This window comes from Lolium perenne, chromosome 4, assembly GCF_019359855.2.
Source record: "Lolium perenne isolate Kyuss_39 chromosome 4, Kyuss_2.0, whole genome shotgun sequence".
Taxonomy (NCBI): Eukaryota; Viridiplantae; Streptophyta; class Magnoliopsida; order Poales; family Poaceae; genus Lolium; species Lolium perenne.
The window spans coordinates 173,780,450-173,852,538 of record NC_067247.2 but is presented as its reverse complement, the minus strand read 5'-3'; the positions used below and the strand labels follow the sequence as shown (position 1 = coordinate 173,852,538).

The window sequence follows — 72,089 nt, the reverse complement described above, 5'->3', positions numbered from 1 at the left end:
GATGAATGATGCACTAGAAAATAATTATGCTTGGCTTGTTCCTGAAAATTTGTTTGATGAGAGTAGCAAGCCCAAGACTAATGAAAAGGGGGACGCTGAAACTTATGTATCCAATATACTATGCATGGTTGAGAAAACTCCAAACCCCCCTGAAGATGCACCGTCTCTCGATAATACTTGATTTAAACTTTCTGCGCCTAGCTGAAAGGCGTTAAAGAAAAGCGCTTATGGGAGACAACCCATGTTTTACTACAGTACTTTCTTTTTACTTTGTGTCTTGGAAGTTGTTTACTACTGTAGCAACCTCTCCTTATCTTAGTTTAGTGTTTTGTTGTGCCAAGTAAAGTCTTTGATAGTAAAGTTCATACTAGATTTGGATTACTGCGCAGAAACAGATTTCTTTGCTGTCACGAATCTGGGCAAAATTCTCTGTAGGTAACTCAGAAAATTAAGCCAATTTACGTGAGTGATCCTCAGATATGTACGCAACTTTCATTCAATTTGAGCATTTTCATTTGAGCAAGTCTGGTGCCTCAATAAAATCCATCTTTACGGACTGTTCTGTTTTGACAGATTCTGCCTTTTATTTCGCATTGCCTCTTTTGCTATGTTGGATGAATTTCTTTGATCCATTAATGTCCAGTAGCTTTATGCAATGTCTAGAAGTGTTAAGAATGATTGTGTCACCTCTGAACATGTTAATTTTTATTGTCCACTAACCCTCTAATGAGTTGTTTCGAGTTTGGTGTGGAGGAAGTTTTCAAGGATCAAGAGAGGAGTATGATGCAATATGATCAAGGAGAGTGAAAGCTCTAAGCTTGGGGATGCCCCGGTGGTTCACTCCTGCATATTCTAAGAAGACTCAAGCGTCTAAGCTTGGGGATGCCCAAGGCATTCCCTTCTTCATCGACAACATTATCAGGTTCCTCCCCTGAAACTATATTTTTATTCCATCACATCTTATGTGCTTTGCTTGGAGCGTCGGTTTGTTTTTGTTTTTTGTTTTGTTTGAATAAAATGGATCCTAGCATTCACTGTATGGGAGAGAGACACGCTCTGCTATTGCATATGGACAAATATGTCCTTAGGCTTTACTCATAGTATTCATGGCGAAGTTTCTTCTTCGTTAAATTGTTATATGGTTGGAATTGGAAAATGCTACATGTAGTAATTCTAAAATGTCTTGAATAATCTGATACTTGGCAATTGTTGTGCTCATGTTTAAGCTCTTGCATCATATGCTTTGCACCCATTAATGAAGAAATACATAGAGCTTGCTAATTTGGTTTGCATATTTGGTCTCTCTAAAGTCTAGATAATTTCTAGTATTGAGTTTTGAACAACAAGGAAGACGGTGTAGATTCTTATAATGTTTACAATATGTCTTTTATGTGAGTTTTGCTGCACCGTTCATCCTTGTGTTTGTTTCAAATAACCTTGCTAGCATAAACCTTGTATCGAGAGGGAATACTTCTCATGCATCCAAAATCCTTGAGCCAACCACTATGCCATTTGTGTCCACCATACCTACCTACTACATGGTATTTCTCCGCCATTCCAAAGTATATTGCTTGAGTGCTACCTTTAAATTTCCACTCTTCACCTTTACAATATATAGCTCATGGGACAAATAGCTTAAAAACTATTGTGGTATTGAATATGTACTTATGCACTTTATCTCTTATTAAGTTGCTTGTTGTGCGATAAAAATGTTCACTGGGGACGCCATCAACTACTTTGTTGAATTTCATGTGAGTTGCTATGCATGTTCGTCTTGTCTGAAGTAAGGGAGATCTACCACCTTATGGTTAAGCATGCATATTGTTAGAGAAGAACATTGGGCCGCTAACTAAAGCCATGATTCATGGTGGAAGTTTCAGTTTTGGACATATATCCTCAATCTCATATGAGAATAATAATTGTTGCCGCATGCTTATGCATTAAAGAGGAGTCCATTATCTGTTGTCCATGTTGTCCCGGTATGGATGTCTAAGTTGAGAATAATCAAAAGCGAGAAATCCAAAATGCGAGCTTTCTCCTTAGACCTTTGTACAGGCGGCATGGAGGTACCCCATTGTGACACTTGGTTAAAACATGTGTATTGCGATGATCCGGTAGTCCAAGCTAATTAGGACAAGGTGCGGGCACTATTAGTATACTATGCATGAGGCTTGAAACTTGTAAGATATAATTTACATAACTCATATGCTTTATTACTACCGTTGACAAAATTGTTTCATGTTTTCAAAATAAAAGCTCTAGCACAAATATAGCAATCGATGCTTTCCTTTTTGAAGGACCATTCTTTTTTACTTTTATGTTGAGTCAGTTCACCTATTTCTCTCCACCTCAAGAAGCAAACACTTGTGTGAACTGTGCATTGATTCCTACATACTTGCATATTGCACTTATTATATTACTCTATGTTGATGATTATCCATGAGATATACATGTTATAAGTTGAAAGCAACCGCTGAAACTTAATCTTCCTTTGTGTTGCTTCAATACCTTTACTTTGATTTATTGCTTTATGAGTTAACTCTTATGCAAGACTTATTGATGCTTGTCTTGAAGTACTATTCATGAAAAGTCTTTGCTTTATGATTCACTTGTTTACTCATGTCATTACCATTGTTTTGATCGCTGCATTCATTACATATGTTTACAAATAGTATGATCAAGGTTATGATGGCATGTCACTCCAGAAATTATCTTTGTTATCGTTTTACCTGCTCGGGACGAGCAGAACTAAGCTTGGGGATGCTGATACGTCTCCGACGTATCGATAATTTCTTGTGTTCCATGCCACATTATTGATGATATCTACATGTTTTATGCACACTTTATGTCATATTCGTGCATTTTCTGGAACTAACCTATTAACAAGATGCCGAAGAGCCGATTCTTGTCGTTTTCATTGTTTTTGGTTTCAGAAATCCTAGTAATGAAATATTCTCGGAATTGGACGAAATCAACGCCCAGGGTCCTATTTTGCCACGAAGCTTCCAGAAGACCGAAGAGGAGACGAAGTGGGGCCACGAGGCGGCCAAACCCTAGGGCGGCGCGGCCTGGCCCTTGGCCGCGCCGACCTATGGTGTGGGCCCCTCGTGCCGCCTCTTTACCTGCCCTTCCGCCTACAAATAGCCTCCGTCGCGAAACCCCCAGTACCGAGAGCCACGATACGGAAAACCTTACTGAGACGCCGCCGCCGCCAATCCCATCTCGGGGATTACGGAGATCTCCTCCGGCACCCTGCCGGAGAGGGGATTCATCTCCCGGAGGACTCTTCACCGCCATGGTCGCCTCCGGAGTGATGAGTGAGTAGTTCACCCCTGGACTATGGGTCCATAGCAGTAGCTAGATGGTTGTCTTCTCCTCATTGTGCTTCATTGTTGGATCTTGTGAGCTGCCTAACATGATCAAGATCATCTATCTGTAATTCTATATGTTGCGTTTGTTGGGATCCGATGAATAGAGAATACTATGTTATGTTGATTATCAAAGTTATGTCTATGTGTTGTTTATGATCTTGCATGCTCTCCGTTATTAGTAGATGCTCTGGCCAAGTTGATGCTAGTAACTCCAAGAGGGAGTATTTATGCTCGATAGTGGGTTCATGTCTCCGTGAATCTGGGGGAGTGAGAGAAACCTCTAAGATTATGGATGTGCTGTTGCCACTAGGGATAAAACATTGGTGCTATGTTCGAGGATGTAGTCACTGATTACATTACGCGCAATACTTAATGCAATTGTCTGTTGTTAGCAACTTAATACTGGAGGGGGTTCGGATGATAACCTGAAGGTGGACTTTTTAGGCATAGATGCATGCTGGATAGCGGTCTATGTACTTTGTCGTAATGCCCAATTAAATCTCACAGTACTCATCATAATATGTATGTGCATTGTTATGCCCTCTCTATTTGTCAATTGCTCAACTGTAATTTGTTCACCCAACATGCTGTTTATCTTATGGGAGAGACACCTCTAGTGAACTGTGGACCCCGGTCCTATTCTTTACATCGCATACAATCTACTGCAATACTTGTTTTACTGTTTTCTGCAAACAATCATCTTCCACACAATACGGTTAATCCTTTGTTACAGCAAGCCGGTGAGATTGACAACCTCACTGTTTCGTTGGGGCAAAGTACTTTGGTTGTGTTGTGCAGGTTCCACGTTGGCGCCGGAATCCCTGGTGTTGCGCCGCACTACATCCCGCCGCCATCAACCTTCAACGTGCTTCTTGACTCCTACTGGTTCGATTAAACCTTGGTTTCTTACTGAGGGAAACTTGCCGCTGTGCGCATCACACCTTCCTCTTGGGGTTCCCAACGGACGTGTCAACTACACGCATCAGTGGCCGGCCCCCTCCCCTTGGCCCCTCATTATATAGGTGGAACCCCCAAGTGTTGGACTACAAGTCTTCGAATAAGACCCCAACCCAAAACCTTCCATGTGTAGGGAAACCTACCCAAGGTAGGATTCCCACCTCAAGTGGGACTCCCACCCTTCCATGAGGGGGGGTGGCCGGCCCCCTTGGTGGAGTCCACTTGGGACTCCACCCCTCTAGGGTTGGCCGACCATGGGAGGTGGAGTCCCTTCGGGACTCCGCCTTCCAAAGTGAATTCTTCCGGACTTTTCTAGAACCTTCTAAAACCTTCCAAAATTTCACTGGATCATTTTCAAACTTATAAAATGACTTCCTATATATGAATCTTATTCTCCGGACCATTCCGGAACTCCTCGTGATGTCCGGGATCCCATCCGAGACTTCGAACAATACTTCGAACTCCATTCCATATTCAAGTTCTACTTATACTACATCAAACCTTAAGTGTGTCACCCTACGGTTCGCGAACTATGTGGACATGGTTGAGTACTCTCTCCAACCAATAACCAATAGCGGGATCTGGAGATCCATAATGGCTCCCACATATTCAACGATGACTTAGTGATCAAATGAACCATTCACATACGATACCAATTCCCTTTGTCACGCGATATTTTACTTGTCCGAGGTTTGATCATCGGTATCACTCTATACCTTGTTCAACCTCGTCTCCTGACAAGTAATCTTTACTCGTACCGTGGTATGTGGTCTCTTATGAACCATTCTTATGCTTGCAATCTATTTAGACGATATTCCACCAAGAGGGCCCAGAGTATATCTATCCGTCATCGGGATGGACAAATCCCACTGTTGATCCATATGCCTCAACTCATACTTTCCGGATACTTAATCCCACATTTATAACCACCCATTTACGCAGTGGCGTTTGATGTAATCAAAGTACCTTTCCGGTATAAGTGATTTACATGATCTCATGGTCGAAAGGACTAGGTAACTATGTATCGAAAGCTTATAGCAAATAACTTAATGATGTGATCTTATGCTACGCTTAAATGGGTGTGTCCATTACATCATTCATATAATGACATAACCTTGTTATTAATAACATCCAATGTTCATGATCATGAAACTATAATCATCTATTAATCAACAAGCTAGTTAAGAGGCTTACTAGGGACTCCTTGTTGTTTACATAACACACATGTATCAATGTTTTGGTTAATACAATTATAGCATGGTATATAAACATTTATCATAAACATAAAGATATATAATAACCACTTTTATTATTGCCTCTTGGGCATATCTCTAACATCAACAAGTGGTTTTCTTGCAAAACAAACCCTGAAAGAAGGTAATTGGACAAGTGAAGTCACAACTGATCGAATAAGACCTCAACTGCTAGAGGATATTCATGAAGAGAAAGCACTTGGAGTGAGATAGATGTTGACTAGAATCATAAAAGATTTCACATCTGGTATCGGATAAGCCACAACTGGTACCAGATAGTCCGCAGCTGGTGTATTGATAACAAGAAATTGTTATCAAACAAAACCATATTCCCCGAGTAATTGTGTCTTATATACATTTAGTCGGAGGATTTACATCGGATACCCACAATTGTGTGGATACACGCAAGAATTCTTCGCGAGACTCTAGAAAAGTACAAACCCTAAGCCAGACCAAGACCAGTTCTATAACCTTGGAGTTTAATGATTATAAGAAAAGGAGCTTGAAGACAATTAGTAAACTCCAAGGGGGAGGAAGGCTGAAGGAGAAGTATTAAGATATGATATTTGGAGTATGATAGACGAAGAAACAGGTCTGAACTGAGAGGAAGTCCGATCTTATTTTCATAAGGTTGTTGGGAAGTACCCATATAATAGTACTCTCGGAAGGATGTCAGACCAGAAGCCGAGGTTCATATCTCGAAGAAGTAAGAGTTAGAACCTAACTTGAGCGGGTAACTGATAATTACTCAGAAGTAAAAGAGCTCAAGTAAGTCTAAGATAATGAAGTTGGATGAAGTAGATGTCGAAGGACAATCAAAGCTTAAGAAGGCTAAAGGCCGAAGAAGTTTCACCATACAAAAACTGATGATTATTAGGAAGATTCCTTTCATGGAACCTAAAGACACCAAAAGGAGGATAGTTAGTATGAACTAGAAACCAATTGGATGGACTAAATGAGTCTAATCCATGCATAGGAATAAACCACCAGGACCATGCCTATTGTAAATACCTTACCAAGTACCATTACTATAGTTATGGTAGTAAGGGAAAACAATACCTTATCTTAAATAAATCTTTTAGAACCAAGCTTTGGATAATGATAACCCACAAGTATAGGGGATCGCGATAGTCTTCGAGGGTAGTATAACCCAATTTATTGATTCGACACAAGGGGAGGTAAAGAATACTTATAAGCCTTAACAACTGAGTTGTCAATTCAGCTGCACCTGGAAAAGCACTAGTAACAGGGGTGATGTGAAAGTAGCAGTAATATGAGAGCAGTAGTAACAGTAACACAGCAGAAGTAATAGCAATATGAGAGCAATGGCACCGGAAAATAGTTGATACTACTTCCAATGACATGTAGAACAAGTATATGATGATGAGAGATGGACCGGGGTTCCCAGCGATCTACACTAGTGGTAACTCTCCAATAAGTGACAAGTGTTGGGTGAACAAATTACAGTTGGGCAATTGACAGGAATCAAAGCATTAAGAAAGAACATCAGGCTTATTAATTATGTAGGCATGTTTTCCAATATAGTCGTACGTGCTCGCAATGAGAAACTTGCACAACATCTTTTGTCCTACCAGCCGGTGGCAGCCGGGCCTCAAGGGAAACTACTGGATATTAAGGTACTCCTTTTAATAGAGTATCGGAGCAAAGCATTAACACTCCGTGAAAACATGTGTCCCTCACATCACCGCCATCCCCTCCGGTTGTCCCGATTCTTGTCACTTCGGGGCCTTTGGTTCCGGACAGCGACATGTGCATAAAACTTGCAGGTAAGACCATAAACAATGAATATCATGATGAAACAATAACATGTTCAGATCTGAGATCATGGCACTCGGGCCGTAGTGACAAGCATTAAGCATAACAAGATTGCAGCAACAATAACTTCACAAACTTTATAGATAGACTAATCATAATGTATCATCCATCGGATCCCAACAAACACAACACCGATTACATCATATGGATCTCAATCATGTAAGGCAGCTCATGAGATCATTGTATTGAAGTACATGGAGGAGAGAATACCGACTAGCTACTGCTAGAACCCGTAGTCCATGGGGGAACTACTCACGGAGCATGATGGAGGCGGTGGCGTTGATGGAGATGGCTTCCGGGGGCACTTCCCCGTCCCGGCAGGGTGCCGGAACAGAGAGTTCTGTCCCCCGAATTGGAGTTTCGCGATGGCGGCGGCGCCCCTGGAGTCTTTCTGGAGTTTCGTCAATTGGTACTGCGTTTTTAGGTCGAAAGGGATTTTATAGGCGAAGAGGCGGCGCAGGGGGGTGCCTGGGGGCTCCACACCATAGGGTGGCGCGGGCCCAGGCCAGGCCGCGCCGCCTTATGGTCTGGTGGCCCTCTGGCCCCTCTCCAACTCTTCTTCGGTGTTCTGGAGCCTTCCGGGAAAAATAGGAGGTTTGGCTTTGATTTCGTCCAATTCCGAGAATATTGCCCGAACAGCCTTTCTGGAACCAAAAACAGCAGAAAACAGGAACTGGCACTGTGGCATCTTGTTAATAGGTTAGTTCCGGAAAACGCATAAAAACATTATAAAGTGCAAGCAAAACATGTAAGTATTGTCATAAAACAAGCATGGAACGACAGAAATTATGGATACGTCGGGGACGTATCAGCATCCCCAAGCTTAGTTCTCGCTCGTCCGAGCAGGTAAACGATAAAAAGAATAATTTCTGTAGTGACATGCTACTTACATAACCTTGATCATACTATTACAAAGCATATGAAATGAATGAAGTGACTCAAGGCAATGATCTATAGTTGCTAACAAATAGATAACATATAGCAAAACTTTTCATGAATAGTACTTTCAAGACAAGCATCAAAAGATTGCACAAGAGTTAACTCATAAAGCAATAGATTCAAAGTAAAGGCATCGAAACAACACAAAGGAAGATATAAGTTTCAGCGGTTGCTTTCAACTTTCAACATGCATATCTCATGGATAATTGTCAACACAAAGTAATATGATGAATGCAAATATGCAAGTATGTAAGAATCAATGCACAGTTAACACAAGTGTTTGCTTCTAAGATGGAAGGAAGTAGGTATACTGACTCAACATAAAGTAAAAGAATGGCCCTTCGCAGAGGGAAGCATTGATTGCTATATTTGTGCTAGAGCTTTGATTTTGAAAACATATAGAGAGCATAAAAAGTAAAATTTTGAGAGGTGTTTGTTGTTGTCAACGAATGGTAGTGGGAACTCTAACCCCCTTGCCAGACAAACCTTCAAAGAGCGGCTCCCATTTTATTTTTGGGTGGCACTCCTTCCAACCTTTCTTTCACAAACCATGGCTAACCGAATCCTCGGGTGCCTGCCAACAATCTCATACCATGAAGGAGTGCCTTTTTATTTTAGTTTTATTATGATGACACTCCTCCCAACCTTTGCTTACACAAGCCATGGCTAACCGAATCCTTCGGGTGCCGTCCAACAATCACATACCATGGAGGAGTGTCTATTTAGTTTAATTAATTTGGGACTGGGAATCCCATTGCCAGCTCTTTTTGCAAAATTATTGGATAAGCGGATGAAGCCACTAGTCCATTGGTGAAAGTTGCCCAACAAGATTGAAAGATAAACACCACATACTTCCTCATGAGCTATAAAACATTGACACAAATTGAGAAGCATTTTGAATTGTTTAAAGGTAGCACTCAAGCAATTTACTTTGGAATGGCAGAAAATACCACATAGTAGGTAGGTATGGTGGACACAAATGGCATAGTGGTTGGCTCAAGTATTTTGGATGCATGAGAAGTATTCCCTCTCAATACAAGGTTTAGGCTAGCAAGGTTGTTTGAAGCAAACACAAGTATGAACCGGTACAGCAAAACTTACATAAGAACATATTGCAAGCATTATAATACTCTACACTGTCTTCCTTGTTGCTCAAACACTTTTACCAGAAAATATCTAGACCTTAAGAGAGATCAATTATGCAAACCAATTTTAACAAGCTCTACAGTAGTTCTCCACTAATAGGTTTAAACTACATGAAAAAACTTAATCATACTTGAGAGCTCAAAACAATTGCCAAGTGTCAAATTATCCAAGACATTATGAGGCATTTTCTGTTTCCAACCAAATAAAGATAAATATTGTAGCTTCCAACTTTTATTCATTGAACATTAAAAGTAAAACGAAGAAAAAGTGTTCATATGAAAAAGCGGAGCGTGTCTCTCTCCCAAACATGGATTGCTAGGATCCGAATTTATTCAAACATAAACAAAACGAAAAATAAACACACAGACGCTCCAAGTAAAGCACATATGATGTGACTGAATAAAAATATAGTTTCAGGGGAGGAACCTAATAAGTTGATGAAGAAGGGGATGCCTTGGGCATCCCCAAGTTTAGACGCTTGAGTCTTCTTGAAATATGCAGGGATGAACCATCGGGGCATCCCCAAGCTTAGACTTTTCACTCTTCTTGATCATATATCATCCTCCTCTCTTGACCCTTGAAAACTTCCTTCACACCAAACTTCTCATAAACTTCATTAGAGGGGTTAGTGCATAATCAAAAACTCACATGTTAAGAGGTGACACAATCATTATTAACACTTCTGGACATTGCCCAAAGCTACTGGAGTTTAATGGAACAAATAAATCCATCCCACATAGCAAAAGAGGCAATGCGAAATAAAAGGCAGAATCTGTCAAAACAGAACAGTCCGTAAAGACGAATTTTTAATAAATACTTCCGTTGCTCAAATCAGAAAACTCAAAACTAATGAAAGTTGCGTACATATCGGAGGAACACGCACGTAAATTGGCATATTTTTATGATTTTTCTACAGAGAAAACAGCCCAGATTCGTGACAGATAGAAATCTGTTTCTACGCAGAAATCCAAATCTAGTATCAACCTTCAATTAGAGGCTTCACTTGGCACAACAAAACACAAAACTAAGATAAGGAGAGGTTGCTACAGTAGTAAACAACTTCCAAGACACAAATATAAAACAAAGTACTGTAGCAAAATAACACATGGGTTATCTCCCAAGAAATTCTTTCTTTACAGCCATTAAGATGGGCTCAGCAGTTTTAATGATGCACCCGCAAGAAATAGTATTTGAAACAAAAGAGAGCATCAAGAGGAAAATCCATAACACATTTAAGTCTAACCCACTTCCTATGCATAGGAATCTTGTACACAAATAAATTCATGAAGAACGAAGTAGCAAGCATAAGAAGATAAAACAAGAGTAACTTCAAATTTTTAAGCATATAGAGAGGTGTTTTAGTACCATGCAAATTTCTACAACCATATTTTCCTCTCTCATAATAATTTTCAGTAGCTTCATGAATAAACTCAACAATATAACTATCACATGCAGCATACTTTTCATGATCCACAAACATATAATTTTTATCAAGTTCAAGAATAGTGGAATTAAAACTTTCAAACTTTCTTTTATTAATAATATAACAAGGTAGTTGATCAATCTCAAGAGATATGGGACTCATAGAATAAGTCAAGAACTCTCCAATCCCATTTTCATTAGTAGTACAATTAATAGTATCAAGTAACATAGGACCATCATCTAGAGCTTTATCATAAACATTTGCTAAGCAAAATTCTTTAGTACCATGCATTTCGACATCAGGCACAAACAAAGCATTATCATAAGATTTATCAAAGTAGCATGGATTATCATATATAACAGTAGCATAATTATTCTCACAAGTTTTACTCATAGGTACTATTTCAAGAGAATCCACAGGAACATAACATTCAACCTCTTTCGGTAAGCATGGAGGACAATCAAATAGTGTAGGAGATAAAGAGTTACTCTCATTAGAAGGTTGGCATGGGTAGCTAATCCATTCTTCCTCCTTTTGTTCGTCGCTCTCCTCTTCTTCTTCATCCAATGAGCTTTCAGGTTCATCAATTTCCTCCTCCTTTTCATCCAATGCGCTTTCAGGTTCATCAGATTCTTCTTCCACAGGTTCCTGCAAATTGTGAGTGCATTCTTGTGCATTAATGTGTCTCTCTTTATAATCAAGGATATAAGGATTCCTATTGTAGCATTCTATGCAAGAATTAAGGATAGTAGAGACATAATCTTTAAGGTCCTTACAAATAGCACAAGTTTCATAATTCTCAACCATGAAGGATTCTATCTCAGAGGCTCCCATAAATAAGACAAATTGTTCTACCTCTTCGAACCCATAATGAATATAGCAATTCCGGTTATAGTTCTTAATAAAAAATTCCTCACTAAAGCCACATTGAAATTTAAGATGTTTAGTATCTTGTTGAGAGCAACAGTTTATATCATGGCGTCTAAGCAAGATTCTAGCCATTGTATTCAATTTTTCTATCATAGCACTCATTATTTTACCAGTTCTTGATTCTCTATAATTATTATAACATTCTATAAGCTCCAAGTAGGTTGTTTGTTCTCCCATAACAGCAGTTTTTAATTTTTTGGTTTTTCAAATTTTTATGGATTTTTGGGTATAAAATAAAACAAGACAAAACGAAACTAGACAAAAGTAAACTAAACAAAATAATACTAGACAGAAATAAACTAAGCACAAATAAACTAAACAAAAGTAAACTAAGCAAAACAAAATAAAATAAAACAAAGAGAGAGGTAGAGTGTACTCCCCAGGTGAACTTATGAGTAGAGCTATGCCTCCCCGGCAACGGCGCCAGAAAACAGTCTTGATAACCCACAAGTATAGGGGATCGCGATAGTCTTCGAGGGTAGTATAACCCAATTTATTGATTCGACACAAGGGGAGGTAAAGAATACTTATAAGCCTTAACAACTGAGTTGTCAATTCAGCTGCACCTGGAAAAGCACTAGTAACAGGGGTGATGTGAAAGTAGCAGTAATATGAGAGCAGTAGTAACAGTAACACAGCAGAAGTAATAGCAATATGAGAGAAATGGCACCGGAAAATAGTTGATACTACTTCCAATGACATGTAGAACAAGTATATGATGATGAGAGATGGACCGGGGTTCCCAGCGATCTACACTAGTGGTAACTCTCCAATAAGTGACAAGTGTTGGGTGAACAAATTACAGTTGGGCAATTGACAGGAATCAAAGCATTAAGAAAGAACATCAGGCTTATTAATTATGTAGGCATGTTTTCCAATATAGTCGTACGTGCTCGCAATGAGAAACTTGCACAACATCTTTTGTCCTACCAGCCGGTGGCAGCCGGGCCTCAAGGGAAACTACTGGATATTAAGGTACTCCTTTTAATAGAGTACCGGAGCAAAGCATTAACACTCTGTGAAAACATGTGTCCCTCACATCACCGCCATCCCCTCCGGTTGTCCCGATTCTTGTCACTTCGGGGCCTTTGGTTCCGGACAGCGACATGTGCATACAACTTGCAGGTAAGACCATAAACAATGAATATCATGATGAAACAATAACATGTTCAGATCTGAGATCATGCCACTCGGGCCCTAGTGACAAGCATTAAGCATAACAAGATTGCAGCAACAATAACTTCACAAACTTTATAGATAGACTAATCATAATGTATCATCCATCGGATCCCAACAAACACAACACCGATTACATCATATGGATCTCAATCATGTAAGGCAGCTCATGAGATCATTGTATTGAAGTACATGGAGGAGAGAATACCGACTAGCTACTGCTAGAACCCGTAGTCCATGGGGGAACTACTCACGGAGCATGATGGAGGCGGTGGCGTTGATGGAGATGGTTTCCGGGGACACTTCCCCGTCCCGGCAGGGTGCCGGAACAGAGAGTTCTGTCCCCCGAATTGGAGTTTCGCGATGGCGGCGGTGCCCCTGGAGTCTTTCTGGAGTTTCGTCAATTGGTACTGCGTTTTTAGGTCGAAAGGGATTTTATAGGCGAAGAGGCGGCGCAGGGGGGTGCCTGGGGGCTCCACACCATAGGGTGGCGCGGGCCCAGGCCAGGCCGCGCCGCCTTATGGTCTGGTGGCCCTCTGGCCCCTCTCCGACTCTTCTTCGGTGTTCTGGAGCCTTCCGGGAAAAATAGGAGGTTTGGCGTTGATTTCGTCCAATTCCGAGAATATTGCCCGAACAGCCTTTCTGGAACCAAAAACAGCAGAAAACAGGAACTGGCACTGTGGCATCTTGTTAATAGGTTAGTTCCGGAAAACGCATAAAAACATTATAAAGTGCAAGCAAAACATGTAAGTATTGTCATAAAACAAGCATGGAACGACAGAAATTATGGATACGTCGGGGACGTATCAGATACCCAGATAGGAAATTGTCACCACAACTATTAGTAAAGTCCATTAGCCTAAGAAGATGTCCTAATCCAAGGATCTTTGGAGAGCAAGACTATAAGCTTAGAATGTTGGAAGAAAACATAGAATTGAAAAAGTATCAGTGCCAGACATCAGAAGACTCCAGGAAGGATCTGGACAAGGGATATATCAAATTATATCTAATGAGATCACCATGGAATTTGGAAGAGATCGTGATCTGTTGAAGTCAGTTCCACATTCTGAAACGTGAGAGCGTTCGAACTTCGGGAAGAACCTCAGTTTAAGGGGAAGAGGCTGTAATATCCCAAGTTTAGAGGCAACAAAATGAGAGAACACCAAAGTGTGCACTGCATTCATGCATAGAAAATCCGGGGATTTTTCGCGCTTTAAAATAAAACATGTCACACTACCTGAAGTTTCACTTGACTTGCTAGAATTGAAGTAGATCATCAAGTCAAGCGCTATAAACCTCAATGTGACCTTTGCTAAAATCTTGTTTTGGGTAGATATAATTTGATCCATAGGTTGGATCAAATGGAACTAGAACTATTACACAACACTTTAAGTGAGGATCAAATACCAAATCCTATAAAGGATCATAACATGGTATTCCTTACAACAACACATTCTTTAAGAATCAAACCCTAACATAATAACACTTAAAAGTTAGGAACTACCTTTGTTTGTAATTTAATTCACTTCTAAACTTATTACCAAATAAGGTAAACCACATTGTCTAAAGTGCATAAAAGCCACACATTCTTATTTAAATCATAACTTATTAAATATATGGAATATCATAAAACTAAATCCGTTTACATTACGAATTATAGTTCAAACTATTTGAATAAAACTAACTATGAATCATAGGATGAAAATAAATCATATGAGAGGATAATCTCTATGCCACATAGGATGAAAATATCTACATGACTTGCATCCCAAGCTATGCCACCTCATGCCCAAAGAATTTCTATGGATGAGGGCATGACAACCAAGCATCTTACTCATCAAATCAAAGCAAGAGTCACCCACCTATGTGTCATGATACTAGAGCTTGCCCAAGCCTATAAAAGGAGCCACACCCTTCATCCATTTGATCATCTAGTACCATGTTACAAGGAAACCAAAACCTTTAGATCACCCATACATTAGCTATAGGATCAAGATGAAGAAGCTAGGAGGTGAAGACATACCACAAGATGCAGGTTTATCAGATTTCCAGAAGAACAAGCTACATAAGATACCAAGGTAGAATTCCTAGGCAAACCATATATTTAGAGGATCATATCATCATCTCTTGAGTAGGACCTTGGGCTATTCCAAGACATCTAGAAGTGAGAGAGATTATAGATGCTAACCATAGCCATGTCTATCCTAGAGAATACTAGAGTAGTATTAAATCCTACTTGTTCAAACCAATCTTTAATCTTGGAGGTGAGAGCCATATTCTATTAGTGATCACAACTAAAAGCCCTAAACCATTTCATATGGGATCCACTCCACATAAAATAATATGTTCTAACTTGTGTATCATGGATCACAAGTATAAACTCAAACTAGATATACTTAAAATTAAATATGAATTAGGTGATTTGAATTAAGTCAATACCCAATTATATTTTGCATTCTAAGTAATCTATTTAGTGGACCAAATAGGAATAATATATTATAGTTTGGACCATCACCTTAGCAAGTGGAGTAACCATGATGAGCTTGGGATTTATTTTAAGTAATTCAAGCTAGAAGTTGCTAAGTAAGATTAGTTAATGTAGAGTTTATTCAACCATCTTCTTAAATCCTTAGACGTAATTATGCACATAAAATCATGACTCAATTCCATCATCATTACCATTCCTTTTAAACTCTAGCCATAATTAAAATATATGTGAACAATCAATATTGTTAAGCACCCTAGCAAAATCTAATAATATGTTTATCATGCATCTGTTATAAATATCAAATCATTTAAACAAAACTGATTCCTAAATTAAAAAGGAATTGAGATAAATATCTTAACCCATATCTATTTTATTTAGGTTTTTCTATTTCCGTGCCCTCGGGTCCTTAGTTGTGCTCAGTTTTCCCCAGCCGCTTAGTTTTTCCTCAGTTTTGCCCAAGCCCTTGTCTGAAACCCTCACAAGTGCTGGAACGGTCGTTTGCCCGATGGGTCAACAACTTTGACCGTTATCTACTGACTAGTGGGGCCACGCAGATCCCGCAAAGACACATCAGACCATCCATCTCTGGTTGACCGTAAGCATCGCCGTATCCCTGACCAAAACACAGACGAGTGGGGCTTTGGTATATCGAATGACAACTGGGGCCATGAAGCTGATACAAGGGGCAATACACGGGTAGGATTAGATTTTGAAACGAAGCTCTACAGCGATGGCACGGAGGAGGTGGCCTGCGGGGTGCTGAGATGAGATCGACGTCCACAAAGAACTGCATGAGGCGAGACCAGACACATTAGATAGATATGAACTAGATGCGTTTAACCATGCAAAGAAGACAAGAAATGGTCGAGGACATCGACGACGATCTAAACACTTTGACTGACGATGTCGGACACGAACGCGAGCAATGTAGAGAAAACTTGTGTCTCTCCTTTATGGCGTGTATAGATGTGTGCTAGGGGAGTGTGGTGGCGAAGGGAAACACCTTGCGGTGGTCTGTGGCGTCCAGCATAGCGGGGCGGCGTGGCCGTGCCCACAGCGGCGTGCATGTTCAATATTGGCATCAGCATGTACGTTCGTCATTGGCCTCGTCGGTATCTCTGGTGTGTCAGTAATCGAATGAGGAGACAGGATTGAGGGTGCATCCTGACGGTGACCTAGCAGTGGCGGCGAGCATAGCCATTCTGACCATGCCGATATCGGCATCGGCATCGTTTGGAGGCTGTGGTGCTCGAATCATGGTGGAAATTGCGATATTATTATATAGAAAATAGCTAGATCTCTAAATCAATGCATATGAAGCTACATATATATTCTTGGTCATAATCCCCTTATCTAAAGGGGATGGATGCATGGCTTCACGTCGTCGTCGCTTTCATCGTAAGTATCTTTGTCGTCTGTGTAGTAGTACTTCCTGCATATTATTCTGTCGAACACCTTCACTGCGAGCACATCACCGCCTTCATATTTGAAGTGTACGAAGCAGCCGAAATCCACACCGTGCGCGATGGCGAAATTCTCCCAGCCCTTGTCGAGGTACATCCGGCCTTGTCTGTCAAATAGGACCTCCACGGTCCAGAGACGAGGACCGTAGTCAGCTGTTCGCAGATACACCTTAGCGGGCTCCTGGCCGTTGATGCGTGTAGTTGACACGTCCGTTGGGAACCCCAAGAGGAAGGTGTGATGCGCACAGCGGCAAGTTTCCCTCAGTAAGAAACCAAGGTTTAATCGAACCAGTAGGAGTCAAGAAGCACGTTGAAGGTTGATGGCGGCGGGATGTACTGCGGCGCAACACCAGAGATTCCGGCGCCAACGTGGAACCTGCACAACACAACCAAAGTACTTTGCCCCAACGAAATAGTGAGGTTGTCAATCTCACCGGCTTGCTGTAACAAAGGATTAACCGTATTGTGTGGAAGATGATTGTTTGCTGAAAACAAGAAACAAGTATTGCGAGATTGTATGCGATGTAAAGAATAGGACCGGGGTCCACAGTTCACTAGAGGTGTCTCTCCCATAAGATAAACAGCATGTTGGGTGAACAAATTACAGTTGGGCAATTGACAAATAGAGAGGGCATGACCATGCACATACATATTATGATGAGTACTGTGAGATTTAATTGGGCATTACGACAAAGTACATAGACCGCTATCCAGCATGCATCTATGCCTAAAAAGTCCACCTTCAGGTTATCATCCGAACCCCCTCCAGTATTAAGTTGCTAACAACAGACAATTGCATTAAGTATTGCGCGTAATGTAATCAGTGACTACATCCTCGAACATAGCACCAATGTTTTATCCCTAGTGGCAACAGCACATCCATAATCTTAGAGGTTCTTGTCACTCCTCCAGATTCACGGAGACATGAACCCACTATCGAGCATAAATACTCCCTCTTGGAGTTACTAGCATCAACTTGGCCAGAGCATCTACTAATAACGGAGAGCATGCAAGATCATAAACAACACATAGACATAACTTTGATAATCAACATAACAAGTATTCTCTATTCATCGGATCCCAACAAACGCAACATATAGAATTACAGATAGATGATCTTGATCATGTTCGGCAGCTCACAAGACCCGACAATTAAGCACAATGGGGAGAAGACAACCATCTAGCTACTGCTATGGACCCATAGTCCAGGGGTAGACTACTCACTCATCACTCCGGAGGCGACCATGGCGGTGAAGAGTCCTCCGGGAGATGAATCCCCTCTCCGGCAGGGTGCCGGAGGAGATCTCCAGAATCCCCCGAGATGGGATTGGCGGCGGCGGCGTCTCAGTAAGGTTTTCCGTATTGTGGCTCTCGGTACTGGGGGTTTCGCGACGGAGGCTTTAAGTAGGCGGAAGGGCAGGTCAGGGGGCCACACGAGGGGCCCACACTATAGGTCGGCGCGGCCAAGACCTGGGCCGCGCCGCCCTATAGTCTGGCCACCTCGTGGCCCCACTTCGTCTCCTCTTCGGTCTTCTGGAAGCTTCGTGGCAAAATAGGACCCTGGGCGTTGATTTCGTCCAATTCCGAGAATATTTCGTTACTAGGATTTCTGAAACCAAAAACAGCAGAAAACAACAACTGGCACTTCGGCATCTTGTTAATAGGTTAGTTCCAGAAAATGCACGAATATGACATAAAGTGTGCATAAAACATGTAGATAACATCAATAATGTGGCATGGAACATAAGAAATTATCGATACGTCAGAGACGTATCAGCATCCCCAAGCTTTGTTCTGCTCGTCCCGAGCAGGTAAAACGATAACAAAGATAATTTCTGGAGTGACATGCCATCATAACCTTGATCATACTATTTGTAAACATATGTAATGAATGCAGCGATCAAAACAATGTATATGACATGAGTAAAAAAGTGAATCATATAGCAAAGACTTTTCATGAATAGTACTTCAAGACAAGCATCAATAAGTCTTGCATAAGAGTTAACTCATAAAGCAATAAATCAAAGTAAAGGTATTGAAGCAACACAAAGGAAGATTAAGTTTCAGCGGTTGCTTTCAACTTATAACATGTATATCTCATGGATAATTGTCAACATAGAGTAATATAATAAGTGCAATATGCAAGTATGTAGGAATCAATGCACAGTTCACACAAGTGTTTGCTTCTTGAGGTGGAGAGAAATAGGTGAACTGACTCAACATAAAAGTAAAAAGAATGGTCCTTCAAAGAGGAAAGCATCGATTGCTGTATTTGTCCTAGAGCTTTTATTTTGAAAACATGAAACAATTTTGTCAACGGTAGTAATAAAGCATATGTATCATGTAAATTATATCTTATAAGTTGCAAGCCTCATGCATAGTATACTAATAGTGCCCGCACCTTGTCCTAATTAGCTTGGACTACCGGGATCATCGCAATGCACATGTTTTAACCAAGTGTCACAAAGGGGTACCTCTATGCCGCCTGTACAAAGGTCTAAGGAGAAAGCTCGCATCAGATTTCTCGCTATTGATTATTCTCAACTTAGACATCCATACCGGGACAACATAGACAACAGATAATGGACTCCTCTTTAATGCATAAGCATGTGGCAACAATTATTATTCTCATATGAGATTGAGGATATATGTCCAAAACTGAAACTTCCACCATGAATCATGGCTTTAGTTAGCGGCTCAATGTTCTTCTCTAACAATATGCATGCTCCAACCATTAAGGTGGTAGATCTCTCTTACTTCAGACAAGACGGACATGCATAGCAACTCACATAATATTCAACAAAGAATAGTTGATGGCGTCCCCAGTGAACATGGTTATCGCACAACAAGCAACTTAATAAGAGATAAAGTGCATAAGTACATATTCAATACCACAATAGTTTTTAAGCTATTTGTCCCATGAGCTATATATTGTAAAGGTGGAGAATATAAATTTAAAGGTAGCACTCAAGCAATTTACTTTGGAATGGCGGAGAAATACCATGTAGTAGGTAGGTATGGTGGACACAAATGGCATAGTGGTTGGCTCAAGTATTTTGGATGCATGAGAAGTATTCCCTCTCGATACAAGGTTTAGGCTAGCAAGGTTATTTGAAACAAACACAAGGATGAACCAGTGCAGCAAAACTCACATAAAAGACATATTGTAAACATTATAAGAATCTATACCGTCTTCCTTGTTGTTCAAAACTCAATACTAGATATTATCTAGACTTTAGAGAGACCAATTATGCAAACCAAATTTTAGCATGCTCTATGTGTTTTTTCATTAATGGGTGCAAAGTATATGATGCAAGAGCTTAAACATGAGCACAACAATTGCCAAGTATCAAATTATTCAAGACATTTTAGAATTACTACATGTATCATTTTCCAATTCCAACCATATAACAATTTAACGAAGAAGAAACTTCGCCATGAATATTATGAGTAGAGCCTAAGGACATACTTGTCCATATGCAACAGCGGAGCGTGTCTCTCTCCCATACAGTGAATACTAGGATCCATTTTATTCAAACAAAACAAAAACAAAAACAAAAACAAACCGACGCTCCAAGCAAAGCACATAAGATGTGATGGAATAAAAATATAGTTTCAGGGGAGGAACCTGATAATGTTGTCGATGAAGAAGGGGATGCCCAAGGCATCCCCAAGCTTAGACGCTTGAGTCTTCTTAGAATATGCAGGGGTGAACCACCGGGGCATCCCCAAGCTTAGAGCTTTCACTCTCCTTGATCATATTGCATCATACTCCTCTCTTGATCCTTGAAAACTTCCTCCACACCAAACTCGAAACAACTCATTAGAGGGTTAGTGCACAATCAAAATATACATGTTCAGAGGTGACACAATCATTCTTAACACTTCTGGACATTGCATAAAGCTACTGGAAATTAATGGATCAAAGAAATTCATCCAACATAGCAAAAGAGGCAATGCGAAATAAAAGGCAGAATCTGTCAAAAACAGAACAGTTCGTATTGACGAATTTTATTGGGGCACCAGACTTGCTCAAATGAAAATGCTCAAATTGAATGAAAGTTGCGTACATATCTGAGGACCACTCACGTAAATTGGCAAAATTTTCTGAGTTACCTACAGAGAATTTTGCCCAGATTCGTGACAGAAAAGAAATCTGTTTCAGCGCAGTAATCCAAATCTAGTATGAACTTTTCTATCAAAGACTTTACTTGGCACAACAAAACACAAAACTAAGATAAGGAGGGGTTGCTACAGTAGTAAACAACTTCCAAGACACAAAATAAAAACAAAGTACTGTAGTAAAAACATGGGTTGTCTCCCATAAGCGTTTTTCTTTAACGCCTTTCAGCTAGGCGCAGAAAGTGTATATCAAGTATTATCAAGAGGTGATGCATTGGCATTCTTACCAGGGGTGTTGCTCTTACCTTTCTTACTCTTATTCCTACTCTTTGGTCTAGGGAATACATGACCGCATCCAGGTGTAGAGGTAAAATTTAGAGTGCCTTTCCCAACATCTATGACTGCTCCCATGAGTTTCAGCAGGGATCTTCCAAGCGTGATTTGTCCTGCCCCTACACATTCAATAACGAGATAATCAGTGGATACCGTCCCTCCAAGAAAGGTTGTGAAAACACCTTCAGCTATACCCTTAGGTATTACAACAGAGTTATCCGTAAGAGTTATTTCTTCTCCCCCTTCAGTAAGTTCCCAAAGTGTCAAAGATTCATAAATACTTTCAGGCATAAGGCAAAACTCAGACATAATATCACAACGAGCAAGAAAAGTTTCACCACCAATAGTAGCTTTAACGGTAGGCACCCACATTGAAGGTTCGAAACTTAATGTAACATAATCATAGTATTCGCGAATTTGGTTATACACTTCTTTTAAACAGGATATATTTGTTTCAATAGTGTTTAATCTATTATGCATGCTAGCATGAGATGGATCAAAATTATTATCGGAGCTAAATGATGTAATCAATTTCCTTATAGCATTAAAAGCTTGATCCCCATCACAATGAAGGAAATCTCCTCCCACTACAGCATCTAAGGCATATCTATAGCGAAGAATAAGCCCAAAATAGAAATTACTAAGAAGCAAACTCAAGGTCATTTTAGGTTCAGTTTTACTATAAGAATCAAAAATTCTAGACCATGCTTCTTTAAAATTCTCTTCACCTCCTTGTTTAAAAGTGAAGATTGATTCCTCAGGTGACAGAGTAACAACTACGGGACTAGACATAATAATAAAGTAATGCGAGTAACTAATTTTTTTTTTGGGTTTTTGATATAGAGTGCAAACAAGACAGTAAAATAAAGTAAAACTAGCAACTATTTTTTTTGTATTTTGATATAGTGCAGCAAACAAAGTAGTAAATAAAACTAATCAAGACAAAAACAAAGTAAAGAGATTGGGATGTGGAGACTCCCCTTGCAGCGTGTCTTGATCTCCCGCAAGAACGGCGCCGAGAAATTTGCTTGATGCGTGTAGTTGACACGTCCGTTGGGAACCCCAAGAGGAAGGTGTGATGCGCACATCGGCAAGTTTCCCTCGCAAGAAACCAAGGTTTAATCGAACCAAAGAGGGAGTCAAGAAGCACGTTGAAGGTTGATGGCGGCGGGATGTAGTGCGGCGCAACATCGTAGATTCCGGCGCCAACGTGGAACCTGCACAACACAACCAAAGTACTTTGCCCCAACGAAACAAGTGAGGTTGTCAATCTCACCGGCTTGTCGTAACAAAGGATTAACCGTATTGTGTGGAAGATGATTGTTTGCAGAAACGAAGAAACAAGTATTGCAAAGAGATTGTATGCGATGTAAAGAATAGGACCGGGGTCCACAGTTCACTAGAGGTGTCTCTCCCATAAGATAAACAACATGTTGGGTGAACAAATTACAGTTGGGCAATTGACAAATAGAGAGGGCATGACCATGCACATATATATTATGATGAGTACTGTGAGATTTAATTGGGCATTACGACAAAGTACATAGACCGCTATCCAGCATGCATCTATGCCTAAAAAGTCCACCTTCGTGTTATCATCCGAACCCTCCGGTATTAAGTTGCTAACAACAGACAATTGCATTAAGTATTGCGCGTAATGTAATCAGTGACTACATCCTCGAACATAGCACCAATGTTTTATCCCTAGTGGCAACAAAGACATCCATAATCTTAGAGGTTCTTGTCACTCCTCCGCATTCACCGACACAAGAACCCACTAACGAGCAGAAAGACTCCCTCTTGGAGGTACTAGCATCAACTTGGCCAGAGCATCTACTAATAACGGAGAGCATGCAAGATCATAAACAACACATAGACATAACTTTGATAATCAACATAACAAGTATTCTCTATTCATCGGATCCCAACAAACGCAACATATAGAATTACAGATAGATGATCTTGATCATGTTCGGCAGCTCACAAGACCCGACAATTAAGCACAATGGGGAGAAGACAACCATCTAGCTACTGCTATGGACCCATAGTCCAGGGGTAGACTACTCACTCATCACTCCGGAGGCGACCATGGCGGTGAAGAGTCCTCCGGGAGATGAATCCCCTCTCCGGCAGGGTGCCGGAGGAGATCTCCAAAATCCCCCGAGATGGGATTGGCGGCGGCGGCGTCTCGATGGGTTTTCCGTATCGTGGCTCTCGGTACTGGGGGTTTCGCGACGGAGGCTTTAAGTAGGCGGAAGGGCAGGTCAGGGGGCCACACGAGGGGCCCACACTATAGGTCGGCGCGGCCAAGACCTGGGCCGCGCCGCCCTATAGTCTGGCCACCTCGTGGCCCCACTTCGTCTCCTCTTCGGTCTTCTGGAAGCTTCGTGGCAAAATAGGACCCTGGGCGTTGATTTCGTCCAATTCCGAGAATATTTCGTTACTAGGATTTCTAAAACCAAAAACAGCAGACAAGAATCGGCACTTCGGCATCTTGTTAATAGGTTAGTTCCAGAAAATGCACGAATATGACATAAAGTGTGCATAAAACATGTAGATAACATCAATAATGTGGCATGGAACATAAGAAATTATCGATACGTCAGAGACGTATCAGCCGTCAAGATAGTCCGCAAATTTTTTTGGGAATGCCTGCAAAGAGATCGAGCGTCGATCGTTTGAAAATAAAGGTTTTTTAGAACATGCACATAATTAATCACATGCATCATATATGTGGGAACACGTACATACCTTCTTGGCCAAATGGTCTTCATTGATGACGATGAAGAACTCCACTATGATCAATGGCAGTGTTGACGGCGGTGGTGGCAATGATGATGATCCACCACCCCGGCCGCCCCTTCCCCTTCACCTTCCTTTTCCCCTTCCCCTTCCGGTCGGCGTTCAAGACGTGGAAGTCATGGTAATGGATCAAGTGTATGTGAACGAAGAAGAGAGAGGCAGAACCTATTGACATGAGGGATGGCCATTGTGGGGGGTTTATAAGGGAGAGATGACCATTGTGGGGTTTACACCATAAATTAAGGTAGAGATGACCGTTGTGGGGTTTACACAATAAATTAAGGAGGAGATGACCGTTGTGGGGTTTATATCTCAACAACGTGTGGAAATTCATGATAGTTTATCATTTTACCGTGAAAAGTAATGCCTAAATAGATCGTGGAAAATAATGCATAAATAGAGGGAATATAGTTACGTGGCAAACTCGTTATTGCACATAAATAGAGGGGTGGCACTATCCGCAGAGAGAGAGAGAGGGGTGGCCACGAAGAGAGAGAGAGAGAGAGAGAGAGAGAGAGAGAGAGAGAGAGAGAGAGAGAGAGAGAGAGAGAGAGAGAGAGAGAGAGAGAGAGAGAGAGAGGTGGCCATGAAGAGACAGGGAGGGGTATACTGCCCGTTAGATTAGTGGATCAACGGTTGGTGGAGTCGATCCGTGTGACAACGGTTGAACTAATCAGGATAAGTTTGGGCTTCTGTGAGCATTTGTGACAATACTTGAGGGCAAAACTGAGTAGTACTAAGAAACCAAGGGCACGTAAATAGTAAATAGACTAAGGGTTTCAAACAAAAGAATTACAAAATGAAAAATGCGTGTTTTGTATAGTATAATTCATATTGGGCTACATCAAATTATTTGCAATTCAAATATACATGAGTGTGACAATTATGGTCTCATTTAGACAAACTATGTTTTGGGGAAGATGTTTTGCAAAGAGGTTTGAGTGGAAAACCATGCATCTTCATAGCTACTTGTGATTCTGAGAAAGTGGCAATTTGTGGTAAAACTTGATTTATCTATGTTTGTTAAGGTTTCCTAGGGGGCAGGTTGCATATGAAGACTCCATGAGTAGATACCACTATGTTTTTATTTATTTTTTATTTTTTTGCGCATGAAATGACTCAATTAGCTATGTTAATCTCATTTGTTGACTCTCTATTGACCAGCTACTTCAGGGTAAAACTGAGTATATTGCACTTGCCAGTATAAGTACTCGAGGGGAAAATTGAGTACAGATAATTTTTTGTATAAGGCCCGAGGTTATAACTGAGTACACCAAACGTCCCAGGGTTAGACTCGTGTCGCGGTGCACGCTGCAGCCGTGCATAGCGGACGCGTGTTGCGGTACACCCCACCTTCGTCTTTATAGAGCCCCTCTTTCTCTTCCTCGACGCTCGCCCACTCTCTCATTCTCACTGCAACCGCCTCTCCTGCCCCATCATCTTCTCCACATCAGAATAAAAAAACCCGAATAAAACCGCCGACGGTGGAGAAGAATGAGATACCCATTGTCGGTGCATCAGCCACCGCCGCCCCTGTTCTGGCCAACGTTGTTGCTTCCAACGTAGCCGCCAGCGCATCAGCCACCGGAGCATCGGCCGCCACCCCTGTCCAAGACCCCGTCGCTGCTTCCAATGTAGCCGTCGCCCCCGTCCAGGCCCCCGTTGTTGCTTCCAACGTAGATGCCGACGCATCGGCCGCCGCCCTCATCCAGGTCCCCGTCGCTTGGGACCCATACGAACCAGTGCCATACATCGCGCCGGAGAACCCCTACGACACCAGCATCATCGACGACGAGCTGGAGGTAGCCCTTTGTTCCCTTGTTCTTATCCCATTTCATCTTCCTGGTGAACCATGTTGAATCCATTTGCAGATGCGACTCTAGAGTTGGAACGACCGTGAACGTGCATGCGTTCATGGCCCAACACAAAGCACTTGGATTCACCTGCGCAGCCTCCAAGCGAGTCACAGGCGCTACCTGGAGGCGTTTAACATGCCTACTGCACTCTATGTATGTGACTGCTCTATCTGTAGAGCAGCTTAAATTCATGTAAAATGTAGCTTATGTTGGATCTATCGGTAGTACTGTTGGATCTTTCGTGAATATATCTATGCTATGTTGGTTGCTGTATGCAGCTTATCCTATATTTTCTCTGGATTTGTGCCTAGATTTCCTACCTGATTGGGTAAAAACGAAGGCCTAAAGAAATGAATGGCGTTAAAAAACAGAAGGAGAAGCTGCTCTAGATTTGCTACCAATTTGGGGAATCAAGAATGAATGAGATCGAGCGAGAGAGAGGAAAAAGGTGCATTGAAAACTGCTAAGCTGGGCGAAAGATTAGAAACCACTAGTGCCCACGTCCCGGACCCACACGGATCCACATGCTACGGTCCCACACGCTACGGCCCCCGCTCCGCTCGTATGACCAAACACGGTCTCGTCCTGTCCCACGCGGTCCCTTTCCACCAGCCCCACGCGACACGGCCCCACACGACGCGGCTCCACACGTCAGCACAGAATGGTAAACTAAACGGGAATCCTCCCGTCTGAGCTCCTTCTGTGGGTTTCAGACAAGGGCTTGAGGATAACTGAGGAAAAACTAAGGAGCTAGGGAAAACTGAGTACAACTAAGGACCCGAAGGCACGAAAATAGAAAGCCCTATAACCAAACCCTAATAAGAACCTTGTTTGAGAACCAGCCTAAAAGTACAACACACCCTAAAGAAATCTGTACAACTCACCCAATCCTAAATCATCAGGGTTATGTTACACTCGGGGCGATTGCATCTCATACTATGCATTATAACATCTTTTCTAGTTCTTTAAACATTGTCCTTACCGAACAATGATGGTATTTTAGAAACCTTGTTTGAGAACCATCCTAAAAGTGCAACACACCCTAAAGAAATCTTTACAACTCACCCAATCCTAAATCATCAGGGTTATGTTACACTCGGGGCGATTGCATCTCATACTATTCATTATAACATCTTTGCCAGTTCTTTAAACATTATCCTTACCGAACAATGATGGTATTTTAGAATTTGGAGTTATCACGCATCGAAGCTTTTGCCTGCATAATCTTGCAGTCAAGAAAGGCAGGTTCATCGCTTGCTCATGTCATTTAATTACATTTATGAAACTATATGCAAAGTACAATACTTATCACTCTTGCATTGAAAAGCAAAATATTATTTTACAATTATGAATATGACTATATGGTTGGCAATGGAACCATGGTATGTGTTGATTGATGGAGATTCCATTGCAAGCGTTCTATTTATCTAGGACTAATCACCAATGCCGTCTAGTGATTCTAGCGTCGTACATATCGCGTTAACCATAAGATATATAATGGCTCTGGGGAAGTCAGTTGTATTTTTTCCTCTCGCATATAAACGGATCAGTAATAAGGTTTGCCTGGATCGGTCTATCTATTTGGTAAAGGTGAGGACTTTGGTCTGGAACGGTCTACCGATAGATACAGGAGAGGGCAGACTTGTTAAAGGCCTACGAGGGATTGTAAGGGTTGTCTGCGTTGGTCTATCTATAGTGTAAAAGATAGGGCATGTAAATTGTTCGGATCGGTCTACCTTAATGGTAAAGGGGAGAACAAATGCTTGGGTCGGTCTACCTATAGATATAGGACAAGACAGACTTACAAAAGGGTGGATATGCGGGGTTGCGGAGAAGGCAGTGATTGCCTTGGATCTTACACCTGGCCTCACACCAAGTGTGGACGGGAAAGCTTGCACCTGGATGGCAACAAGGATAAGGTCTCTTAAAGGAAAAGTAACGCACCTCTGCAAAGTGTATCAAATTGTGGTTGTCACTCCCTGTTCCGGGAAGGGAACTACGAACGCGGCAGGAAAGGAACTCCGTGAAGTTTCGGTCAACCTGTGAAGACTGACAGGCATAGTTTTCAGAATAAAATAAACCTTTTGAAGAAATGTTTACGAAAACTTGCATTTGCCTATGAATTTATGCTCTGTGGCTGTAGCTAGTACATGATACACCTATTTCCTATAATGAACTTGTTGAGTACGCTCGTACTCATCCCTCTTTGAATTCCATGCTTAGTTATGGAGGCACTGGGTAGAAACTACCGTGAAACTCGAAGACAAAGGAGTCAACTGCAACAAGATGAAGAATCCAATCAAAGAAGTCAATAGGGTCAACTTATGCATCAACTATAGTGGAAACTTGGACTAGTAACAGAAGGGAACCTTTTCCCTAATCCTAGCACCTAAGTAGCTAGAATTCTATAGGAAGCCAAGTATCTCTAGAGCTAGAGGTAGCAATAAGTTAGTCTACGAGTCGTTCTTCTGAAGCTTTATATGAAGTTTTACCTCACTGTAAAGTAGGAGGCTATGTTGATCTTATGTAAACAACTCGTGTATCCTTCTATAGACATGCCTTGGACACACATATGTTTCTGTTGTACCACTCTGAGGGATGTAATATGAGTGGAACGGTGTTTCACTTGTGTTATGTCAACGACTTGCGTACTACACCATGCAGTGGTATGCTGGGCACCGCAAAGATACAACTATGACGCCCTATGTAAGTAAAACTGCAAGGCACGACGCCGACATTGATCGCGTCCCACGACACGACACCGACGCTGGCATTGACCGCGTCTAACGGTTAAGTCTGCATCGACAAACCAGCGTCACAATTGTGATGCCCCTACAACCGCGCATACGGTTTTGGCAAAACCGTTATGTGCATGGCGGGCTTCCTCAGGTCCTGGCAAAACTAGTGGTCTCACTTATGCCCGCATCCTCTGATACCTGCAAGACACCCCCGACCGTACCTTTACAAGGTGCAAAACGGCGGCCATGACAGCAACCCCGTAAAAAAACAGGAAGAATAAAACCGCACAATTTTTGCGCCTCCGGCACTAGCGGACACACAACATACGACAACTATGACATATACCACACCCACCTCGACCGCACCTACATCACGATCGGCTACTTGACATCGACGTCAAGGCTACTTCTACTGCGACATTGGCAACAACTCTAGTCGACAACGTCCGCGTCGTCACTTGCGTCCACGACACTCCCGTTGTGACTGCGGGAGGGAAGAGAAAGCACCAGAAGTGGACACCGATGGTAAGGATGAGAAGATAACGGAAGAGCGGCACTTCGAATCCAGACGCAATCGTTCGCTTCGCTCCCGCTCCGACCGAGGGTGAATGTTACAATACGTATAGGACATTGAGTTAGACTAGGACTACAGAGATAACATCTTGTACTCTAAGTTTCCTCCCTCCTGTACTTCTATATATACCCCATGAGAGTCATCGAAATAAACACGAAACAAATATTAGGGTTATACTTTTCTACAGTTACAACAACCTAGCAAATACCGACAAACAATTTTTTTATCCTGCAACTAAGTAGTGATAATCTAGCAATTATGTGATAATAATTAGACAATTGATGTGAAAAAAAAGTTACGAAACATGCTAATATGAGATTTAGTTTTGAAGATGTCGTTGACAGAGAAAACAGATCCTCAATGGGATAAACCGTTTGAGAGATGCAACTTTATCAAAAGAATAGTTAATGACCGGAGATGGAGAGTGCCGCCGCATGGACCTACATGTGAGCGCTGCCGCCATTTAGCACACTCCCCCTTTGTTTAAAGAGGTCGAGACCTTGCTGAATAGCATGGTATGAACTCACAACAGAATTGATGTGCGCATCATTTTAACACTTAGATTGATTGGCACATCATTTTAACACAGATTGATTTGCACAAGAAAAAATTATGCTTTGATCAGACATGGACAAAAGGATGGCTGAAACACCAAGACACAGCAAGCATATATATTTTCTTAAAAAGACCTTGTTTGTCTGTCCATACGTGCAAGCGCTGCTCTATGGTTAGACCCGATCTTACTGCAATGGAAAGCATCGATGGTTACAGCTGCATCGGTGAGCTTGTTGGGACACATCAATGGAATGGAATGGAATGAGGACAAGGTGGTGTTTCTACTGCATTACAGCACCATCATCAAACAACCATGCACCCTACAATGGCTGCCACCCACTCCCAGCATGACTTGTTGGGACTCGCCCAGCCTGCACAACCGTCCCCCTTCATCTTCCTCGACCATTCCTCGACGACCAATGGTACCCCACAGACGCAGCAGCCACATGATGACCTGACACTAGCATACATCTCCCGCATGCTCATGGAGGAGGACATTGTCGACAAGTTCTACCAATATACTGACCACCCGAAGCTCCTGCAGGCCGAGCAGCCCTTCGCCGAGATTCTCTCTTCCTCCGGCATCACCTCATCTGATGTCCAGGAGTCCTCCATCTTACCGCCAGGCTATGGAAACCACACTGGCACCGCCAGCATGGTTTCTGGGTTCTTGCCCGACGAGGTACATAATCCTGCCTTCTTCTTGAATGGCACAGTCGCACCGGAGGAGCCCATAAGTAGCACCTACATGAGCATGCTGTCAAGCATGGCTTTCTTCAAAGGCATGGAGGAAGCCAGCAGGTTCTTGCCCACACACGATGGGTTGGTGGATGATAGGGGGCGTCAGAATATGTTTGACATAGATGGCGATCCTATGGAGGCGTGCTTGGGCAGGAGCAGCAAGGAAATAGAGGTGCTGGTGCATACTGACTCTAAGGAGGAAGATACAACGGTCGAGATGTCAGACCTGCTCATCCTTTACCCCAGTGAGATGATGAAGGGAAGGGGGGACAAGGCGGCGCAGCAGAGCATTTGCAGGAAGGCTCCACGTGTGAGGTGCAGTGCATGGCAGATGATGGTGGCTGACCTGGACACGCTGCTGATCCGCTGCGCCGAGGCGGTAGCTAATAGTGACCGGCGCAGAACGGACGATCTTCTGAAGCGGATCAAGCGGCACTCATTACCGACAGGAGATGCAACACAGCGACTGGCGCATTACTTCGCTGAGGGGCTGGAGGCACGGATGGCAGGCACAGGATGGCAACTCTACCACTCGATCACCGCGGCGAAGCGTGCCTCCATCGTGGAGCTCCTCAAGGGCTACCACCAGTACATGGCCACCTGCTGCTTCCTGAAGTTGTCGATCCACTTCTCCAACAAGAACATCTACAATGCAGTGGCGGGTAGAAAGAAGCTACACATTGTGCACTACGGTGTCAACGACGGGCATCAGTGGCCGGAATTGCTCCGGTGGCTAGCAGGCAGGGAGGGTGGGCCACCGGAGGTGAGGTTGACCGGAATTACTAGCCCGCAGCCCGGGTTGTGTCCGGCCAAGCAAGCCGAGGAGGCAAAATGCAGGCTCAGCTACTGCGCAAGACAGTTTGGAGTGCCATTCAAGTTCCGTGCTATCATAGCCAGGTTAGAGGATGTCCATGCTGAGGACCTTGACATCGATCCTGAGGAGGTGCTCGTAGTGAACAACCTGTTCCATTTCAGGACTTTGCTGGACGAGAGCCTCACCTTTGACACGGTAAACCCAAGGGACCTGGTGCTCAACACTATCAGGGAGATGAGACCGGCCGTGTTCGTCCACGCCACTGTCAATGGATCCTACAGCTCAGCGTTCTTCAAGACTCGTTTCCGCGAAGCGCTCCATAACTTCACGGCGCAGTTTGACATGATGGAGACCACCATGCCGCGGGGCAACAGCAAGAGGTTACTGGTGGAGCGTGACGTCTTTGCCCGGTGTGCTCTGAACATCATCGCCTGTGAGGGCTCTGACCGGGTGGAGCGCCCTCAGAACTACAAGGAGTGGCAGGCACAGAACCGCCGAGCTGGGCTGAGGCAGCTGCCGTTGGACCCTGACATTGTTGAGATACTCAAGGAGCAAGTGAGGGAGCAGTACCACAGGCATTTCGTGATCAATGAGGATGGCCGGTGGCTTCTGCTGGGATGGAAAGGCCGGGTGCTCTATGCCCTCTCGACATGGACAGCTGATGATGCTAGTGCCTCTCAACTGGCCTAGATAGATTTGTGCGTGATCATTGTTTTGCAGCTGTAACTTGGTAGAACTTGTTTCTCAGAGCTGCAGCGAGCACATGTGTACCCATTGTAGCTGTAAATTTCTCTATGCATTGTTAGAGATAAGATTATGTGGAAACTCAATGCCAATATGTTTGATAAGGTGGCTGGATATCTTGTGCAATTCTATCAGTCAATCAGACATATCTGATATTAAAGGGCAACTTTCCATCCCGATAATTGCATGGGCATCTGTCTCTCAACAGCTAACATCATACACCGATGATCAGTCGTCCTGGAACTGGAAGCACACGACATACAACATGCTTTGTTGGCATCATCCGGAAAGACCAGAGCCAAACATCCCGAATGATAAGCAGATTTGAGCATCTTTCTTCGGGCTAGCAGAGGCAGAGAATCCCGAGATGTAACTTAGTTTGTAGCAGCAGGTTTCAGAGGCGGGCATGTAACATCTCTTGTAAAAACTCTGTTTCTACTTAGTGCAATGACGTGCAAGCATTTTGCATGTCCTGGAAAAAATAGAAGGGGCAATCAGTCTGGTAAGACGACTCGAATGCTTAGAAATTGTAACTTGTTTCTATTTGCATGTTCCATGTTAGACCTACAGGTGGATGGCATGAAAGGTACATGGGAATGAACATGTATACATGAGAAATGCAATGCCTGAAATAATGCTGACTCTTGAGGATGTTATGACAAGACAATCAGGTGAGGAGACGAGAACTGGCTAGCAATGGTGCAGGCGAACCTGTTGTGGCATTCTAGTTCTGTGCCATCACCATCTCAGTGAGGCGATGAAGGTGCCCTCGAGGGGAAAGGAGCAATAGCTGGCCCTTCGCTTCTGAACCACCCATGCTTTTCACTCTACAGCAATCAGTGTCTCGCTGACCAAAACTGAAGAAGTACATGTAAACTGCAGAGGACCTGTTCCCCTGTTTTCAAGTCCTGGTTAATTGCAATGATGCCTTGTCAAGGTTTCTGTTACTGTGGCACCAGATGTCTTTAGCTGTAGGCTGGTACCTGGCAGGATGCCTTTTTTCCCCTTTTAGCTGTTTTTATCCTATGTGATTCATTTTTCTTTAAATGTGTATTGAAAAGTACATGTCCTTATTATAGTATGTTTAGTCAGTGCGCATTGGAATGTAAGTTCACAGTTTGGTTGTGTTGTACAATCCAAAGCTTTTCTTCAGTAATCGTAGTCAAGTACAGACAAGTACATTTATCCTGGTCTTTGGTGGATGGTTGGAATCATCGAACATGGAGCACCTGCCAAAATCTCCCAGCTACCTAGGTAACATCTTCATACATCATTTTTAGCAGCAACAAAATTAAAAGGTTTCATGTCACAGGGCCGAGAGAGAGAGAGCACATCAGCAGCGCCAACATGACACCCTCACCATTTGTCTTCCTTAGCCATCCTGGTCTGGCATCGCAGCAGCCACATGATGACCTATCCCTCGAATGCATCTCGCGCATGCTCATGGAGGAGGACATCGTCGACAAGTTCTTCTACCAGTACCCCGATCACGATGCACTCCAGCAGGCTCAGCATCCCTTTGCCCAGATCCTCTCCACCTCTGGCGCAGCCACATCCCATGCACAACAGCCCTCTGCCATGCTGCCCGGTGAAGGCAGTAGCCCCCAAGGAAAGAGTTCAGCCTTCTTTTTCAATGGCAAGGACAAGATGGAGCCCAACAGCAACATGGACGTTCTGTCGAGCATGGCATTCTTCAGGGGCATGGAGGAGGCCAACAGTTTCTTGCCCACAAACTATGGGTTGGTGGACTGTAGCGGGCGGAAGAACATGTCTCACAGTAGCAACGCAGAAGTGGAGACAGAGCCGCCCAGGCGCAGCAACCAGATAGTGGTGCTGATACAGCCTGAATCCAAGGAGGAGGAGGCCGCTTGCAAAATATTGGACCAGCTCATGCTTGGTTACGCCATATGCTCCTATGAAGTACACACCGACATGGAGAAGGAGAACAAGGCAGAGCAGCAGAGAATCTGCAAAAAGGCACCGTGTGCGAGGTATGGTCCGAGGTTGCTGGCAGTGGACGATCTGGAGACCCTGCTGGTCCGTTGTGCGGAGGCAGTGGCGACCAATGACCGGCGCAGTGCGTGCGAGCTGACATGGCGAATCAAGCGACAATCCTCACCAATAGGGGACGCCACACAGCGGCTAGCTCATTACTTTGCCGAGGGATTAGAGGCGCGCCTGGCCGGCAGGGGAAGCCAGCTCTACCGCTCACTCATGGCTAAGCGCACCCCCGTTGTGGAGCTCCTCAAGGCCTATAAGCTCATCATGTCCGTCTGCTGCTTCCTCAGAGTGTTTTTTCTTTTCACCAATAAGACCATCTACAATGCTGTCATGGGGAGGAACAAGCTGCACATTGTGCACTATGGCGTCAACGATGGGTTTCAGTGGCCACACCTGTTCCGGTGTCTAGCAGACAGGGACGGCGGCCCTCCGGCGGTAAGGATCACTGGCATTACCAGCCCCATGCCAGAATTCCGTCCTGCTGAGCAAATTGAGGATATCAGCCCCAGGCCAGGATTCCGTCCTGCCGAGCAAATTGAGGATATAGAACGCCGGCTCGCTAACTGTGCAAGGCAGTTCGGCGTTCCATTTAAGTTCCGCGCCATCACAGCCAAGTCGGAGGACGTCCGGGTAGAGGACCTCAACATCAACCCGGACGAGGTTCTCATTGTGAACAGCCTACTGCATTTTAGATACCTGATGGACGAAAGTGTCGTCATCAACAGGCTAAACCCCAGGGATATGGTGCTCAACACTATAAGGGAGATGAAGCCAGCTGTTTTCATCAACGCCATCGTGAATGCATCATACAACACGACTTTTTTCGCGACACGGTTCCGCCAAGTACTCCACAACTTTGCGGCACACTTTGACATGATGGAGACCACGGTGCCACGGGACAACCACGAGAGGCTGCTCGTGGAGAGGGACATCATTGCACGGTGTGCCATGAACAACATCGCCTGTGAGGGCAGGGATCGGGTGGAGCGCCCTCAAAACTACAGGGAGTGGCAGATACGGAAGCAGCGAGCAGGGCTCAGGCAGCTTCCATTGGACCCTGACATTGTCCAGATGTTGAAGGCCAAAGTGAAGAAGCAATACAACAAGCATTTTATGATCAACGAGGAACACCAATGGCTTCTGCAGGGATGGAAAGGTCGCATGCTCTACGCCCTCTCCACATGGGTAGCTGACGATGGTAGCAGTTCTCAAGTGACATAGATTAAAGTACAAATGAATATTGAGTATGTTTGATCTACTTTATGAAGTATGGCCCAGAACATTGTTTTAGCACCTGATTGATCCAGCAGTCAAGTTGCACGGTTATTTTGCAACTCTTATGATGTTACGATATGAATATCTACTGCGCAACTTGGAGGGTTTATGTTTACCATGATAGAGTTGTAGATATCAAGAATAAAGTCTGGTGGTATTTCATTTACATTTTTGTGGCTGACATTTAGAACTTTGTTCATAGAAATTATAAATTTAAAACTAAAATGCAGATCTCTGAACTAAACCAACATGATTTTTGCGCACATAATTCCCAACTTTAAACCAGCAGACTTTCTCCTAAAGAAGTGGTTTGCTCATGGTATAGATCACTTACCGTTTATCACAACCATCTTCCACCTAAATATTCCAGACAGCGATCTTCTTGTCATGGCATGATTTGACATTGTAGTCAGCAAAAAGTCAAATACACATTCCCTTGAAACTATCACAAGCGGTAGTGCTACTGAGTAACCTCCCTTGTGAAGTTGCATGGTGAAGATGACATTTACGAGACATTCCGACATCTGATATAGAAATCAAAGACGAAGATACTAATTAAAAGGGATCAACATGGGAAACCAAATAGCAGCGTCAACAATGCTGAAAACTAGCAACAAGAAAAAAAAAGTTGCAGCAATGATAGAGACATTAGGTTGAATGGTTCTACAAATGGCCAATCAATATGGTATATACCATCAAAATATTCAAGGAGACAATACCATATAAGATAAGCCAGCTTGCAAGCAGATGAGCAGACCAATCAAATATTAAAATGGAAGACAGTATGATGTAAACTGCACATACCCCCAGACTAAAAAAGATTCTAATCTCATAGTTCATACAGATTTTTCATTCAAGAACAGGATCATTCTTGTACGCCATTATAATTTTCTCTCCTCGTACATTGATTTTTCCACCAAATGGTGGCTTTATTATTTTTTTAAACTTGTCTTCATGTTCAGGAATGTGTCAATCCTCATCCTTCATCTGGGTTCGCATAAGAAATCATTTTATGTCCATGCATCTAATAAGATTTTCTGACCAAATTCCACTGCAAATATTTATTTATTTTTGAAGAAAGAGGCCTTGCCTCTTTCCACTGCAAATATTAAATTCACTGTTTTTGACATAAAGGGAAGGAGTGCTGCCCATCCATTAAATTCACTGTTCCATTGGCAGGTTATGCACGGAGTATAGGAAACAACAAAAGCCAGTTGGGTCTTGACACTAGTCAGCATAAGAACTGAGCATTACAATGGTGGCATATGATAGTGGAAGCTGGTGCAAGTAAATTACATTTGACCAATCTCCTTAGACTGAACTCTTGATATAAATTTGTGAGTAACAAATGATTGCCTCAGGTACAATCACCTATTTTGGTTGTAATAATAAGGTAAAGCAAACACAGACATCATAGCATATATATGCGCACCCCAACATAAACAAGGCCACCCCAGGCAATGATGGTTTTAAAGCGCCTGGTTGGAGAACAAATTGGACAGATCGAACGCCATCACAATGTTTTTCTCTTCTTTTAAAGTTGCACAGAGTTATTCACTCAGAACTTAATAGTATTACAGCTGAAGCACTGATTATATTGCTTATGAGTTATGTAGCTGTATGCAAAAGCACAATCGGGCACATGTGCATGTTTTCTAGTAATTACCAGCCATCATTCCTCAGGTAACACTTCCTCACCAAACCACCTTGGAGGATCATATCCCTGTCCACCTATGTGTGTATCAGAAAACAAATAGCTCATGTTCCATAAACACGATACAATACAGAGCTGAATATATCTAGCAAATAGAAAATACGCATACCAAGAGGATTACAACGGCACAGACGCCATGCTGTCAAAATGGTACCCTTCCCAACACCATATCTTTTGTATGCTTGCATAGAGTACTCGCTGCACGTTGGCACATAACGGCAACTTGAAGGCAGTAAGGGTGATATCTCTCCTGGTTCACATAAAGCCTGAGCCAGTGAGCAGGTCATATGGATATAGTTGGTCTTAAGAGCATGGTCTATGACTGCATATGATCACAAATGTCTACAAGATAATCAGAAAATGTTGGCTGTATGCATTCTTAGTTGGTGCAGAGGCCTGGGAGTAATAGAGCTTCCATTTTATAAAAAAAATAAAATAGACAATCAGAAATCAAGAGGTAACAAGCTGCAAGTGCGAACTTACTTTTGTAGAATTTTAGCATCGACAGTGCCACGGTAACTCCCAAATCATTGACTTCCTCTTCTCAGAATCATATGCACAAATTGTGGACAAGAAGGTCAGTTTTTGTTACTTCTGCAGTTCAATACAGGGAAAACACAACTCCATGTCGAAACAAAATCAATGTGTTCCTAAATTAATGTTTTACACAAGCGCATAAAGTATTTCATAGTGGCGTGAACCTAATGAGTTTTTATAGCGAGTGCATAGCAGCACTGATTATGAGCTTCTGATGAACACTTTTGTTTAAAAGTCACTGACAGTTCTCCTTGAAATAGGTTGTCGCTGACAGTTCTCTTGCACAAAATTGACTAGGGGGGAAAACTAAACGCATGCAAAGATGAAATACCTGTGCTAAACACTTGCAGATATAGGAGCCAAAACATAAATGAAGTATATTAATTCTAATAAGGAAAATAAAGGAACAGGAGGTACATTTGGATTTCTCAATGTGTCATCGCCAGACTAACCTTCGTCGTCAGCAGCACAGCGGACCCGCGGCATTGGAACCCTTCTCCTCTTCTGGTACGAGCAAGAGAAATAAGCTGGAGATTTGGAACCTAACAGGCAAACAAATGGGGGTAAAAAGAAATGGAAATTAGTTTGTCAGTCGTCGCGCGGTAGGGTTCAAGATACTGTTTGACCGAAACGAAGAAATTGGGGCAAGGGAACTACTTGTGCTTCCGGGGAGAGGCCGTGCGGCCGTGGTAGTCGAGAGGGAGCAGGAGAAGGCGGCGGCCATGGCGACGGTGGTCCGTGGTCGGGTGGTGCGGGATGCCTACCGGCAGCGAACGATCAGTGGCGGTGAATTTTGCAGAATCTTTTTCTTTTGACTGGATAAACTTCTTCTGATATCTTTTTTTTTTATTGAGGGGCATTTGTTCTGATAGCTTTTTTTTTATTGAGGGGCATTTGTTCTGATAGCTTTTTTTTTTTTTTGAGGGGCACTTCTTCTGATAGCTGAGGCTTTTTCTCTTTGAGAGCGGGATCTGAGGCCAATTGGGCTGGGCTAAGAAAATTTGGGGGTATTTTTTTGTTCTGCAGAAGCAAACTGAACCTGTGAAGTGTTAGAGCATCTAACAGAGCCCCTATTTCTCGGAACCGGAAAAAGCGAGTTCATTCTCCCGAAAAATCATTTGGTTACGGATTTAGCGAGGGCGCATAACAGAAACCGAAAACTTGAAACAAACTCGGTGAAATCAAACGTCGTGGGAAATAGAAATTTGCGATCGCACTCGAGTTCATCGAATCAAGCTGAATTCGTTCATAATATTTACAATACAAGGGCAAAATACATGCAAATTTCACCTACATTACGAACTAGGGACCTAATTAAGCTAGATTTAGTCCCCAGAGTGACTAAAACTATCACAGGGGCGCTAATGTCGTCGGCGGAGGGTTTTTGCTCGCCGGGTCTTCCTACGCGACGACGACCGCCGCTACCTCGACGACCGCCGCCTCGGAGGTGCTCCCGCACGCTAGAGGCGGCCCGGTGGCGTCGTCGTACGGTGGCAGCGCCGACAGAGGAGGGCTTCACGCGCCGTGAGGGGGGGCGCCTCCGCTTCTCCTTCCGGCCTCCTCCGCGCGCGCTTGCGGGTACGCCATCATCTCCGGCCACTTCCGGCCGGCCCGCTTCCACACGTCATTGGAGCGCCTACGCCTGACGAGCTCCGGCGACGCTCGTGCACCCGACGGACACCGAGTTGACCTACCGGCGCCTGATCGGCCACCTCCCCTACCCACGCGTCTTGCGCGCGCCATTCCGGACAGAGGGGAGCTGGCCGAAGCGGCGGAGCGGCGTCGGCGCGTCCGGAATCGCTCGTCGGAGCGGGGGAATGGCGGCGACAGAGGGAGAGGAGCGGCGGAGGGGAATAGGGTTTACGAACCGAACTCCCCTCCGCGAACCCTTTTAATTGGGGTCGTGAGGGGAGTTTCTCGGGCCCTTGAACTTCCAGTTCGGGCCGGTCCATGTTTACGGGCTCTGATCTGCGTGTGTTTCAGCCCGAACCCGTAAATCCGCCGGAAAAGTTCGGTTCCGGCGGGATTTACGGGCTCTGTTAGAGATGCTCTTATACGAGAAAGGGACGCAGGCACTGTATATGGCTCTATCGGCGGGATTTGGTACACATGCCACCGGTGCTCTTGGTTTTTGAAATATTTTGGAAATTCTAATTCATGTTTTAGAAGTTATTAAATTTATTCAATGAATACATACATATGTCATCAATACTAAATTATATTGTATTTTAAACTACAGAAAACAAACAAATTTATTGTCGTGTATAGGGATAGTTTTTGTCAGAAATCTGTCTTTTTTATAGAGTTCATAATACAACATATTTTATTCTGAAATTTTTACAGTACATTCAGAAGATTTCTTTATACGTGTAGATTTAAGTTCAGATTCTTTTTTAGAATCCTAGAAATATGTGTTTTGAAAACTGGGTGCCAAAGTCACTTTCCACTTATTGGCCCCATATATCACTCCTAGCGAGCTGAAGATGGCGAGTCCTATACGCCGACCAGGTCGCCATTACCCGGCGCCGCACATCTCCCGTTCGTGTTATGGGCATGTCCATAGTTCGTGATTTTTCCGCCCAGCTAATATAGGTTTTCTATCAAAAAAAATTTGGTTTATTGTCGATTTTTGATTTTTTTTTTGGTTCAAACAAGTTCATTCTCCAAAAATATTTAGTTTAAAAAATTGTTCAAATTTTAAAATCGTCTAGATTGAAAATTCGGTTCAATTTTAGAAACGTACATATTTAAAAACTGTTCAAAATTTGAAAAGTATAATTTTTCAAAACCGCTCAAATTTTATAATTGTTCAAATTTAAAACAGTTCAAATTTTGAAATTGTTCAAATTAAAAATGTTCATTTTCGGAAAAAAAACGCAAAAATGCTTTTTTTCTAAACAAAGAGTTAGATTTTGAAAAAAGAAAAATATTAATTAAAAAGACACAGCAAAATGGAAAGAATCGTACCTGATCTAATGGTCGCTCGGCTGTGTGGCAGCTGGTGATCCCTATTTCACGCTTCATGCTAACCCAAGCGTGCTGACGCGTACCCTTCATTGTCGCTAGTTTCTCTAAATGGGCTAGCCCATGAGTGTATGAGGTGCTGGTTTTTGCGGGTTTGAGAAGCTTCTGGAAGCTGCCGGTTTAGTTTTCTCAGTTTTCGTCAGGTTCTCTGGTTTTCCGGGTTTTTCCTTTTTCCTGTTTGTTTTATGTTTTCTTTTTTTGGGTTTTCTTTTTCATGTTTTTGTTTTCTTTCTATTTCTGAAATCTGATTTTCTTTACTTGCTCAAAAAAAAAATTCTTGCTCAAATAAAAATTTGATTTTAAAATAATAAAAAACTGTGAAACTCTTCTGATTTTAAATATTTCAAATTTTTGAACATTTTCAAATTGTGAACACTTTTTGGATTTGAACAATTTTTAAATCCTTATTTTTAAAATTTTGAACATATTCCAAATTGTGAAAAAGTTTTGAATTTGAACAATTTTTAAATCTCTTTTTCAAATTTTTAACATTTAAAATCTTGAACATTTTTCGGATTTAAACCATTTTAAGTTTTGAACGTTTTTTTTTGGATTTGAACATTTTTCGAATTTGAACTTTTCAAATTTTGATTTTTTTTGGATTCCAACCATTTAAAATTTTGAACACTTTCGGATTTGAACAATTTCAGAATCTGAACTTTTTTCAAATTTTGAACAATTTTCGGATTTGAGAATTTTCGAACTTTGAACGTTTAATTTTTTTGAATGATTTGAAAATGACATAAACTAGATACAGAAGATCGAGCGAAAGAAAGGAACATCCGAACGAGCCGCAAGCGAAAGAAACCAACTCCCCAACGGCAACATGTTTTTGCGAAATTTGGGCAAGCCCACCCGGGATCCATCGACCCGAACGAAGGATAGGGTTCACATCATGTGTGAGATAGGAGCTGTGATAACCCTAATTTTAAGTAATTAGTTAATTTAATTTAAAATGATGATTGGCTGCTAATTATCTTGTTTAGCTAATATCTAGTGTTTCAAATAGGAGGTAAACCACTATATGCAACAATTAAATTAGGACTTGAATTGTTTGTGTATGTCCTACTAATTAATGTGTCAATGGAGTTAAATAGAAGTATTTAGGTGCAAAGTATCTAAGCTACTTTCTTAGTATGGGGAGCAGTTTTTTGGCACATAGGAGCATATGCTCTCTTTATTTTAAAATGCATGTTACATGCATTTTGAAATTTTAAAAATATTTAAACAAAAAATTTGCACGTACATCTTCACGTGCAACGTGCTCACAAATTCGTTTCATGAATAATCGACTTGTCATGTGGTGTGTGTAAAAAAGACAAAATTCAATGCTAAAAGTAAGGCTTTTGAGAAAATAAATTTCTCTTTTTTACATAGATCCAAAAACAATATTGGTTCCGGACAAAACTTAACGAATACACATATTTTGTGGAGATGTACATGTAAAAATTTATGTCAAAATTTTTCGATATTTTAAAATATCATTTTTCGGGATAGGGAACATACCTACCCGGAAGCCGAATTGAATTTCCAAAGCATACATTTGTTCATTGAAGTATGCATGCGCCAGTACCGTGAGCTAATTGGTCAAAAACTGGAAACGTAGCTGAATATTAGAGTAGATCGAAACACTACAGGAATCTCTACATATGCCGACGGCCTCCGGCCCTCGGCGTACCACTGCCTAGCCCTCGGCGTACGGTACGCCGACGGGGACCCTTGGCGTAGCTGCTCGGGGAAGGTTGGCCTCGGCAGAAGCCACATGGCCCTCGGCGTATCGGCGACCGTCGGCGTAGATGGAGAGAGCCGAGGGTGAGGCCCACCCGTCGGCGTACAAGCCCTCGGCGTAGCACGCAAACGGGAGACGTCAAGTTGACGGCCGTAGCAGGAGTTTCCACAAGCGGATGGAGTTGCTTTGCTTTGTTTAGGACATATGCACATGAAAACCATAGGTTTGGAATGAAATAGGCCCCGGATGAGCCGTAGCAGGAGTTTCCACATACTCGGACGTGTCGATGTTATGCGGGAACGATGCCCTCTCCCTGGGCTCGGTTTCGTGTTTATATAGGTGTGGAATAGCCCCACACGTGGCAATACAGAGGGGGTATAATACCAGGTAGAGTACTACTCTATACCGGTATTATACAAGGATATTACATACACTAACACCCCCTTAATCTGAACCTCGGGAGAGGTTAAGATTACGCCTAAACTTAGCAAGATCATTAACAGCTAAAACCTTAGTGTACCCATCGGCAACTTGGTCTTTTGTAGAGATGAACCGAATGTCAAGTAACCTGTCAGCCACACGCTCTCTGACGAAGTGATGCATGAAATATGGGATTTGCAGATAAATATATAGCGCCCAAGTTATCACACCAGAGACATGGATGTTCTTTTAGAGAAACACCCAACTCACGAACAAGTGCCTCAACCCATATTAATTCAGCAGTAGCATTTGCCACTGACTTGTATTCTGCTTCTGTGCTAGAGCGAGAAACTGTTGCTTGTTTGCGAGCACTCCAAGATATCAGGTTCGGCCCAAAGAAAATGGCAAAGCCACCAGTGGAGCGCCGATCATCCAGGTCTCCTGCCCAATCAGCATCAGAAAAAGCACTAAGAAGGGTAGAAGAGGACCTGTGAAATGTGAGACCAAGCTGAAGAGTGCCTTGAATATAACGAAGTATCCTTTTAACGGCTGTCCAATGAGAGGTAGTGGGAGCATGGAGATACTGGCAGACCTTGTTGACTGAAAAAGAAATATCTGGGCGAGTCAATGTAAGATATTGTAAAGCACCAACAATACTGCGATAGTTGGTAGTATCCTCAGGACCAAGAGGGTCACCATCCTGTAAAGAAAGCTTATCAGCCATAGAAAGAGGAGTAGGGCACGTGGAACAATGTTGCAGCCCAACTTTTCGAATCAAATCAGAGGCATATTTGCTTTGTGTCAACAGAAGACCAGTAGGCCGGGTTTGCACTTCTATACCAAGGAAGTAGTGAAGGTCACCAAGGTCTTTGATAGCAAACTGAGTGTTTAACTGGAGAAGTAGATTCTTGGTAGCCAAATCAGAGGAACTGGCCACAATGATGTCATCCACATATATTAAGAGAAGCATAGTGATACCTGGCTTACGAAGTAGGAAAAGGGACGTGTCAGCCTTTGATGGAACAAACCCAAGAGCTAGAAGTCTGGAACTCAACCGTGAATACCAGGCACGAGGTGCTTGTTTAAGACCATACAGAGACTTGTCAAGTTTGCAAATATAATGCGGAAAGCGAGAATCAACTCCCATCGGGTATGGTACAGCCGAACATCCAAAATAACTCCCATCGGGAGAAGTGCAAGAAAGTGATATCATAACAAAAGTGTGCTAACAACACTGCTAGCATGGAGTTTATTACAAGCATGAGTTTTGCGGCAGAGCAATGTTTCGCATCAGCTCAAGGCACAAGTTTGTTACAAGAATCAAGGGAGCTGGGTTTGGGTCGATAAACTGGGGCCAGCCGACGACTTCCTTGATGAAACTAGTTCAAGGAGCTGACGGGCACAAGTAAGAGCAGACGCCTTAAAGGTGCTCAAATCAACAGGTTGCCCATCTTGCTCTTTTGGAAGACCCTTAGTCATTTCCTCGATGTCACCCTTAAAGCCGTAACCCATCATAAGCTGGAAGGCAAGGACAGCACCAAAAGTGCGCGATGTACGCTTGAATACCTCGATGACCTCCTTGGTGTCAACCGCGAAGGTATCGATCAGCTGTCCCAGGGTCTTCTCTTGCTTGATCTTGGGGAAGATCATCGAGTGCATCCGCGCCAGAGCACCCTTCCCCTTCACAAGAAGCTCTTGTGTAAGCTGGTGAGAAGCGAGAATCGTTGATACAGCGTTCGCTGGGGAGTTATTTGGAACTCTCTCCAGGGCATCGACAGGGATGTTTGCTGCCTCTGCAGTAGAAAAGGAAAAATTCAGTCATTGACAAAAAGTTTAAATCCATAAGAACGTCATTCGACAGAAGTATGTTAGAGATTACCAAGCAAGGCCAAAGAAGATTGACGAAGGACTTCATCCTTTTCGGCTGCTCGAGCCTCAGCCACCAGCCTGGATGCTTCCTCCTCCTTCAGCTTCTCTTTCAGTCTGGCCAGCTCCTCCTTCAGAGAATCAATCTCTTGGCGAGCCGCGGCAGCTATCCTGACTGCGCCATCCAGTTTCGAGGAAGAAGATTCGACTTCCTCTTGCAGCCGAACTTTGTCAGCCTCTAGGGAAGTGAATCGGGAGGCGAAAACCTCCAGAGAAGAAATAACGCCTCGCAGGTACTTAAGAGAGAAAGAAAAACAATTAAACAAGGCACGCTCCAAGAAATCTGTATTGCGATCAGAAGAGGACTTACAGAAAAAGGAGCCGCAGTAGCAGCAGTTGGAGAAATATCCTTCCCTTTGGAAAGGGAAGACGCAGTCGATGCTTGAGCCATGGGGGCAGCCTTAGGAGCCGAAGCTTCGGAAGCCACCACGACCGGCGAAACAGCATCAGATTTGGCCTTTTTAGGAGGAGGCTCGATAAAGCCCTCGTCACTGCAAAAGTAAACAGTCGACTGTGATTATAAACAGGGGTATGAAAAGTAAAAAAGGCACAGTATAACTTTCAGAAAAGAACTACTTACATGTCGAAGAGATCATCTTCATCGGCAAAGCCGCCGGTTGATCTCTTCGCAGGAGAAGCTCTGGCCCCTTCCGCAGTTGCATCAACAAAAGTATCACGATCAGTGTCGACGTTACGCACTGATCCATCTGCGATACAAGTGTTATCGGCTGAGGAGGGAAGATCAGCGTGGGCAACTTCAAGATCCATCAGACCATTATATTCATCCTCTAGACTTGTTTGCTTGGTGGTGTGAAAATCTACGGGGATTGAGGAGCCTCTTCCCTCAGAAGTATCATCCGGTGAATGATACGTCCAATTTGCATCACTATTTTGTATCATAATTTGCTGTTATTCATTGATATATTTCATATTTGGACACAATACTTATGTTATTTCATCTATTTTGCATGTTTCATCATTATTGGAGGATCGAGCACCAGAGCCAGGATTCTGCTGGAAAAAGCACCGCCAGAATGCAATATTTCGGAAGATCAACTGTGGAAGGAAATTATACCAAAAATCCTATTTTTCCAGATGACGAAGGAAGCCAGAAGGGGGAGCTGAGAAGACCCAAGGTGGGGCCAGACCACAGGCCGGCGCGGCCCATGGCCTGGCCGCGCCACCTGGTGGTGAGGGGGCCCCACAGCCCCTTTCGCCTCCTTTTCTTCGCGAAATCCTTCGTCCCGAAAACCTAAGCCACATAGGGTACCTCACGAAGAGTTACAGCCGCCTCTGCGGGGCGGAGAACACCAGAGAGAAAAGAGCTCTCCGGCGGGCTGAGATCCGCCGGGGAAATTCCCTCCGGGAGGGGGAAATCGACGCCATCGTCACCGTCATCGAGCTAGACATCATCTCCATCACCATCATCATCATCTCCACCATCATCACCGCCGTCTCCACCGCTGGACATCGTCACCGCCGTAGCAATTTGGGTTTGATCTTGATTGTTTGATAAGGGAAACTCTCCCGGTATCGATTTCTACTTGTTGTTGATGCTATTGAGTGAAACCATTGAACCAAGGTTTATGTTCAGATTGTTATTTGTCATCATATCACCTCTGATCATGTTCCATATGATGTCTCGTGAGTAGTTCGTTTAGTTCTTGAGGACATGGGTGAAGTCTAACTGTTAGTAGTGAACTATGGTTGAGTAATATTCAATGTTATGATATTTAAGTTGTGGTGTTATTCTTCTAGTGGTGTCATGTGAACGTCGACTACATGACACTTCACCTTTATGGGCCTAGGGGAATGCATCTTGTACTCGTTTGCCAATTGCGGGGTTGCCAGAGTGACAGAAACCTAAACCCCCGTTGGTATATCGATGCAGGAGGGATAAACGAGGATCTCGAGTTTAAGGCTGTGGTTAGATTTATTCTTAATTACTTTCTTGTAGTTGCGGATGCTTGCAAGGGGTATAATCACAAGTATGTATTAGTCCTAGGAAGGGCGGTACATTAGCATAGGTTCACCCACACAACACTTATCATAACAATGAAGATTATTTAGCAGTATGTAGCGAAAGCACTAGACTAAAATCCCGTGTGTCCTCGAGAATGTTTGGTCATTATAAGTAAACAAACCGGCTTGTCCTTTGTGCTAAAAAGGATTGGGCCACTCGCTGCAATTGTTACTCTCGCACTTTACTTACTCGTACTTTATTCAACTGTTACATCAAAACCCCCTGAATACTTGTCTGTTAGCATTTACAGTGAATCCTTCATCGAAACTGCTTGTCAACACCTTCTGCTCCTCGTTGGGATCGACATTCTTACTTATCGAAAATACTACGATACACCCCCTATACTTGTGGGTCATCAAGACTATTTTCTGGCGCCGTTGCCGGGGAGTGAAGCGCTATTGGTAAGTGGAATTGGTAAGGGAAATATCTACTGTTTGTGCTGATTTTATTTCTGCCTGCTGCCATAATTCATTATGGAGAGATCTTCTCTCGAATGTTTATTTGGAAAATCTGCTACTACTGCAAAGGTAGTGGATGAGGCGCCAGGTAAAGAAGAGATACCATACAAAATACCTATGAAAATTATTGAACGCATAGTGAATAACCGTTATACAGGGGATGGAACTATCCACCCTGGAGATCATTTACTGTTCTTGCATGAATTATGTGGTTTATTCAAGTGTGCAGGTATTGCTATGGATGAAGTGAGGAAGAAACTGGATAATGGGGATTCTCTTGAATGGAATGATATTGTGCCCCGGTTTTATTCTAAGTTTTATCCTCCAAGTGAAATTCACAAGGATCGGAATCGCATATATAATTTTTGGCCTCATGATGGAGAGAGTATTGCCCAAGCTTGGGGGAGATTGAAGTCTTTAATGCTCAAATGCCCCATTCATGAGCTTCCTGTTAATGTTATTATTGATAATTTCTATGCAAGACTTTCTTTTGAAGACAAGATCTTGCTGGATACTTCTTGTTCTGGATCATTTACACGCAACAAGGAAGAGTTTAAAAGGGACCTTCTTAATCGGATCCAGGAAAATACTGAAGGATGGGAGATCGACAAAGATCGAGAATCAGGTATAAATTATGATTACAAATGCATTGGAGCTTTTATGGATACTGATAAATTTCGTAATATGAGTGCTACATATGGTCTTGATTCTCAAGTTGCTGCAAATCTTTATAAAGCTTTTGCCTCTCATTATGAATTGCCTAAGAAGAATTTTGATAAGTATCATGAACCGTATAAAGATAAAATTGATCCATCTATTAATAAATGCGTTGTAGTTGAAACTGTTGATCATGTTATTCCTGAAGCTTATATTGAAAAAACTCCTTTCCCTGCTAAGATGAAGGAGTAATCTGTTATAAATAGTGCGGTTCATAAAAGTGAAAAGAAACCTATAGAACATGAAGAACAAATAAAAGTTGAACCTGCTGTTGCAATAGTTAAAGATCTTGTGACTGAAAATTTGGAGGAAGGTCATATTATTTTCTGTGAAGATGCTTCTAATATTGTTTCACATCCTAATAAACCCAAGCAAGCTAGTGTTCCTATGCTATCTGTTAGAATTGGTGATCATTGCTATTATGGTTTATGTGATATTGGTGCAAGTATTAGTGCTATTCCTTATGAGCTTTATACGGAGATTATGCACGAAATTGGTTCTTGTGAACTTGAAGATATTGATGTGGTTATTCAGCTGGCTAATAGAGAAACTATTTCTCCAATTGGTATTGTTCGAGATGTGGAAGTTCTATGTGGTAAGATTAAATATCCCGCTGACTTTTTGGTACTTGGTTCTGCTGCTAGTGATTATTGTCCAATTATTTTTGGTAGACCTTTTCTAAATACTTGTGGAGCTATTATAGATTGCAAGAAAGAGAAAATTTTGACTAAATTTGCTGGTGAATCTTATGAGTTTAACTTCTCTAAATTTACCAAAACTCCTTATAAAGCTGATTTGCCTAGTAATGATTTTAAAATGGAACAGTGTGCATCTATTGTTCTTGTTCCTAATAATCCTTTGCAGCAACATTTGGAGAATAGCGAGAGTGAAGTTTTTAGGAAAGAAAGAGATGAGCTTGAGGAAATTTTTCTCCGCCAACCTATTCTTAAGCATGATTTACCGGTGGAAGATCTGGGTACAACACCGCCACCAAAGGAAGATCCTGTCTTTGATTTAAAACCTTTGCCTGATAATCTTAAATATGCTCATATTGATGATAAGAAAATATATCTTGTTATTATTAGTTCTAAGCTTACAGAGTTTGAAGAAGAAAGGTTATTGGAAATATTGAAGAAACACCGAGGTGCTATTGGCTACACTCTTGATGATTTGAAGGGGATTTCTCCCTCTATTTGCCAACACGCCATCAATATGGAAGATGATGCGAAGCCTGTTGTTGAACCTCAGCGTCGTCTAATTCCTAAAATGAAGGATGTGGTAAGAAATGAGGTATTACGACTTCTTGAAGCTGGTATTATATATCCTATTGCTGATAGTAGATGGGTTAGTCCTGTGCATTGTGTTCCTAAGAAAGGAGGAATGACTGTTGTGCCTAATGATAATGATGAGCTCATACCTCAAAGAGTAGTTGTAGGTTATAGAATGTGCGTTGATTATCGAAAAGTTAATAAAGTTACTAAAAAAGATCATTACCCTTTGCCTTTTATTGATCAAATGTTAGAAAGGTTATCTAAAAATACTCATTTTTGTTTTCTTGATGGTTATTCTGGATTTTCACAAATTGCTGTTAAAACTAAAGATCAAGAGAAAACCACTTTCACTTGTCCCTATGGAACTTATGCTTATAGACGTATGCCTTTTGGTTTGTGTAATGCTCCTGCTACTTTTCAAAGATGCATGTCTGCTATTTTTCATGGTTTTTGCGAAAGTATTGTAGAGGTATTCATGGATGATTTTTCTGTCTATGGGAATTCTTTTGATAAATGCTTGCGGAACCTTGACAAAGTTTTGCAGAGATGTGAAGAAACTAACCTTGTTCTTAATTGGGAGAAATGCCACTTTATGGTTAATGAAGGAATTGTATTGGGACATAAAATTTCCGAGAGAGGTATTGAAGTTGATAGAGCTAAAGTTGAAGCAATTGAGAAGATGCCCTATCCTAGGGATGTTAAAGGTATTCGTAGTGTTCTTGGTCATGCTGGGTTTTATAGGAGGTTTATTAAAGATTTCTCCAAGATTTCAAAGCCTCTTACTAATCTTCTTCAAAAAGATGTACCTTTTGTTTTTGATGATGATTGTAAGGAAGCTTTTGAAACTCTTAAGAAAGCCTTAACAACTGCTCCTATAGTTGAACCTCCTGATTGGAACTTACCATTTGAAATTATGTGTGATGCTAGTGATTTTGCTGTAGGCGCTGTTCTTGGACAGCGGGTAAATAAAAAACTAAATGTTATTCATTATGCTAGTAAAACTCTTGATGCTGCTCAAAGAAATTATGCTACTACTGAAAAGGAATTGTTAGCTGTAGTTTTTGCTTGTGATAAGTTTAGGTCTTATATTGTTGATTCAAAAGTTACTATTCATACTGATCATGCTGCAATCAGATACCTTATGCAAAAGAAAGATGCTAAACCAAGGCTTATTAGATGGGTACTTCTGTTGCAAGAATTTGATTTACATATTGTAGATAGGAAGGGTGCTGATAATCCTGTTGCTGATAATTTGTCTAGATTGGAAAATATTGCTTATGATCCTGTTCCTGTTAATGATAGTTTTCCAAATGAACAATTGGCTGCAATAAAGGTGAGTTCGCGAGACAGTCCTTGGTATGCTGATTATGCTAACTTTATTGTTTCCAAGTATTTGCCTCCAACCTTTTCAGCTCAGCAAAGGAGGAAATTCTTTTATGACTTGAGGCATTATTTCTGGGATGACCCACACTTATATAAAGAAGGAGTGGATGGTATTATGCGAAGATGTTTTCCCGAGTATGAACAACCGGAGATATTGAGTAAATGTCATGGTAGTGCTTATGGAGGACATCACGCCGGAGAAAGAACCGCTCAAAAGGTTCTACAATCAGGTTTTTATTGGCCAACTCTCTTCAAAGATGCAAGGAAGTTTATTTTATCTTGTGATGAATGCCAAAGGGTTGGTAATATCTCCAGACGCAATGAAATGCCTATGAATTATACTCTTGTTATTGAACCGTTCGATTGTTGGGGATTTGACTTCATGGGACCTTTTCCCTCTTCAGAAGGTAACACTCATATACTTGTTGCTGTTGATTATGTTACTAAATGGGTGGAAGCCATACCTACAAAAAGTGCTGATGGTGAGACCTCTTTAAGAATGCTTTTAGATATTATTTTTCCTAGATTTGGAGTTCCTAGATATATTATGACTGATGGAGGTTCTCATTTTATTCATGGTGGTTTTAGAAAGACTCTTGCTAGATATGGTATTAATCATAGAATTGCTTCCGCTTATCATCCTCAAACTAGTGGGCAAGTAGAATTATCAAATAGAGAGATTAAATCTATCTTGCAAAAGACTGTTAATAAAACTAGAAAGAATTGGGCTAGTAAATTGAAGGATGCACTTTGGGCTTATAGAACTGCTTATAAAAATCCCATGGGAATGTCACCTTATAAAATGGTTTATGGGAAAGCCTGTCATTTACCTTTAGAACTAGAGCACAAAGCTTATTGGGCAGTTAGAGAATTAAATAAAGATCCTAAACTTGCCGGTAATAAGAGGTTGTTGCAATTGAGTTCTCTAGATGAATGGAGAAGTGAAGCTTATGAAAATGCTAAACTCTTTAAAGAGAAAGTTAAGAAATGGCATGATAGAAGGATTATCAAAAGAGAATTTAATATTGGAGATAAAGTCCTATTGTATCGGTCTCGTCTCAGATTCTTTGCAGGGAAATTACTCTCGAAATGGGAAGGACCATATGTTGTCGAGGAGGTGTATCGTTCAGGAGCAATTAAAATTAGCTCTCTCCAAGGCAATGCCACACAAGTGGTGAATGGACAAAGACTCAAGCATTATATCTCAGGTGATTCTTATAATGTTGATGTTGATATTATTCGAGTGGAGACACCGGAGGCTTTCATCAAAGGACAAATTGACAGTTCGCCAGAACTCGACTTTGAATAGGTAACAGTACTGGTAATGAAAAGTTCGCAATTTACTTTCCAAACAATATTTTTGCTGTTTTTGGAAAATATGAAAAATTACGAGATCGAAACGGAGTGGAAAAGACGCACGAGGGCGTGCCACCATAGGCCGGCGCGGCCTGGCCTGGGCCCGCGTCGCCCTATGGTCTGGCCGCCTCGTCGCCCCTTTCCGACTCTGGTTTGATCTGGTACTTTCCTTTTGTCGTGAATTTTTTTGCTATATAATCCCCCGGGCCCCTGGAGGTCCGTATATCGTTTTCTCGACGTGTTTTGTTTCGAGCTGTTTCTCCAGGATCTGTTTTCAGTTTAGAAGCACCATGGTCTCCAAGAACAAGGGCAAGGAGCTTCCGGATGAAGATAATCAAGATCTTGAGTGGAAAGAGGAGGACAAGAGCGTCAAGGAAGAGGATGAAGAAGAGGTGGAAGAAGACTCGCGCGCACATTCGCGTGCTACCATCGCAAGCGTCAAGGTGGTGGACAATCCCTTCAGTGCAAACAAGAGCGCAAGAATTCGCACCGGAGGAGGGGTTCCACGTCATTACCTAGCTCCGAAGACATCTTTCTCAGGCACTCATCATCCCTTCCGCAATCTAATTTTCAATAATCAAATTGAAAGGATTCCCAGGGCAGCATTGCCCAGCAATTGGGATATAGATCGTTCTAACGCTGCAGGAAGGACGAAGCCTGAAGGTGAAGAGTGGGGAAATAACTCCAAGAATTGGGACTCGCCGTCGGACATACTTCTTAACCGTGTCGAGCACAATTCGGAGATGATTCGCAACCTCACATACAAGATTGATGAGCTTCAGGAGCTTGTTGAGAAGCTTGTCAGGAATTCATCACCACCATCGCCGAAGGAGTAATTCATCATCGGTATTGGCATCCCCTTGGTTTGTTCCAAGCTTGGGGGAGTGCTGCGGTATCACATCATCATTATCTTTTACTTTTTACTGTCAAGTAGTGTCATATCATGAGTAGGGAAGTTATCATATAAGATGGGTTGCAGTTTGGAAGTATCTCTCCTTTAGTTGGTTGTCTATGTATCCCTTGGTGTGAGTTATCGTTATGGAATATTAATGAGAAGTCTTATCATTTACATATTGCACATCTTATTTTAGTTTGCAATCTCTATTATATGATTTACCTTGTTGTTAGTATTAGTATCACTTTGGGAGCATTGAATAAATCTATTTGGTTTTGGCAAACTTAGCATTGGTCAATAGCAACAACACTTTAAGGTTTAAGTAGAAAAGAGAAATACATGTAGTTGTTTCATTGTCTTTCTTTCTTGTTAGCTCATAGCTTATTATTCTGAAGTTAAAACTGTTTGTGCTTATAAGGAAGATGCATGATTATTTCTATCACATGTATATTTGTTTGTTTCCTTTGACTCTTATGCTTTCTAATTAGCCTTGCTAGCCAAAGACCTGTACTGAGAGGGAATACTTCTCGTGCATCCAAACCTTAACCCAAACCTATGCCATTTGTGTCCACCATACCTACCTACTACATGGTATTTTCTGCCATTCCAAGTAAATACTTCATGTGCTACCTTTAAACAAATTCAAAATTTACTATCTCTTATTTGTGTCAATGTTTTATAGCTCATGAGGAAGTATGTGGTGTTTTATCTTTCAATCTTGTTGGGCAACTTTCACCAATGGACTAGTGGCTTCATCCGCTTATCCAATAATTTTGCAAAAAGAGCTGGCAATGGGATTCCAGTTCCAAATTAATTAAACTAAATAGACACTCCTCCATGGTATGTGATTGATGGACGGCACCTGAAGGATTCGGTTAGCCATGGCTTGTGTAAGCAAAGGTTGGGGGGAGTGTCATCATCATAATAAAACCAAAATAAAAAGGCACTCCTTCATGGTATGAGATTGTTGGCAGGCACCCGAGGATTCGGTTAGCCATGGTTTGTGAAAGAAAGGTTGGAAGGAGTGCCACACAAAATAAAAATAAAATGGGAGCCGCTCTTTGAAGGTTGTCTGGCAAGGGGGCTAGAGTACCCGCTACCAGTCGTTGACAACAACAAACACCTCTCAAAATGTTACTTTTATTATCTCTATATGATTTCAAAACTGAAAAGCTCTAGCACATGATTTAATCCCTGCTTCCCTCTGCGAAGGGCCTGTCTTTTACTTTATGTTGAGTCAGTAAACCTATTTCTCTCCATCTCAAGCAAGCATTTGAGTAGTTGTGATCAAACCATTATATTGTGATTTGTTTCATCATGTCTTTTATTCTTCCTTGTTTAGTACAAGTTTTATCTGAATGAATATAGCTTTGCAAGTTATCAATGATTATGAGGAGACTATTATGATTGAGTATGCAAGTTGTGCCATATAAACTTTAACATGAGAGCGCTGCTCAATGAGATAAGTATAATCTGTTAATTGTTCTCTGACCAAGAACGAAGTTTGCCATTACCAACTATGATTTCTTATGCACCTTTATTTGTGATTACCTTATACTTGTTTCAGGTTGAGTTATATGAGGAAGTTGTTTACTAGAATGTCTTGTGTGAATGAATATGATGCTTCTTGTCCGTATTTTATTTATCGACTCTTCACTCCATAAACATGTGGTCCTGTTTATCGAGTTCGATTTCGCTTGGGGACAAGCGAAGTCTAAGCTTGGGGGGAGTTGATACGTCCAATTTGCATCACTATTTTGTATCATAATTTGCTGTTATTCATTGATATATTTCATATTTGGACACAATACTTATGTTATTTCATCTATTTTGCATGTTTCATCATTATTGGAGGATCGAGCACTGGAGCCAGGATTCTGCTGGAAAAAGCACCGCCAGAATGCAATATTTCGGAAGATCAACTGTGGAAGGAAATTATACCAAAAATCCTATTTTTCCAGATGATGAAGGAAGCCAGAAGGGGGAGCTGAGAAGACCCAAGGTGGGGCCAGACCACAGGCCGGCGCGGCCCATGGCCTGGCCGCGCCACCTGGTGGTGAGGGGGCCCCACAGCCCCTTTCGCCTCCTTTTCTTCGCGAAATCCTTCGTCCCGAAAACCTAAGCCACATAGGGTACCTCACGAAGAGTTACAGCCGCCTCTGCGGGGCGGAGAACACCAGAGAGAAAAGAGCTCTCCGGCGGGCTGAGATCCGCCGGGGAAATTCCCTCCGGGAGGGGGAAATCGACGCCATCGTCACCGTCATCGAGCTGGACATCATCTCCATCACCATCATCATCATCTCCACCATCATCACCGCCGTCTCCACCGCTGGACATCGTCACCGCCGTAGCAATTTGGGTTTGATCTTGATTGTTTGATAAGGGAAACTCTCCCGGTATCGATTTCTACTTGTTGTTGATGCTATTGAGTGAAACCATTGAACCAAGGTTTATGTTCAGATTGTTATTTGTCATCATATCACCTCTGATCATGTTCCATATGATGTCTCATGAGTAGTTCGTTTAGTTCTTGAGGACATGGGTGAAGTCTAACTGTTAGTAGTGAACTATAGTTGAGTAATATTCAATGTTATGATATTTAAGTTGTGGTGTTATTCTTCTAGTGGTGTCATGTGAACGTCGACTACATGACACTTCACCTTTATGGGCCTAGGGGAATGCATCTTGTACTCGTTTGCCAATTGCGGGGTTGCCGGAGTGACAGAAACCTAAACCCACGTTGGTATATCGATGCAGGAGGGATAGCAGGATCTCAGAGTTTAAGGCTGTGGTTAGATTTATTCTTAATTACTTTCTTGTAGTTGCGAAAGCTTGCAAGGGGTATAATCACAAGTATGTATTAGTCCTAGGAAGGGCGGTACATTAGCATAGGTTCACCCACACAACACTTATCATAACAATGAAGATTATTTAGCAGTATGTAGCGAAAGCACTAGACTAAAATCCCGTGTGTCCTCGAGAATGTTTGGTCATTATAAGTAAACAAACCGGCTTGTCCTTTGTGCTAAAAAGGATTGGGCCACTCGCTGCAATTGTTACTCTCGCACTTTACTTACTCGTACTTTATTCGACTGTTACATCAAAACCCCCTGAATACTTGTCTGTGAGCATTTACAGTGAATCCTTCATCGAAACTGCTTGTCAACACCTTCTGCTCCTCGTTGGGATCGACATTCTTACTTATCGAAAATACTACGATACACCCCCTATACTTGTGGGTCATCAGTGAATCACGTGTATTTTCAGAAGTCATAGGGATCTGGTAAAGTAAAATGACAAGTAAGAACAAAGGTAATTATGTCGGCTAAGCAAGAAGCTATAGTGGAGATGTGAAGAAAGGAAAATACCCCTGATGGTGGATGATCAACATCAAGGGGAGCATAAGAAGAGATCAGCGGAATCGAATCTTCCTGGTTGAAGGAAGTAAGGCGACGGACTTCATCAAGCAACTCTTTCTCTGATAGATCGGCAGCATTAATCCTGGTCTCATCCTTTGGACCTGAGTACAACCACATCAGGTGAACTCTGGCCATGACTGGCTGGATTCGGCGCTTCAGGAATACTGCTGCCACCTCCGTACCAATCATAGTTTGGCCGTCAGCTTCTTTGATTCGAAGGAATTTGGCAAACAATTCTTCGGCTGAGGCCCTTTCTTCGGCTGAGAGAATGTTCTTCCAAGAGTCCTTAGGCTTGGTTTCAGAAACATCGGCATAGCAGGGGAGTCGACACTCGGGTGACGAAGAATCCTTGACGTAATACCATTTCAGCCTCCATCCTTGCACGGACTCTCTCATTGGGAAATTAAAGTAATTGACTTCTGAGCGAGCAACAAAACCTACTCCTCCGGTGACAAAGTACCCATTACTACTACTGTATCTCTTCACGTAGAAGACCTTCTTCCACAGCCCGAAATGAGGTTCAATACCCAAGAACGCCTCGCAAAGGGTGATGAACACAGCGACATGGAGGATTGAGTTGGGGGTAAGTTGCCATAATTGGAGTTCGTACGTCCGCAAGAGATGGAGGAGGAATCCATGAGTGGGGAGCGAAAGGCCTCGGTGAAGAAAAGATAAGAACATCACAGAAAATCCGGCAGGAGGATCAGGCCGAGAAATCGCACCTGGAAGGATCACATCTCCCGCGTCGGAGGATATCAATCCTAAGCTTCGGGACCTCTTCTCGTCACGCTTGGTGACGGTTGAAGCTACCCAGTCCCCAGGTTTGACCATTGAGCTCGACGGCGCTGGCGGCGCCGGAGCTGGGGGAGGGGCGCTCGGAGCGCTCCCCTTCGGAAGAGAAGAGGAGGACTTGGCGGCGGCACCTCCGCTGGTGGAGCTAGCAGCGGCGGCAGTATTCTTCTTCTTCACCATCGCAAGATCTGAGGAAGATTGAAAAAGCTGTGGTGGCGGCGCGACAATGGCGAAAGAAGGAAGAAGGGGGAGAATGAGGAGATGCTGCGGCAACCGTGGAGAAGATTGGGATTTTTTTGCCCTTTGGAGATTTTAAGGAGAAGTTAAGAGTTAAGTAAGCACGTGGCGCTTGAGGAAGGGGAGGAACTGACGGCCCACTACGCCCACGATTGCGCGAAAATCGAGGAGCCACCTCGATCGTTACGCGTATAGTGGTCAAGCCCTAAAACACTGATTGAACAGAGCTAGGGCTAGCCCGTCATGATGAGACCCGTCAAATCAGCCCGCAGCAATTACACGTCAGCAATGACGTCATAAATTGGAAGCATTCGAAGGAAACATAAAAAGTCATCGGATGAAAGATTTAAGTCCACGCACGGATTGCAGGCATCCGAACCTGGACTCGGGGGCTACTCCCATCGGGAGCGCTGACGCGCACCCGATAAAAAGAAGATTCAACAGAATAAGCAGTCGAAGGAAAAAAGTTTGAGTCTGTACCCGGACTCGTTAATTACTCCCATCGGGAGGATGTGATGCACACTCGTTAAAAGTTTTTTGCACTCCAGGATCATGCCCGGGGACTTGATTCTATGTAGAGTAACGTTGTTTTGCCATCGGTAGTTAACCAACAAAAGTTGGGCACGTTACTCATTATCCTTTGCGTGAAGAAAATGTATCGGATGACCTATGAAGACTTGCAAAAAACTCGGCAGAGGAAAGTATTCAAGTAGTACAACTTGAGTCTACGCACGGATTGCAAGCATCCGTACCTAGACTCGGGGGCTACTCCCATCGGGAGCGCTGACGCGCACCTGATAAAAAGAAGATGGAGCAGAATCAAGATGAACAAGAACAATGAAGGAGAAGAATGTCATGAGAAGACATGCATTAGTCTCTACCCGAATTATCTTCGGCTAGACACTCGGGGGCTACTGACGTGGGCACTACCCTTCAAGTAACCGACGTTGCCCTATCCTGTATTGACCAACTGGAGGCCCATGAAGACACCCGAAGGCTAGATGGGCCACTAGGTCGGCGCACCAGAAGATTCCTTGACGGGCAAGACAAGGAAGCGAACAAACAAGGAAAGATTGGATCTAAATTACTGTAAATCTAGTCGTATTCGGTTAGACCTCTTGAGACCTGGCCTTCTATATAAAGGCCAGGAGAGGGGCTGCCGAGGGACTACGAACAATCTTAGCAATCTTAGCCCGGAAAAGCTTAGAGCTAGGAAACCCTAGCAATAGCAATCTCGACTAGATCTCAGCCGAAGTATTCGGCACCCCATTGTAATCCATTGTCACCATAATCAAAGGACAGACAGGCAGGACGTAAGGGTTTTACCTCATCGAGGGCCCCGAACCTGGGTAAATCGCTCTCCCCGCTTGTCTGTGAACCGATGTCTCGTGTCAGCCTACAGGATTCCATCAACCCTAAGCCCCTATCGGAGGGCATTGGCGAGGAGTACCCTCGACAACAAACCCTGGAGGTTGTTTCATGTACACTTCTTCCTCCAGAACACCATGTAAAAACGCGTTCTTGACATCCAACTGACGGAGACTCCAGCCATTAGAGACAGCTAGAGCAAGAACAAGTCGGATAGTGGCAGTTTTAACAACTGGACTAAATGTATCCTCATAGTCAATACCATACCGTTGTTTGAAGCCTTTTGCAACCAACCGAGCTTTGTATCTATCAACAGTACCATCAGCATGCTTCTTGATACGATAGACCCACTTGCAATCAATTAAATTGTTGTTTTTGCTAGGAGGCACAAGGTGCCATGTTTTGTTAGCCATGAGAGCACCAAACTCCTCACTCATGGCCTGTTGCCATTTGACATCCGCAAGAGCTTCTTTGAGATTACTAGGTTCACCTGTGGAAGTAAAAAGACCATATCGAATAGTGCCATCAGTATATATTTTGGGTTTCTTTATACCTTGTTGCAGCCGAGTAAGTGGTCGAGGAGGCTGTGCTGAAGCACCCACGGTGATAGTACGAGTATTTGGTTGAGAGGATTCAGGTGCAGATGGTGGGGTGACCGTAGCAGCAGGAGACTCAGGTGCAGAGGGTGGGGTGTCCATAACACTTTCGGCCAGAGGGCTGTCGGCCTGAGCAGGGGAAGATGAGCCGCGCGCGCGCGAGCTGGCCGCGCTGTCGGCCGCGCTGTCGGAGGAACCGGCGCTGCCAGGGCACGTGGCGGACGCGGACGGGGAGACCGCGCCAGAGACAGGGGACCCCGGCAATGATTGCCCTGGGGATTGCAGCAGATCTTCCTCGTTTTCAGCATGATTTTCGTCATTTTCTGCATGTGATTCAGAACTCGATATTTCATGTGTGGAATCTCCATTTGAAGCGAAATTTGGAGCAGTGTGCGGAGCAACAGTAGGGCGACGATCTGGCGCATGATCCTCGGTATGCTGCAAAATGTTAGTAACCGGTACAATAGGCATTGGCATGAAATCATTAATATGCTCCCCCTCATGTTGATTATGTGTGGATGCTAAGGAATCAGATAGAAGCAAGATGTCATCTTTTAGTCGTTTGCCAGCATTTGGATTAAGAGATGCAAAGGGAAAAACTTGCTCATCAAACACAACATCACGAGAAATATACACACGACCTGTGGAGGTATCTAGACATTTTACTCCCTTGTGCATAGGACTGTAGCCTAAGAACACACAACGTTTAGAGCAAAAAGCAAGTTTATGCTTGTTATATGGGCGGAGATTGGGCCAGCAAGCACAACCAAAGGTCCGAAGGGACTCATAGTTTGGGGAAACCTCAAGTAACTTTTCGTCAGGGGAAACAAGGTTGAGAACTTTGGTGGGTAGAAGATTAATGAGAAAGGTGGCAGTCAAGAAAGCTTCATCCCAAAACTTAAGAGGCATAGATGCTTGAGCAAGCAAAGAAAGGCCAACCTCAACAATGTGTCTATGTTTTCGCTCAGCCGAGCCATTCTGCTGGTGAGCATGAGGGCAAGATACGTGATGTGTAATACCAACTTTTTGAAAGAAACCATGGAGTTTTTCGTATTCACCACCCCAATCAGTTTGCATGGTTACAATTTTGCGACCAAATTTGCGTTCAACAAGTTGCTGGAAATTAAGAAAGACTTGATAAACATCACTGCGTTTCTTAAGCAAATAAATCCAGGTAAATTTACTGTAATCATCAATGAAGCTAACATAGTACTGGTGTTTGCCAACACTGGCGGGAGCAGGACCCCATACATCAGAGAACACTTGTTCCAATGGAACAGTAGACACACTAATAGAAACGGGGTAGGGAAGTTGATGACTCTTCCCTTGTTGACATGGATCACACACATAAGGATTTAATTCTGGCGAATGACTGAGTTTATTTCTTCTAAGAACTTGTTGAACAATGAACGACGATGGATGTCCTAGACGGCGGTGCCAGGTGGAGGATGACGGCTTGATGGTGATGAAGGCATGCTTGGAAGGGTCGACAGTAGTGGGTACGAGAGGATACAAGCCGTCATGACAGGGACCTCTAAACAGAATTTTCCTGGTTGCCTGATCCTTAATCAAAAAGAAGAAAGGGTGAAACTCAACAAAGGCATTATTATCAAGGGCAATTTTATGAGTAGAGAGTAAATTTTTGGTGGCACTAGGAACATGGAGAATATTACGAAGATGTAAAGAACTATGAGGGGTATGCAATATTGAATGACCAACATGCTCAATTTTCATACCTGTACCACTGGCGTTGTTGACTTGATCACGGCCTTGATAGGTGTCCCGAGTGTGCAGTTTGTTCAATTGTCCAGTGATATGATCAGTGGCTCCACTATCCATGTACCAATTCGTGTCCACACCGTATGCACCCTTTTTATCCGTCCTGGAGTCATCATCATCATCACTATCACGGTCTGCATAACGCCACCAGCACGCACTGGCTGGATGGCCGTGCTTCGCGCATATCTGACAGGTAACATCAACATAGGGAGTAGGGGTGCGGCCACGGCCCCGACCACCCTTGGGTGGTCCACGCCCATCCTCACGGCGATCACGGCGCCCATCACGATCACGGTCACGGCGCCCATCACGATCACGGTCACGGCGCTGATCATCACGTCGGCGATTGACATAGGCATCCCCAATGGGCCTGCCGAAGATAGTACCCGGGGTTTACTGAAGGCCCACTACTCGAAGAATAAGAAGATTCGGAAGCCCAAGATATTTTTAAGAAAAGTTAGAGTTGTAATAGGAAGCATTACTTGTAATCTTGCGGGATGAGTTAGAAACCTTCTCGGACTCTGTAACTTGTACAACACGAATCCCTCGGCTCCACCTCCTATATAAGGGGGAGTCGAGGGACAAAGAAAGCATCGAATCATTGTCTCTCAAACCCTAGTTTTCATAATCGTCGAGTACTTTTCGGCTGAAACCTTCGAGATCTACTTGCCCTCTACTTCCAACTAAACCCTAGTCTACAACCTGTAGGCATTGACAAGTTAATACCTTGTCAATTGGCGCCGTCTGTGGGGATTAGAGGCGTCAAGGATCTGATCTCGATGGCACGTTCAAGATCGTCGACTTCGTCAACTACAAGCAACGCAATGGATCGAGGTAAACAGATTGCAACTGGTCCTGTCGATTTTGTTCCTCACCCGCCCTCCCGTTTGGATGCATATGCGTATCTGGAGGAGCCTATGGAGATGACGTTCGGAAGGTTTCACTTCCGCGTCGAGAAAGAGGGAGCGTATCGTGTCGAAATTCCGATCTCGTCGAGATTGACGGCGGTCGATTCCGATTTTTCGAACTCTACATCGTCAATCGAGTCAGGAGAGAAAGAAACTTCATCGTCACGCTTCATCAGCACTAGGGCAAGAGAAAAGCTCGCCAAGATCTTCAGCGACATGTCGTTTGAGTCATCTGCGGACTCCTATATAAGCGATGACTCAAGCAGTGTCGACAGCTTCAACTTCATCGACAAATCCACTACAGTGGGCAAGGTCTTCGCCAATCTTTATGATGGTGTCACCAAACCCAGCATAGATCTGAATACAAAGTACCATCAGATTTATGTCATCGGAGAGCCAAGCCGTGACCAGGAGGAAACATCTGAGGCTTTCGACTATTTGGGAAATCCATACGTCGATCCCTCTGATTTGCGACGAGGTCTAGGCAACAAATATATCGGGTCCGAACCTCGAGATAGAGTTCAACTTCCGCAAGCAGCATGGGATAGAGCCGCAAGGGCTATGGATGGCTCAGAACCAATGGCTACCACAGCCACACCAGAAGAGTTGCAAGCATATCAATATAGGCTCGCACGAGCTGCAAGGGAATTGGAAAAACAGACAGCTGCTTTAAACAGAAGAAAGGAGGCAGCCTCTGCATCAAGCAGGCGAAGGGCAGAACTGAGTCGACAATCTAGAACTTCGGGTGATAGCCACAGGGAAGCTCGGAACAGAGCAAGATCAAGGTTGAAAAATATACCTGAAGGAGAAAGAGAGCACTTGGTTCAAAACCTAGACATGTCTTTTATGTCGATAGACACCAGAGGGAACATCATCCCCAAGACACCAGAAGCTGGGTATATGGCGACACAAGCTTTCATCCTTGCATCCAGGCCACCCCCAGGAGATCCAAGGGAGGCATTGTATAACATGGCAATGGCAGGAGTTGGAGCCATGGGAACGGCGTTTGCATCAACACCTCTCGAAGGAACAACAAGGCAAAATAGTCCACGTCCTGCGGCAGCAGCAACAGCAGCTCCCGAAGGACCAAGCGGAGCAAGAGACACGGCAGCACAAGCAAGGGTCGACAGAGCGCGACAAAGCAGAAGGGAACATCGGTATTCCCTAGAGCAAAACGACGAGGATATGTGCGGTTTACCATGCTTAACAAGGAGAGTCCGAAAAACTCGAGTCCCTTCGGGATTGAAGTTGCCCGATAATTTCAAGAAATTCGACGGCCTGCAGGATCCAGAGGATTGGCTAGTTGATTACCTCGAGACGGTGAAGCTCACAGGAGGAACCAGAGCAACAGCTATGCAAAGCATCCAGGTGCATTTGAGTGGAGCCGCGCGATCTTGGATAAAGAAACTTCCTCCAGGATCTATCCACAGCTGGGATAGCTTCGAGGACGTGTTCGTCAAGAATTTCCGGTCTACCTGCAAAAAACCTGCATCGCTAGAAGAACTGAGGGCGTGCCGACAAAAGCCAGACGAGCCAATGAGAAAGTATATCCAAAGGTGGAATATCATCAAAAACTCGGCAGAAAATATATCTGACGAGAGAGCAATAGATGCGTTTGTCGCAGGAATCAGGCGGGGAGATTTTGTCGAGGATTTGGGGAGGACCAATCCAAAGACAGTATCCGCGTTAATGGAGATAGCAAATAGATGGGCAGATGGGGAAGATGCTGTTCACAACAAACGGCATAGGTCACCAAAGGAGGACCGCGGCCGAAATTATCAAAGTAGGTGACGTTTTCCTCGGCAGTACTCAAGCTATGATGCTCTAGGGAAAATCTCGGTTGGCTTCCGAGCAAGCGCCGGAGGAAACAACAGAGATGATTACCAGAGGAGCAATGAGCAACGAGGCGACAATAGAGATGACTCTCGAAACAATAGGCAAAATACCAGGCCAAGGTTCCAGAGGCCTTTCGTGTCTCCCGAAGAGATGATGAACGGTCCGTGTCAGATGCATTTTTTCCTCGGACGACAGAAAAGACAACGGGACATCTGCAGAAGGATTGTCGAAACTTCCAGGCAATGCTAAGGTGGGCAGGGCATGCTAATGCTCAGGCAGCACACAGAAATCCTCGAGAACCCAGGAGTGAGATTCACTTGCCACCTCCTCCCACGATTACGGACGAAAATCGACATCAGCTCAGAATAGCGGCAGCACCTGCACCACCGCCTTATGTTGATCCTAACTCTAACGGAGCGGTCTCGATGATTCAGAAAGGAAGGCCATCCAATAGAGCTCAGAAAGTAATCTCGCGACAGGTGTTCATGGCAGAAAAAATGCCTCCACCAACAGTCGAGTATCTTAATTGGTCAGGACAAGATATTGGCTTCACCATAGCTGACCATCCACAGCAAGTTCCTCGACCAGGGCAGTCAGCACTCATCTTACCAGCAGTCATCGCAGGGTTCGACGTATCCCGCGTGTTCATAGATGGCGGCAGCAGCTTAAACCTTATGTACGCAGATACATTAAGGAAGATGAACATATCCCTAGCAAACCTGAAACCAACAGACACGAGATTCCACGGTATCACACCGGAGAAGCCAAGTTATCCGCTGGGGAAGATTAATCTCGACGTTCAGTTTGGGACCCGAGAAAATTACAGAATCGAGAGGCTGGAGTTTGAAGTCGTAGATTTCCCATCACAGTACCACGCTTTGTTGGGCCGACCAGCATATGCCAGGTTTATGGCGGTACCACATTACACGTACCTGTTATGGAGGATGCCTGGACCTAAGGGACCAATCACAGTCAAAGGAAGCTTTGCGTTAGCCGATAAATGCGATAAGGATTTTCATCGATTGTCAGAAACTTTCGGGATGCAAGCAGAGTATATGGCGTCAAGGCTCACGACTGATTATGATGTGTTGCCAGACGTAGGAAGGCCAAACAAAGAATCAACTTTCAACACTGAGAAAAATTCTAAGGAGGTGCAGATTCACCCGACAGACCCAAAAAAGACGACATCCATCGCAAACGACATGGACCTCGCATAGGAAAGCGCGCTCGTCGAGTTCCTCCGTGAGAACTGGAAAATCTTCGCATGGTGTCCAGCTGACATGCCAGGAGTACCCAGGGAACTTGCCGAGCACCACCTAAACTTGGATCCATTAGCGAGACCAATCAAGCAACCTTTGCGGCGTTTTTCGGAACCAAACCGCAAAGCTATGCTGTCAGAAATTGATCGACTAAGAGAAGCTGGTTTTATCAAGGAGCTGCACACAGAGGCCACATGGGTAGCAAATCCGGTGTTGGTGCCGAAGAAAAATACTAAAGTCCTTCGCATGTGCGTCGATTTTACGTGTCTCAATAAACATTGTCCAAAGGATCACTTTCCCCTCCCGAGGATCGATCAAATTATCGACTCCACGGCAGGATGTGAACGTCTTTCCTTCCTGGATGCATATTCTGGTTATAACCAGATCAGATTGAAAGAAGAAGATGAAGTCAAAACAGCGTTTATCACACCGTACGGCATGTTTTGCTATAGAACAATGCCCTTTGGTTTGAAAAACGCGGGAGCAACATACCAGAGGATGATGCAGAAGTGTTTGGCGACACAGATTGGGAAAAACGTACAAGTGTACATCGATGATGTCATCATAACATCAAAGAAGGGGACGACGCTAATCGAGGATCTGAAGAAAACTTTCGACAACCTCGACAAATTCTGCCTCAAGTTGAACCCGACGAAGTGTTCCTTCGGCGTCCCAGCAGGAGAACTTCTTGGGTTCCTAGTTTCAGCAAGAGGGATTGAAGCAAATCCCGATAAAATACAAGCTATCGTAACAATGAGGAAGCCAACAAAGTTGAAAGAAATACAGCAACTAACTGGGCGAGTCGCAGCTTTAAGCAGATTCATCGCCAGGCTGGGAGAGAAAGCGTTACCGTTCTACACTTTAATAAAGCAAGGAGAGAAATTCCAGTGGAATGAAGAAGCCGATAGAGCCTTCGAGGATCTGAAACGCACAATCTCGACACCACCAATCTTGGTGGCGCCTAAAGAAAAGGAACCTCTCCTGCTGTACATCGCAGCCACACCCCAGGTGGTTAGTACGGTGCTAGTCGTCGAAAGAGAAGAGGAAGGAAAACTCCATGGAGTGCAAAGGCCGGTATATTTCATCAGTGAAGTTTTATCGCCTTCCAAACAGCGGTACCCACAGTACCAGAAGCTAGCATATGGAGTGATTACAACGGCAAGAAAGTTGCGCCACTATTTTTTGGCACACCCGATAATAGTAGTCAATGAAGCACCTCTTTCAAATATACTGAACAATCCAGAAGCTACAGGGCGTGTCTCCCATTGGGGAATAGAACTTTCCCCTCGGGACATCACGTATGAAAAAAGAAAGGCAATCAAGTCGCAAGTTTTGCCAGATTTCATTGCAGAGTGGATGGAGCTGCAAAATACAGGACCCCCAGATTATCAAGAACTTGGACCATGAACTTCGATGGATCCAAGAGAGTAGAAGGAGCTGGTGCAGGAGTGATACTCATATCACCCGAAGGCGACAAACTGAAGTATGTCCTACGGATGACGTTCCCAAACGCATCTAACAATGAAGCAGAATATGAAGCCCTTATACACGGGATGAAGATGGCGAAAGCTTGCGGCGCAACTCTGTAACATCCCAAGTTTCAACAATAATAAACAAGAAAGACAAATTCCCCAAACTCAAAATTTGCAATTAACAAAAACTTTTTATATGCATATAGTGCCACATATAGTTTCTTGCATTTGAGTGATTTCTTTTGTGCAATTGCCATGATGAGTGTTAGTATGATTAACAATTTCTAATTGAACCCTAACAAAGATCACCAAACCCTAAATTGAGGAGAATAGAAGAAAATGGGAAAAACCCATATTTCACTTACATACACAATATGCCAAATTGCAAATCCTCAACCTAGGCCATAATTGCTTGCTCCCTTGCTTGTAAAATACTTCAATATGATAAACTAACACAATTGCATCTTTGGATCAAGAATCAAACACAAGGAAATCAAAATTCTTACATACATATGATAATGGTCACTTGTCACCAAAATAATTTCTTCACTACTTTACCCCTCTGGTTTTCTCATTTCTTGAACTAAACTTGGTCAACCAAAGCCATGTCATCCAAGACCATGTCAAGGTGAGTAACTTTGATGTTGACCAACATGGCTAGAGTTGACTAGGTTGACCAGTATAAAGGTGACAAGTAGGGATGCTGAAATAAAGAGAAGATCATGTCACATTTGACATTTTGCAAAACAACTCCAAATTGAACCCCACCACCACCATTCTAACCCATATTTAATATGTTTAAGTTCCACAAAAAAGAATTTCAAAATTCAAAAGTTTTGTTCATGCGGCCATTGTGTCGAACACTTGGCAGGCATCATTTCCAAATTGTGTTACACTCTTCTGTCCATCGGTTTCTTGACTAAACCCCTTTAAACCTGTGATCATCACACCCTCTTACACCCCCTGCATCACCCCTGTACCTGCCTTGGTCGATTAAAGTGAGAGAAAGGGGAGAGAAAACCCTAAACTAAGCATGCCGTGGCCATGCCGGCCACCTTTGGCACCTCTCTCTCTAGCCTCTCTCTCTCAGCACCACCTTGTCCCAGAGCATCTCTGTAACACGAGGAACACCACGATACACCGCCCATGCTCGCCAAGGCTCGGCATTGGCCAGAACACGCGCGTCCAAACCGTGCCAGAGCGTGCCAGTCGACGCGGTGAGCGCGCCCTGGACACGCCGGTACGTCGCGCGCTCGAGCAGCCTACGCCTCCCCTGCAAAGCCTACCGCTGCGTCTAGCACCGCCTCTGCGCCCTCTAGCCACTAGACACGATCGATCGACTGCGGCCGCCTCGTCACCGTCGTCCTCGCCGGCGAAGTACCGCGGGTACTGCCGCACTCATCGCACGCGCCCGAGCCATCCCTTCACCCTTTCTCTGCGCTAGCTAGTCCTCGAGCATCACCAGGACGACGCCTACAAGATGCTTTCCTCGCCTTGCCCTTTCGATCGACGGAGAGGCCACGCCGTCGACGTGCCCTTGCAGCACCTCACGGCCACTCCCTCCCGCTATAAATAGAGCACCTCAGCCCTCAACTTCTTCACACCATCTGCTCCCCTCTCTTCACTGATCACTCTCCCCACCTCAATTTAGCACCACCTCGCCGGAGCTGCTCGAATCGAGAGCTCGAAGCCGCCGGAGCCCGCGGAAGCCCTGCTTCGATTGGAGCCTCCCCGAGCGCCGCCGCTGCACCAAGCTCTTCCTCATCTACTTCCACTTCTCCGCGCACACTGCCAGACTCCTGCAACGGCCTGGTAGGCTCTCCCACCCCCTAGGCTCGCCGCCAGTGAGCCCGTCGCTCGTCGGAGACGACGATGCTCCAGCACCGTTGATCTTTGTTCTAATCCAACGGCGTTTATTTCACGTACCGCTTCGGCGTTTAAAGAGCCACTGACGGGTGGCCCCCACCTCGTCAGGGCAGCCCACCCGCACGGGTTGCTAGTTGGGCTGCGAAGTGAGATTTAAATCTGTTTCGGCCCGTTTAGCTTTCCCGCCTAGCCCATCAATTCAAATTCGGATTTAATCTTTATTCAAAATGTCCTGCTGATGGTTTAGTAAAATTTGAATATTTTGAAATATGCCAAACCAAATTTAGCAAACTTTATACCGTTGGAAAGCCCATGAAATTATCTATCCAATGCCACTGGTCCCACCTCCAAATTCATAGTAGATTTAAATTGATAAAAAAGACAAGACAGGGACTTTTGAACATTCAAACTTTATTTAAAATTTAACCAGAATAGATTTTGAATTGATTCCAATTCTAATAAATCACAAATGATGTCCTCTAATTGATTATGCAATAATATAGACATGTTGTTTGTATGATCATGGACTAGATCAAATAAAATGGCTATGTAGTCAATTCTAGAGCAATTGAAATTGGAATTCAAACTCAACAACTAATATGAGAGCTACCTCTCATTTAAATCTTGATCCTAAGTAATATAACCAGGGGGAATGACTTAGGCTAATGAACCCTTGAGAATTATTACTTAGAGATTTTAATTCATTTAAATGTTAAGTATTAATACTATGTGAAGTGTAGCACTTCAATTAAATTATACTCACATATAATAGATATGAAATGTTGACTTTGGGTCAACCTATATTTCATACCTTATTATTATATGAAGAGATTAAATCTTAATAAGAGGTAATGAGAAGAAATGAATTCCTCTAAGGATCTACATACCAAATTTTAAATAGGAATAATGAGAGGAAATTATTTTCTTTCAAATAAAGACTAATCAAATAATCCACCATGCCATGTTTGATTGATGATAGGACTATTGTGTGAACTCTTTTGAGTGTTTCTAGTTTAGTATGTGAGCTTGGTTTAGTATTTATACCTCGTATTCGTATATAGATGCTAGTAACGAGGAATACCAAGAGGAGGAGGCCTACTCTCAGGAAGAAGAAGAGAACTTCGATAACTACCCAGCTCAAGGCAAGCTAACTCTTGCTAAACACAAGTGCTTAGCTCTATAAGAGCAAAGGCACCATCACACTTTACTTTTATGTATTACCTATCCCATGTTTTTACCTACATTTACTTTTGATTATTTATTTCAAAGTACTTTTTGATTTATGATTCACTTGGTCTAGAGTAGAACAATACTTGAAGTTAGATTAGCACAACTCAAAGCTAGATAGCACCCCTCATTTAGTTGCTAGTGCTAATCAATTAAAATTGACTACTCTAGATGGGAACATGGTGAAGTGAAATGACTTTGAAAGAAAGTAAAGTGGAGGTGGATTTGAACAAGAGAAGTTGGTGATTTTTGATAAAATTGATAATTGAGTTTGAATGCGACACCCTTCCAATTATACAAGTACCCCCACAATACCTGATTATGGGTAGGGCTTAACTAGAAACTTGTGTATTTTAGTATGGGTTCCCTCTGAACAAACATCATAGGGGTTACGCCGAGGCTGCCTCCGTTAAGTGTGGAATGATGTTGAAATGAGGTGAATGTACGGCCCAAGCCCTGTGCAGTTCCCGGGTTAACTGCGGTTTCCACCGGGAGGCCAAGCTCATGGGGAGAGGTGCTCATACTAGCATATATAAGTGAAAGGTTTCGATTGATGATCCGCGTACTGTGTTACGATGATTCGGGGTTATCCTCGACGGATGTAATCAAAAGTTGTGGCACAAGAGTACAACCTCTGCAGAGTGTTAAACCTATTCGAATAGCCGTGTCCACGGTTACGGACGATTGGAAAGGCCATACTATCTCCGTTATCATTAAAATGTTTTGATCCTAGAAATGAATGGTGAATTGAAAGGTGATATTAAGGTGAACCATAATGAGTTGTGGGAATGACACTAATGTTCCCACTTGAGTTAGTCTAGCACATGATAAGGCTTTACTAAATGTTTATCAAACTAAAACTTGGCTTTATGCAAATAAACCTAGAGCTTAGCACCCCCTTATTACCCTTAATGAGTTTTTATCATAGAGTTAGTTTGCGAGTACTTTAAAAGTACTCATGGCTTTGCCCTGGCTATTCAAATGCCAGACTATGAAGGAGAGCACCAGTATCAGGATGACGGACAACAGGACGTCTGCGATAACTAGGATCGTCTTCTAACGTCAAGCGTTGCCTGTGGAATAGATAGTCCACTACTACTTCGCTTCCGCTACTATTTGTGATGTTGAACAATATATTCGTGTAATATTGGATCATGTGATCTATGGTTGTAAGACAATATGTGTTGTAATAAATGATGACTCTATGCTACTTACTATTATGTCTCGCAAAAACATTATTCCTGGGATTGCGATGTACGGCATAATAGGCATCTGGACTTAAAAATCCGGGTGTTGACAAGTTGGTATCAGAGCCATTGTTTGACCTTAGGAGACCCTAGTTAGAATGGACGCTCAAAAACTTAGTTTCAAATTCCATGATTTGACCAGTTATGAAAACCTTATTCACTTTCTTACCTTGAAGAGTCTATTACAAACTTTAAATTCATGCCCTTCTTATAAGTGAATTAAAATTTGGAACACTTGCACTTCTCTAACTAATCATCTCATCTCTCTACAGATGGATCACGTCGTGGACGCACAACCCTTTCTCCAGACTGAGTTCTATCAGTTGGGGAACGGTGGAGAGATCATCTTTGAGAGGGACCTCTTCTCCCTCTCAGAGTTCCTCGGGCGCCCACCACCGGAAGTCTTTGGCGGAATGGTCAATGACCAGCCCGGTGGTCAACTTCAGTGGGTGATCATGGTGGACCTTCGTGGAAGGTTCACGCTCCCAATGAGCGCAAGGATCCAGTTCTCCTTCCGGGAGAACAACTGGGTGGATGGTCTCGCAAGGGGACTTCAGGAAGGACTCGCACGTCTGTGCGGGCAAAACTTCATGGACTTCGAGGATAGCCGCTTTGTGCACTATGCAAGGCACAACTCCCTCGGAGTGCCAATGAACCTGCCGTCGCACCCGCAACTTCGCCACCATGTGGATCATCTCGACTTCATGTTGAATGAGACCCGCATCGACCTCGACAACTCCCGCGAATACGCCAACCACACTCATATCCAGTTGGCGCAGCAAGCCGACACCATCAGGGTTATCGCCGGAGAACGCAGGGCACTCCGCCGTGCCAACCAGAAGAAGGATCACGCCATCAACTGCCTCAAGGCCAGGATCGCCACTCTGAAGGCAACCATCGCCGCCCAAGCAGAGCAGATCCAGGAGCTGGAAGGCGAGGGTGAAGGGGAGAACATCCAGGGGGACGGCTACTCCTACGTCAGCAACGACGACGACTATGAGGAGGAGGAAGACGACGACCTGGAGTTCCACCCTTACGAGGATGGCCACGAGCACCTTGCTGCCGGGATAGACAATGTCTACCCTATCAACGT

General features: G+C 43.3%; 3 protein-coding genes across 4 annotated transcripts; 2 read left to right on the top strand and 1 right to left on the bottom strand.

The window, feature by feature from the left end:
• Nucleotides 1-30,416: 30,416 nt before the first annotated feature.
• On the top strand, nt 30,417-32,207 carry LOC127347413 (scarecrow-like protein 33). The gene has a single exon (XM_051373603.1). It carries the CDS (start codon nt 30,441-30,443, stop codon nt 32,205-32,207), a length of 1,767 nt encoding a protein of 588 aa, XP_051229563.1. The 5' UTR covers nt 30,417-30,440.
• A 1,401-nt stretch (nt 32,208-33,608) lies between these two features.
• LOC127347414 (scarecrow-like protein 33) lies at nt 33,609-35,560 on the top strand. The gene has a single exon (XM_051373604.1). The coding sequence runs from the start codon at nt 33,609-33,611 to the stop codon at nt 35,481-35,483; it is 1,875 nt and encodes a 624-aa protein (XP_051229564.1). The 3' UTR covers nt 35,484-35,560.
• Nucleotides 35,561-35,670: 110 nt separating this feature from the next.
• On the bottom strand, nt 35,671-38,623 carry LOC127294644 (UPF0161 protein At3g09310). 2 transcript variants are annotated; one of them, XM_051324507.2, is made up of 6 exons: nt 38,446-38,623; nt 38,241-38,330; nt 37,735-37,791; nt 37,361-37,501; nt 37,204-37,260; nt 35,671-36,061 (listed from the first exon to the last, which is right to left on the bottom strand). In XM_051324507.2, the coding sequence occupies exons 1-5, from the start codon at nt 38,510-38,512 to the stop codon at nt 37,253-37,255; spliced, it is 363 nt and encodes a 120-aa protein (XP_051180467.1). In that variant the 5' UTR covers nt 38,513-38,623; the 3' UTR covers nt 35,671-36,061; nt 37,204-37,252. The 2 variants fall into 2 exon arrangements, with proteins under 2 accessions (XP_051180467.1, XP_051180466.1); XM_051324506.2 differs by having other exon boundaries at nt 37,204-37,268; nt 38,446-38,622.
• Between the last annotated feature and the right edge of the window lie 33,466 nt (nt 38,624-72,089).

Coding starts and splice junctions, on each gene's coding strand:
- LOC127347413 (XM_051373603.1), top strand. CDS start 30,441: ATGCTCATGGAGGAGGACATTGTCGACAAGTTCTACCAATATACTGAC.
- LOC127294644 (XM_051324506.2), bottom strand. CDS start 38,512: ATGGCCGCCGCCTTCTCCTGCTCCCTCTCGACTACCACGGCCGCACGG. Junction 37,502..37,734: donor GATGCTAAAATTCTACAAAA/GTAAGTTCGCAC, acceptor TATGTGAACCAG/GAGAGATATCACCCTTACTG. Junction 37,269..37,360: donor GTGCCGTTGTAATCCTCTTG/GTATGCGTATTT, acceptor ATACACACATAG/GTGGACAGGGATATGATCCT.
- LOC127347414 (XM_051373604.1), top strand. CDS start 33,609: ATGACACCCTCACCATTTGTCTTCCTTAGCCATCCTGGTCTGGCATCG.